The sequence below is a fragment of the Acanthochromis polyacanthus genome, chromosome 11, assembly GCF_021347895.1.
Source record: "Acanthochromis polyacanthus isolate Apoly-LR-REF ecotype Palm Island chromosome 11, KAUST_Apoly_ChrSc, whole genome shotgun sequence".
Lineage (NCBI taxonomy): Eukaryota > Metazoa > Chordata > Actinopteri > Pomacentridae > Acanthochromis > Acanthochromis polyacanthus.
In genome coordinates, this window is record NC_067123.1 from 40592113 (window position 1) to 40642587 (window position 50475).

At 40.3% G+C, this 50475-nt stretch overlaps 2 protein-coding genes and 1 long non-coding RNA gene across 3 annotated transcripts; 1 reads left to right on the plus strand and 2 right to left on the minus strand.

The window, feature by feature from the left end:
• Positions 1-7943: 7943 nt before the first annotated feature.
• LOC110950968 (serine/threonine-protein kinase SBK2-like) lies at positions 7944-17812 on the minus strand. The gene is made up of 5 exons (XM_022193850.2): positions 17648-17812; positions 11467-11611; positions 11181-11383; positions 10915-11076; positions 7944-10405 (listed from the first exon to the last, which is right to left on the minus strand). The coding sequence occupies exons 1-5, from the start codon at positions 17651-17653 to the stop codon at positions 9770-9772; spliced, it is 1152 nt and encodes a 383-aa protein (XP_022049542.2). The 5' UTR covers positions 17654-17812; the 3' UTR covers positions 7944-9769.
• Positions 17813-20013: 2201 nt separating this feature from the next.
• il11b (interleukin 11b) lies at positions 20014-29712 on the minus strand. The gene is made up of 5 exons (XM_051955593.1): positions 29676-29712; positions 23994-24160; positions 23361-23456; positions 23089-23256; positions 20014-21842 (listed from the first exon to the last, which is right to left on the minus strand). Exons 1-5 carry the CDS (start codon positions 29710-29712, stop codon positions 21672-21674), a joined length of 639 nt encoding a protein of 212 aa, XP_051811553.1. The 3' UTR covers positions 20014-21671.
• A 1010-nt stretch (positions 29713-30722) lies between these two features.
• Positions 30723-31753, plus strand: LOC110950970 (uncharacterized). The gene is made up of 3 exons (XR_002595685.2): positions 30723-31020; positions 31124-31200; positions 31512-31753. It is a non-coding gene; the product is annotated as an uncharacterized LOC110950970 (long non-coding RNA).
• Positions 31754-50475: the final 18722 nt, after the last annotated feature.

Consider the following 50475-nt stretch of genomic DNA (forward strand, 5'->3'; position numbering starts at 1 on the left):
TAGTTTTAGGAAACAGTTCTGAACCCGACCCGTCAGCAGTAAGCTGTGAGAACATGAAGGCTGAATAAATAAAACAGGGCAGGAGCTGTTTGATGACAGTAGATGAGCCTCCAACACCACAACAGACACAGTGATCCATCATCTGAAGGTCGACAGAATACCAGCGTGACAGAACAGGGTCAGTAGAAACAGCTGATTAAACGCCTTCAATCACCAGAGGGACACAAAGCTGACACATTATTTTTCTTTCACTATTACCAATATCTGGAAAATATTTTTTTTCTGATTTAAATACATTAAGGAAAGAATGTCACGACTGGAATATGCTGCTTCTGCCACCACGACTCGACCCCAGGAAAGTGAAAGAAAACGTACAGAAGCATGGAAAGTGGACTGATAACTCTCTACACTGTATTTTAGCTGCTCTGACATGAATAAAGGGTTAAATACGTCCTCCACCACGGTCCATTTCAGGAGTCAGACTCTATCAGAAGCTAACTGGGGAAGAAAGACAGACGGTCATAGAAATATTACATCAGGTTGTGAGCTCGGTGACCGGCAGCTTTTAGCTCTGCTGACAGACAGAAAGAGAGAGCCACAGACAGCTGGTTCTCTATAAACTTCATCTGGAACTCCATTTATCTTCCTCTGATTGTGTCATCGCCTCTGAGGACACTTTAGCCTTTTGATATCTGTCTAAACCGAAGATAAAACACCACTGAGCATGTTTGGTCACAGGTCTGCAGGGTTAAAACCTGTATGAGAAGATCTGATGGTTAAATGAGAACATGAACGTGTGGTGAGTGGCAGCACCAGTTAGAATTCAGCAAACATCTTAGTGAGAATACTGAGTGTTCAGGACAGTTTGTAGAATCCTGAAAATTTCAAAAAGCAAACTGAGGTTTAACCCTCGACACCATTTATCAGAGCCAGAAACTGTAAAAACAGAAAGAACAAGACAATCTCTCACAGAGCAGATTTTACTCCTCCAAGGCTGCTCAGTTGTTGTGAAATTTCCAACGGATGTGTTCTGCATGTGTACGTTATGTACGGATACCGGATCACGTGACCTAAATATGGAGCAGGAACTGATGGACTCTGAAACCCCCCCCCCCACACACACACACACACACACAGTTTAATCAGTTGTTCCTTGGGTCATTTCTGATGGATAAGTCCTGATAAGTCCTCAGAGGTGGATTTGTAGTAGGATCACAATCAGCTGATGTAGTGTTCACTGGTTGTCATGGTTACAGTGACGCCGTGCTGCTATCTGGCAATGATACAGAAACCTTTAACCAATCTGTGCACAAATTTGTGCAGAACGTACTCAAAAAAAATCTTCTTTTCCTGTTCACGTTCTGTCCAAAATATTAAAATTCAATATTTTTCTGACTTTATAGTTTGATTTAAGGCATCATAACTGTGCATGGAGGACATTTTTGAGTTCCCATGATCTTTCCATAGAGGTACTTTATGTTGTAATGAAAAATGAGCCTACAGTGACAAATAATGCAGGTTTGTGTGATTTAAATGTGACGGGAACACCATGTCCACGTGTGTGAGGATGTCTAATCTCTCTGTAATCCACACTGAGCAGCACATCTCTCCAGAACACCTTCATCCATGTGTCATTTTGACAGACTGCTTTCGAGCCGAGCATAGATTACACAGAAATCGGGGGCTTTTAATAAACTCGATCCCGCTGCGTGCTCACAGGAGTATTAGTTTCATTTTCCAGAGAACTTCCTCATCTATCACCATCAGCATGGAGGGGAATCAAATTTAAAGATCCAGTCTGTAACCCAGATACAGACCGTAGAATAGTCCCAACAGCTGGAGATTTTGGCATTTTGTTTTTAATATCTGAAGCTTTTTAAACACAAATAGAAACTTTGGATCCTCAAACACTGATGTTAAGTTTCACTGCAGTCCTTTAACTTTCGTCAACTTCATGCCATTTTGGTGCATCGTCTGGAATCTGAGCCTCAGATGAAAGAAAACTGATCTGCTAATGATGCTAAAGGGAATCACAGAAGTCATTCTGATGAATATCTGTGCCAAATAACTACAGCTATTCCAGTTCCACACCACCAGCACGCCTTTAAATTAACCTGATTCATGTATTTAACACAAAAATCACACAAACTTATCATCTCTGCAACGACCGCTGCAGAATAAAGGCTTGTGTTGTTTCCTCATAGAGTCAGTCCGTCTGTCCAGAGCGTCTGGTACCGGTCGGACAGACAGACTGAGGTCACTGAAGGTAAACTGAGCCTCGCATCGCCTTCATCAGCACTTCGTAAAATAAATAGACAAGTAAATTTTAACTTGGCTGAGAGCTGTGATGAGAAGAATTCGTGGTCGGTGCCCAGAGACGAGTCTGAAAACGACGTGTACCCGTTACAGGAGATCAGTTCTCCTCCTTCACATCCAAATGTGGCACCAGGGTTTGGAAACATGCAGCTCTGGAGCTCCAACTGAACTAAAATCACCTGCAGAACTGCAGAAAATTTAAGGCCAGTTGGTGCCAACCGTGCACAAAACCGTTTTAGCTTTATAGCTTGGCGCTTTTGCACATCTATTTTGATGTCTGTGTTTTGTCATGAACCGGTCTGTAACTCAGTGCGTTGTCTAGTTCAGGTCCCTTAGTGTTGTTTGTCAGTGACTCAGTGTTGTTTTGTTGCCTTATTCGAGGACAGGTTTCTCTTGAGAATGAGACCTTGTGTCTCAATGAGATTATTTGCATAAATAAAGGTTAAATAAAGAGAAGAAGAATCTATAAGGGTACACTTTGTGTAGGTCTCACCATCAACTCAAGTACACAAATGTTTGACCAGACTGAAAGTCCTGTATCTCTATGGAAACAACCACAGCTAGAGGGTGTCTTCTGTGCACCGACAGATATAAAAACCCTAAATCATAATCCAAGAGTTCTGATCCAACCTCTAGGATCAGCTGGATGTAAAGATCACCAGGTGTTACTGGTTCAGGTGAAGGAATTTATTGCTCAGTAGAACATTTAACATAAAAGTGGTCAAACAAAGAAAACAAGGCTGGTGGGTGTTTCTAGATAAAGGAACAAAACAAAAGCAAATGAAGGTTAACAGAGTTCACAAACTAAACACAAACAGAACAACTAAACTCCCGAAACAAAACCAGAACCCAGCAGCAACACCCACCGCAAGGAACAAGAACTCACACAAACAGAACTAACTGGACTAAACTGAACACACACATTTAACACACAGAGACTCAATCTACAAATAGTTTCCCATGAAGTTAGCAAACTGCTAACAGGAGCTACAGTCTCCACTATGACTGGAGGCTCCTCATTGATCTATCAGCCAATACAACCCGGTCTCACGGGGATTCGTGAAACTGTCACGTAAGTTTTAGTTTCGGTTTCAGAAGCTCTAGATGTCTGTAATCACCCCCCAGTGGATACAGAACTGAGGGACCAGACCAGACCAGAATCACACAGAGGCAACCAAACCAAACCAGACTGAGAGTTCTGGTTGTAGATATAATCATGTGTGGTGATTGCTGGGGTCTTCTGGGAGGAGGCGTTGTGGTGGTGGACCAATCTGAGGTGTGGAGGAGCAGGTCTGGAGCTCCAAGATCATCACTCCTCATGAGGACCAGGTGGGATCTGCAGCTCAGTCTGCATCCAGCTGGAATCAATCACAGTTCAAAACACTCGGCCATCAGCTGCCGAAACACAAAGAAAAAGTTACATTTCTTTGATTATTTATTTTACAAAACATATAATGAATCTCGAATCTAGATAGATAGACAGATAGACAGATAGACAGACAGACAGATAGACAGATAGATAGATAGATAGATAGACAGACAGACAGACAGACAGACAGACAGACAGACAGACAGACAGATATATAGATATATAGATATATAGATAGATAGATAGATAGATAGATATCCAAACAACAGAAAGGTTCTACCATTTTATTGTTCTATAAAATAATATGATCCATTTATAATATCAGACACATATCAGACACAGCCACAGTTGCTGTTAGGAAGTCCTGGGATGCTAACAGCGCTTAACTTTAATGCAACATATCAGGTGAAATGTCAGGAGAGGATGGGGATAGCTCTCAGGTCGGCAGCCAGCGTCTCCTCGGTGATTAAACTGTCTCCCTTAACAAGCTCGCTAATTCATGACTTCTGGCTCAGGATGGTTTATTAAATAACCTGGAGGTGTTTCTGCTCACAGTCTCCGTTTAACCATGCGTCTTTATCAAGTCCAGAAGTAGTCGTTCATTCAGCGCAGAAGCTGGTGAACTCTAGGACGCTGGATGTTGGGATGATTTAGGTGCTCAAAGGTCAGAGGTTAGAGTCACTGATGATCATGTTTTAGTCTGAAGTTTAACATGAACCGACACCTTAACGGGACGACTTCAGAGTTCAGGGGCTCATGTTGGTTATTATGCTAATTCTTTTAGTTTTGCTTAACAATGTCAGCCCTCCAGAAACCGAAGAAACGAGCCTTATTTTTGGCTTGATCGGCTCAACTGATGTGGAGAAGGTTTCACAAGCAAACGCTGATCTGAACTGAAGATATGATAGTGGCTAAGAATGGATTTACAGGGTATCATCTGGTGAAAGGTGATCTGTGTCGGTGTGGAGGCCTCAGAAACAGATCAGGTAAACAAGGCCCGTCTATCTTACCTAACACCACGTTTAACTGCTGTGTTTCAGGCCTCGGCTCCTTTTCATTACCGCCATAAATTACAGTCAAAATAAACTGTGAAACAGCGGTATTTTTTTCAGCTTTGAATAACTCTGTAGAAACCCAACGTCAGCACAGGTCTCTGTTCACGAACTCATGAAACTCAATACAGTACATTGTCGTGGGGTTTAATGTACATATTTAAGCAGCTGGGTATTTTTTAAATTAATTTGTTGTAATCTACTGTCTAAAGATTGTCTGGACTAAACACAGATGCTTAGTTAGCTGTTATATTTATCATTTTACCCAAACAAATCATGATAGTCAGTGGTTTTTGTAGAATGCTGTTCGCAATATCAACTGAAAAGTATTTTTTTAAAAAACAGAATTAATTTTTGATCCCTGAACTACTCATCTGGGAAGTCTACTTCCTTCAGAAAGTTGAGATATTTCTTCAGCATGTCTTCAGTCTATATGGCTCGTATCAGAAAAAATCTTGGGAAAATGAACCATTTACACGAATCAGGTTTTGTTAAAGACAAAAAATTCTGTCCCGAACAGTTCAACCATGAAGTCACATGACTTTTTGGTTGAACTGCAGGCTGTGTTTATCCAGAGCAGATAGGAGACACGTATGGACACAAATCAAAAAATGTAAATGGTAACATGTCTACTGGATGTAGAGTCACCAGTATGGTTCTTTGTGGTTGTTTTGTGTCTCTGTTTGTGGTCGTTTTGTGTCTCTTTGTGGTCGTTTGTGTCTTTTTGAGGTTGTTTTGTGTCTCTCTGTGGTTGTTTTGTGTCTCTCTGTGGTTGTTTTGTGTCTCTATGTGGTTGTTTTGTGTCTTTTTGTGGTCGTTTTCTGTCTCTTTGTGATTGTTTTGTGTCTTTGTGGTTGTTTTGTGTCTTTTTGTGGTCGTTTTGTGTCTTTTTGTGGTTGTTGTGTGTGTCTTTGTGGTCGTTTTGTGTCTCTTTGTGGTTGTTTGTGTCTTTTTGAGGTTGTTTTGTGTCTCTCTGTGGTTGTTTTGTGTCTCTTTGAGGTTGTTTTGTGCCAATCAGTTTTCAGTTTTTAATGTCTTTTTTAGGATTTCTTTAGTATTTTGGATGTGACTGGACTAAAAGAAACTGCACTTGATGACCTAAGAGTGATTGTTAATGCAATATTTCACAAATGCATGGGGTGTCCCAAAAGTTTTTTACACCTCTGTTGTGTTGTAAATGTTGATTCAGGGTGTTTTGTAACATAAATAATCAAAGAAATTCAACCTTAGTTTTTCCTTTTTGTTCTGATTTATGTCAGTATAACTGTGTCGTGCTGCACAGAAGACACTCCGGATGTTTTAATGCTGTTATTCTGTATTTGGTTCGTAGTGTAAAGGTGATCTGAGTTGGTAGTTTGTACGTCCGTAGATTGGCTGTTATCCTGCAGCAGGTTTTTTTGTTTTTGTTTTCACCTCTGCTTGTTATTTACGACTCCTGCAGTTTTATTAGCCGGGCAGCGTTTCAACATTCTGCTCTCCCCCTGACCTCACCCTCCTCTCACCCTCAATGCTGCTGACTTTCCCTTTTCGACACAAGGATCAAATATTTTCTGGCAAACAAATCATACAGTAGCCAACCCTGTCACCTTCTCAGCCGAGAGCAGAAGTCTGAGTGTGAATAAACAGACCTGGGAAAATAAAGAATGTGATTTGAAAGCAGCTGCTATGAAACGTTTACATCCGCCTGTAAAGACCGTGTTTATCATGACAGTGTTGAGTTTCCAGTGACTCCTACATGTCATAATTATCTCAGATGGAATGGTTGGAACTCTTGGATCTTTGTCAGAATCCAGTTTGAAACCAGTTTTAGAAACAGTCCAAAACTATAAAACTAGTCAAAAAAAAAGAGTAAAAAACAGTATAAAATCAGGAACAAAACCAAACTTCAAATAGTCCTAAAAAAATCCAAGACCCGCCCAAGACCATCTGAAACCCAGTCCTGATCCAGGACCAGATCCAGAAAAAAATAAATCCTAAACCAACTTTAAATCACATCCAAAACCAGAAGAACTAATACCAGCTGCGTTAGCTAACTGAAACCACAGTCTGATCGTAATGCTAATTAGCTTAGCCGTTCACTTAGCTAATGAAGGAAAGCATGAGTAACAGAACTTCGCGTAGAAGTTATCTGTGGCTTACTCAGCGGTCTCGTGGCATGTCCTTTCACAGACTATCTCACTGACAATCTACAATACAGAAACATGCAGACAAACTCAGCAATATAGGCACAAAACTCTGCCATTAGCGCTCGCCGTCTGAACACGTGCGTGGTCCCCTCACTGCCTGTACGTCACTTCCCCATTCACAGTTCAAAGGTCACAGGTCAAAGAACAAACAGGATCACAACTAAATATTTTAAACATAAAACATTCACAATCAAACATTTTAACCATGAACTTAACAATGTCTGTAGGAGAGGATCCCTATTCATCTGATAGGGCGGGGCCTTTCCTACAGTGTCAGTCACAATGAAATGTATGGATTTTATCAACTGTTTACTAAACTATTTATTGTTGACTATTTAATATTTATTTATTCAAATGTACTTATCCCCAATTTTATTAAACCTTATTCCAACACTACTACACCATAAAGTCTGAATTTTTTAGCCTGGCTACACGTGCTTGGAGCTGCTCTGAGCTTCCTGTAAATGCAGTTCTAACCTCTGACCAGCAAAAATCAATTCTTTCACAGAGCAGTGTTTATCAGTCGGTGTCGGTTATCGATCCATGTTTGGAGTCGGTGTGTTTCCTCCTCTGCAGGACAAATTCAGCAGCTTACAATCGCAGGAGAAAATGTGTCCGGTGTGACTTGGCTGGACTCGGAGGGTCAGAAGCTGAGACACGGTGCTGAAAGGTTGTAGTGTCAAATTTACAACCACGAGTCTATTTCTAAAAAAAACCCGGGAAGCTCTGCAGACGGTCCTTGTTGTATGTTAGTGTGATCTATTTGCTCTGGACTATGATCTTATGAGGAGATTACAGAGATAAGATCATGCCAGGGCATCAAGCTGCACGATGTTGGATAAAACTATGTGAAATGATCGATCGTACAGCTCTATTATACACAAAAAGAAGCATTTACCTTTGTACACTTGTGTTATTAACTCTTCTACAAGTACTGCAGTATCACCACTGTGTGTCTTCATCACAATAATCACAATGTAATACATCAGATTTAACAGATTTAATGGCAAATAAGAAACATTTAATTATACAAAAATAAGAGAAAATACAGCTTTATATCTATGTGCAAAATGTTAAAGCTAACAGCTCAGTGCTAATATGATAAAATACAAAAAAAGGAGTAAAAGTTGCATGCTTGGGGCTACTTTTACATTGCTGATAAAGTTTTATTTTAGAAAAGCTTTTTATTCTTTAAATCCAAGTAAAAAAAAACGTTGTGGTTACGTCTAAACTGGACCTCTGACATGTTTATTGCCTAACTCTACTCTGGTCTATAAACAGTTCACAGCCTACTATGACGTCCTTACACTCTGAAAGCCTAAATATAGCAGCGATGTGCTAAAGTCTGTATCTTTTTCAAGGACATGATAGCGTTACAGCACTACTAAACACACATAATCCACAGAAGAGCAGCTGTTGTTACACCACTTTCATGTCTTTCTCAGTCTGATATTTACACGTAGCGCTGTAGTAAATGCTTTCAATTATCTACAGCAGTCCAAGCAGCTGTCGGCCTCCCACAGGTCAACAGTTTGCCAAACACTAGATTTCCCATAAAACGTGCTGTTTTCATTTAACAAGGGGGCTTTTTCCAAAGTCGCTTCCCTAATGTTTGAAGAGGTTAAACGTGGGAGGTGATTTTTTCCTTTTATTTTATACTCCATCCACCATTTCCCATCACTGTTTATTTCACCAACAAAACCTGATGGTTCACTGAGGAGCAGAAGGAACTCAATGCAGCAGAAGTAACCTTTCATTACTGAGGCTCTAATCTTTAGTCCTTCAATAGTTTGTAAGTCCGGTATTGTTTTTGATGACAGACTGAATCTTGTTGTGTGGTTTCAGCAGTGTGCTCTGGGTGGTTATCATGCTGGAATATTCCTCTTCTGAAGGTTTCTGCAGATTAGGAGTCGTCACATAAGCCAGGATTTTTGTACGGGGGTCCTCGACTTTAGGAACTCTGGTGAAAATCTAAACAAAGCCGTTCCATGCAACACGAAATCCATCAGTTCTTCATAAAGTCATGAATACCAATTACTTTCATGCATGTATGAATCATTTTACTTGAAGATAACAGAATATTGTAACGGACGGATATTGTTTTTGATGTTGAGGTTTCAATTTATTGTTCAGTTCCAGATTTACTTAATGTCAGTGAACGCGCCATGTTTAGTTAGCTCACCTCTATTTTGTGTCTCGCTTATGTCGTTTTGTGTCTCGTTTCTGATGTTTTTTGGTTCATTTTTATCATTTTGTCTCGTTTTGTTTCTTGTTTTTGTCGTTTTGCTTCTTGTTTTTGTTGTTCTGTGCATCATGTTGGATGATGAGCAGTTCATGTTAAAGCAGAGAGCATTGTGGGAGTTCAGCAGTAACGGACACCACGACAAAGACTAATGAGGAGGTTCATGACTGAAATGTTCCACCTTTGAATTGTAGCAGCTTCAGAAAAAAACAGTCCAGTTGGTTTCTCCTGAGTCCAAGGTGGAGAACAACCGGATAACGGAAACAAAGCCGTCTGCTAGCGCCGTGTGACGACGTATTCATCCGCTCCATTCATCAACTAGTTCCACACAACCAGTTCTGACATAATGATGAAACGTTGTAGGTCGATGATGTCATAAACCGAATACCTCCTGTATACTCTTTGTAAAATGTTTGTTTTTACTGTTCATTATAGGAAATGCTTTGCTGCTTACCTTACATATATATAAAATGCAGTTATTGGGAGATGAAACAGTTTAGAACTTCTGTTGAACACTGAGTATGGCTGCTGTGACGGTCACAAAGTTCACCAGTAGTCAACAGACCATCTCTGTTAGTTCATCATTCTAGTAAACAGTCTTTGCTCATCGCTCCCCTCTCCCCTCCATCTCTTTCATGTTTCTGATTGCACTTTTCCCTCTACTCTTCTTCCTTTCCTCTTCCAGCCTCACCCTCTCCTTCTCCATCATCCATTCTCCTCCGAGGAAACTCAACGCATCGTCCGGTCGTCCACGAAGCCTCGGCTTCGGGTCGAGGAGCGACTGGAAGAAGGAGTGGGCCAGTGGGGTAAAACAAGCAAACTGGGGTGCAATGGGAAGATGGTCCTTCTTTCCCAGTCCTTCTTCATCTAAATCTGTGGCCTCCTGCATGTTCTCTGACTGTGGTTCCGTCCAAACATCCAGTTCATCATCGGGGCTTTTAACTCTGTCAAACCATTCTTGATATTTCAGGTATGAGCAGCAGTCGCTGGAGGTTTCAGCCCAGGGGTGGCTGCCGGTCAGCATCGCGTACGTCAGGATTCCCAGCGCCCAGCTGTCGGTGCTGGGCTCCACCGACACCCACACTCTGGTCTTCTTCCTCTCTTCAGCCCCCTTAAAGCCATCCTTCCCGTCATTCGTGCTGTTCCAGCTGTCCTCATTTCCTCGAGCGATCTCAGCCTCTGGGGTGCAGTAAGGAGAGCTGTACCAGACCTCCGGGACCCTGGTTCCTCTGGCCTTCACCTGGGGGAGATATTTGTTCATTTACCTCCTTCACAGACCGGAATAGCTGACAATCACGTAAAAGAATGTGCAGAAACTCATTTCAAATGTTTACTGTCATTGCTGTGTTTCCAAGCCTACAGCACTGCCAGCATATGGGACATACTTGAAGCTGTGTAAAGTGATTTGGGGAAGATTTCTTCCACATTTCAGCATAAAAACATCACAGAGACACAGTTTGCTGCTCAAATCACTGACCCTTTTTGGGTCACTTCATCCTACAGCTTCACATTAATTACAAACTGATATGTTCAGTAAAATCTAACTTTGTTGAAATGAAAACAGAGTTGGTTCCAGATCAAAATAATGACACTCACCAATAGTTAATCTAATGTGGGTTTTGATAAAACTTTAACAGGAAATCGAGTTCGGTTTATTGCTTCATGTTGTTTGCAGAAGTTTTTCCTTTGAGTTTATTGAATACCTGCAGCAATTTGCCAGTTCAGTGTCATTTGCGTCTGAATACTGACCATGCCGAAGTCTCCCAGTTTGACCCATCGGCAGGCAGAGTCGCACAGGAAGACGTTTTCTGGTTTGAGGTCTCTGTGGACAAAACCAAGGGAGTGCAGGTGGGACAGAGCTCCACACAGCTGGGACACCACCCGCTGACAGCAGTCCTCCTCCATCCCCACCTGGAGGACAATGGGGACAATTCTTAGTCTGATGAGGATGAGTTCTTTACACTTCATAATCTACTGAATACAGCATGTGGAGCACTATTGGAGAGACTCTGTACCTCAGGTATGATGACATCGTAGAGATCTCCAAAGAGGCTGGCCTGCTGAGCGAAGACGTAGTGTGAAGGTGTGGAGTAGGCGATTCCCAGAGCTCTGGTCAGGGATGGATGGGTGCAGAACGACAACGAGAGGTTATATTCCCTCAGGAAGGAGAAGAGAGATGTGGACTCACGAGGGAAGAACTTCAGAGCCATGGGAGTGCCTGGATTAGCCAGAAGGAATCATGTTTTTATGTAGTTCTGGTGTTTTTGAGGCAGTAATGAACATGCTAGTTTCCTTCCTCACCTCTCTTCCTGTGTACAGCCAGCATGACCTTCCCATACGAGCCTTCACCCAGCAGCTTCAGGACCTTGAAGTGCTCCGATGTGTCCATTGGTGTCAGAGACTGAGCCGTCAGGTGGCACATCTCATCCAGGAGCTTTGTGGCTGCCTGGACACAGAAACAGGAAGTACATGACTGGTAAATATGAAACCTGGTGGCTGGTCCATAAAGCCTGCTAGGAAAAGTGGGAAACCTGACTTGAGCGAACCAAACAAATCAGGTGGAACTAAAATGGTTCTCTAAAGTTAAGGTCAAGTTTAATCAGACTAGCTTGATCCAGGTTCAAGAAGTCAAGATTACATCATCAGGTTTGGTGGTTAGCACTGTCACCTCACAGCTAGAAGATCCCCGGTTCGGGTCCCGGCCTTCCTGGGATCTTCCTGCATGGAGTCGCCATGTTCTCCTGTACATGTGTGGGTTTCTCCAGGTTCTCCAGCTTCCTCCCACAGTCCAAAGATAGACTTCCACCCCCCGCGACCCAATGAGGATTGAGGGGTGTATAGATGATGGATGGAAATGGTCCGAGCAGCACGGAAACTGTCTTATAGTGGTTATTTAACATGGGGTTAAATGGTTCCATCGGTTTGAGCATGGTGTCTTTCTGGTCACCTGATGGCCAGAAAATCGTCTGTTTAACTGCATTTCTGTATCATAGCTGGTTTTTGATTAATAAACTGCATGTCAAGATCCAAATCCAACTTTTTATTATGTAAAAACCCTTGATTTCCTCTTCTTGATGAAAATGTAGCATTGTTGTAAAACTCAGAGTGTTAGCTGGGCTCTAGAAAAACTTTACACAGGAGGGATAGTTGTGACGTGGTGTTATAAACCCAAAGTCTACAACGATATTTAGCGAAAAACAACTCCTGACTGATCACGAGTTCGAGTCTTCCACCTCCACAGCTGTTATTGTCTGACTGGTGCTAATGCTATTAAGTCAAAACACTTGAGAATTTGTTTTTTGTGTTTTCTCTGGTTCTACCTTCCTCTCATTTGATAGTCATTTCCTGCTCCAGCCACTACTGAACCTTTTTTTGGTCGATTATGAAACAAAACACGTGTGAAGATAACGCTGCATCTGGAAGTCTGCGTAGGTTCTCACTCATCCAGGTCATCGTCATCCAAAGTTGTTTAAATCAATCCACTGGACTTTAAGAAAGTCCAGTGGATTGATTTAAACAACTTTGGGTGCATCTGGAAACCACTTATAGTAAGTAAGGCGCTTCAGATCTCATGCTAAGGTTTTTCATACAGACCTGCACTTCCAGGGAAAAGTAATGCCACTATTTAAAGCTTTCAGCAGGTAGGAGGGTTCATGGTCATTCTCCTTCTTTCAGCGTTTTGGCTTCACTAAGGTTTCACTGAGTTTAATGTTGGTTCTCGGTTGTGGTCTTTGTGGCTTTCCGTTTGTTTGTTTTATTACTACAGATGTATTCACTCAGCGTTAGCAGGAAAACTGCTTCCTTTGAAACTCGTATTAGTGATGTTTAGTTCCACTGAAGTGACTCAGGAAGACCCAATGACTGAAAGCGAAGCTACTGGTGCTATAATGAGTTCTCCCTGGAAATACATGACAAAGACTTCACATGAGAAATGTCTAATAACTGGTGACTGACACTCACTGACTTACTGTACCTAGAACTGGTCAGTTAAGAAAGAAACTGCATTAGTTTGGTTGGAAGTATTTGTCAATGAAAGCTTGGTGTTCTGGTCCGAATAGATTCTTTTCATTCCTGATATTTTGTGAATAACCATCTTTATAAGAACATTTAACCAGAATTGTCTTTTCTAACAACTAAATTTGAAGTGCTTTTTTTACTACTGTCCTGGTTCTAATAGGGATTTTGGAGTATCTTTGTTCTGTAGTGGTTTTAGATCTAGTATATATTTTAGCACTTCATCTCTAATTATCTAACTTGAAAGTAGCTCAAACTAACAGTAATAAGTCTGATTTATTTGGTAAACCTCTTGGAACCCAAATAACCCAGTAAATAAGTCTGATGAAGTGAATTAAACCTGGTTTGTTTGGTAAAGTGTCTTTATGAAATCAGCCTCTAGATAAGGTAATGATCCTGAACGCAGTGATCTGTAATCAGGCTCCTCATGTTCCACCAAACCAGAACACGATGGAAGGACTTAACCCGGGACACCGATACTGTTTTCATTGATTAGAGAGTCTCTTTTCCTTTTACTGGAATGAAACCCGACCGTTAGGGTGATGATGGTCGTCATGGTGACGCTGGCAGCGCTGATCCACGGGTATAAACATGTCTGTTAATAGACTCACACTGATCTTTGTCTGGTCTGGTGGAACGTTGATGTTTCCACCACAGCTGGCCTCCCTGGGCTCTGCTGGGGTTTGGTGTCGGTCCGGACACGGTACAGCTCATTACAGCTCATTAGTGGAGCTCCAGAGCTGTGAACGAACCTCACACACACTCCATGAATCACCCCGACACACACACACTCCATGAATCACCCCGACACACACAAAGAGCAGCACTCACTGGGGTCTGCAGACTGGAGCATCAGTTAGGTTTCCCTTCATCTCACGCTTCTGTAGCTTCCTAAAGGGATTCCAGGAATTAATTAGAAAGTAGATTTAACTTATTATTGAATTTGTACGCTTGAATGCCCAGTAGTTAATTGGAACGGATTGATTACAAGAGAACCGACTGGTAATCTGTCAGTTTTATTTGGAAATAGAACTGAATTATGTCTTTATAATTATGACTTTATTGTGCACACAGCCTTTGCAAAAGTTAAAAATGATTAAGATTACTGGATTGGTTTCATAATAACCATAAAAACGACCTATTCCTGCAGCAGTGTGTCGTGTTCTAGCGTCCAGTCTGAGCATTAAACCTCCTCCACTTGGTCTGAGAACATTTTTAGAGTGAGATCTCTGAGAGGAAACTCTACTCGAACCCTGTCAGCATCACTGTCCCATAAAAACAAGCTATTCACATGCCTGGACTGCCAAAAATACTTCAAAATAAAATACCTCATACAAATAATACCTTTTATAGACTTTTTTGCTCTTAAATGTTCAAAGAAGAGGATTTACATGTGTAAAAACAAAGTTATCTACAATTAATAACAAATTACCAATATTTAAAGATATTATAGTGATGAACACGTTTTTTCAATGTTCTTATGTGGTTATACAAGATATCTCATTTAACAAACAAACCTATGTTCTTCTGGTTCTGAACAGTGACGTTCTGCTGCCCCTCGGAGTCTAAAAAGCCCAGTTTTGGTCCATTCAGAAGTTAAAATCTGTAAAATTAGATTTTTTCTGTTAACTGTCAGTGATTGTAATTTTAGAAATATGCGCAAGTTATGTACAGTATTAAACTTGATTATCACATTTCGTATTAAAAAAGAAATATTTGTAATATCCTGAATTTGCCAAAAATGTGTTAGGGCTTGGGGAGTGGTTGAACCCAAAAGGCAGACACACGGGAGGCAACCGATGTTCAAAACAAGAAGTTTATTAAACGAACTCAGACTCGGGGTGAGGACACAAAAGCAAGCCGGACTCTATTCAAATAACTAATGATTTAACTAAAAACTAAACAGAGTACAAAATCAACTAAGGTGAGAACTGAAATAGGCCACTACAAGGGCAGGAAAATCAGGAACTAAAATAACGGCTTGACTTACTAAGCTCCAAACCTCTATGGTCCAAACAGGGAGGGAGGCAGACAGGTTCTGCAGCTGGTGATCTGGGGGCGGCTTGCAGCGGGGATAAGCGGCTGCAGCGACGGGGAGCCGAGGCGAGGACAGGAGGAAGTTCTGGGGACAGGGCAGGCGGCTGGCGGAACGCAGCGGGGACAGAGCTCCAGAACTCGGCCGGGCCGGACAGAGCAGGCGGGGAAATCCAGGGGCTGGGATAGGCCGGAACAGAGGGGCTTGCTGGAGCAATGACCCAGCGCCAAGTGGTAGAGTGAGCCAGGTTAAATAAGCCGCTGATTGATGATTGAAAGCGGCTGTGCTCCTCGGCAGCTGCGCCCAATCAGCCAGGGCCGACAGCTGGCCAGGAGCGCAGCACAGAGAAGGGAGGGACCAGAACAGAATCAGTCAGTCAGTCCCTCCATTCTCTATACACCGCTTTATCCTCACTAGGGTCATGGGGGGTGCTGGAGTCTATCCCAGCTGACTCGGGAAGCCCAGGTCACCAGTCTGTCGCAGGGCTACATATACAGTCGAACAATCACACTCACATTCACACCTACGGGCAATTTAGAGTCATCAATTAAGCCCAGGCCGGGATTTGAACCGGGGATCTTCTTGCTGCAAGGCAAAACTGCTAACCACTATTCCACTGTGCAACCCCCCATAAAAAATTGTCTTTTAAAAAAAGTTTTTCACAGTTGCAGATCTTTTTTGACATTACACATGGATTTTCACAGTTTATTTTTATAATTTTATTAATATTCTTGTTATTTTCTAAAATATTGGAGGAAAAAATGTAAAATAAGTTTGAAATCTTACGTAAAATGACAGATTTGTTTGACAGCTTCACTCACTTGTCAGACTTTTTTCCATCACTTTGGGTTACTTTTTTGTTATTTATTATGATTAAAATAATAACAATAATACTGATAAATTAAAACACACAGTAGCTATTTGAGTCAGATTGGTGGATTAAGGTGATGAATGTGAACGTACAGGATATTAAATGACGTGTTTGTTCATAGTGAGAGTAAAAACACAGAGGCATGCTGAGTGGAGGATCAGGGGTTAGGAGGGGATTCAGAGAGCAGCATATCTGACGAGCTCAGAGGAGGTTCACTGGTCTCAGCCGGACCAGTAGGCCTGCAGCAGTGGGAATCCTGAACGTAACCCCAGAGCAGACCATAAAATCTGCAGATAAACGTCCTGCTGATGTCCTCTACAGGGAAACGGATCTCTGAGGACCACAAACACCACCGTGATGAATGACAAGATGTTTTGTCTATGCATGCAAGTGTGTGTGTGTGTGTGTGTGTGTGTGTGTGTGTGTGGACATTCCTGTCAGCACTGGAACACATCCAACCCTCCTAAAATGGGTCCAAGCATGACAGCTAGCAGCTAAACGGCGTCTTAAATGTCATCAGGAACACGCGTGTTCTAATCATGTGAAAACATTACATAATGTACGATTTAAAAAAACACATTTTGTGACCCGATTTCAGCAGCTGTTGGTAATATATTGATCATTTAGCACTACTGTGTTCATATATTCCTTTCTAGCTTGTGAATATCTCTATATATTATGTTATATTTACTTTTATTGTTACTATTTTTCCCTGTTCTTTCTAAAGTTTCTTTTTTATGATTATTATTCTCTTTCCTTATTCCTAGAGTGACACCAACAGCTGAAACAAATTCCTTGTATGTTGTTTGGCCAAAAAATCTGATTCTGACAATCGGTGCACGTGCAGTCCTACAGGTAAAATTTGTGCAGAACTAGAGGTAAGAGGTGAAGAGCTTGTAAAACAAATTGACCAGTTCATGTTCAAACGATATTTAAATGATCTATCAGCTACTGCAGAACATAAGTCACTTTGAAGGATTTATTCATTAGATTACCAAACTTACATTTGAAATAAAAGCTGAATATTTGTGGTTTCTAGATAGAAAAATAAAACTTCTCACTTGCAATAAATGAAACTCAAATGACAGCAGAGCAGGGCTGCAGCATGTTTAAATAACCAGAAAACTGTGCAAATAAATTAAACAGCTTCATGTTTTAATGGTTGCATGCAGATGCTGCAAAAGCAAGAAGCTAAAAAATAATTTCCTCAAGATTATTTTGAGGAAAAAGTCTGTATTTGCTTCTAAAATGTGTTGCATGTCTGCTGGATGATGCAATAAGAGCAAAGCTTCAAAGCACATTTGACTAGTTATCAATGAATTCACAAAACATTCGTTCACCTAACTTATGGTTTCGCTCAAAGCATTTAGAATCAGTTTTATGACATCTATGTCTCACACTTCTCCTTCTGAACACTTTTCTTTGTGGAGGTAAGAAGCTTCTCTGTGCTGAACAGAACCTGTGCATGTAAAATCTGACCATCTGCATCCCTGATTACAAAAAATACTCATTTTGTTTTCCTAAAACAGCTGAAATGAGCCTTTAATCTACTTCTGACTTACAGTCATTCTGCTGCTGTGGTTCGGTTCAGCGCCGTCGATCTTCAGTCTGAAATCTGTCCAACATGAATTTAGGTTCAGCAGGTGCACCTGTCAGCAGGTCCTCTGGAGTCTTCCTTCACCTACAGATCAGGACGTCTCACTCTGACTCTACAAACTGCTGCTTCGTTGGAGGTTTTCACGTCTGCTGTTACAACTTTTATCCCAAACTGATCCGTCCTCCCCCTGCTCAGGGCGGATCCCCAACACTGGCATGCATGCTGGTGTGTAACAGAGAGTGTGTGTTACCCCACGCCTGCTTTAATCTGGGCTCAAGTTCATTCAGTCGCCTTCGATGGATGTGAGGCAAACACATGCATTTGTTTTTCAGATATTTTCTTTGACCGATCGCTCTTCCAGATGGGATTCTGATTTGGAAGTGGACATAAACTTTAACAAACAGTGAGCACATATCCTCATGTCTGTCTTTATAACCAATCCCAGTGTTTTTGTTGGCTGCGTTACAGCCTGGACAAACACAGCATGATGACTGAAAATTAGTTTGTTGCAACCAATCAGTCCAAAATGTGCACAAAAACAGAAAGCCCAACAGCATGCGGCTGAAGCTCCTGTCAGAGAGCTGCAGTGGAAGTGAGGGAGGTTAAATGGAGCTGAGCCACTCGATCCCAGGTGTAGCTCTTCAGCTGATGACCCTCAGCTCCAGAAAGACAGGAACACCTGTCCAGGTGGAGGGTCATCACAGCTGAAAAACTTTAAAAGACCAGTTCAGTTCATTCTGTGCTATATTCCATTCCCAAGACTGGGACTGAAATGTTAAAGCATCAATATGAGTTCATGAGTGTTGCATTTTAAAGATGATTGCCAAGACGATCATATCTTTATTTTAGATACACTGCCTATCCAAAATAAAGTCCTACACTCTAATATTTCATTGGTGCGCCTTTAGCTTTGAGTACGGCACTCATTCACTGTGTCATTAAGCTTTGTTTCTGTCCAGAGTTGTATTCATTTTCTACCAAGATCTTCTATCGATGATGGGAGAGTCGGACCAAAGTCTTCTCCAGAAAATCCAAAGATCCTCAGTGGTTCTGAGGTCTGGACTCTGTGGAGGTCAATCCATCTCATGCTCCGTGATCCTCTCATTGTCAGTGTGAGCCCATAAATCCTGACATCATCATCCTGGGAAGAAAACCTCCACTGATGGAAAGGCCTGGTTATTCAGTGGACCACAGTCCACACCAACAGCAGCCCAGCAGAGGCCTGCAGTCTGTCTGAGTGTGAGATCATGTGTCTGCGGCCTCATGTCAACACGGTGGCGTTATGCAAGCCGCTCTCTGAGACTTCTGTTCAGCAGAGCAGCAGCGGTCTGTACATTCCCTTTATGTGTCACCCGGCCTTCTGTAGACTCTTTTAACTCCAGCGCTTTACAAGTGTTTGAATCTCAGCGACAGATGTGGGAGTCGTAGTATTACTACGTTTGTCAGAGGCAGAGACACGGTTCCTGTCATCAGTTCAACATCAATGGAAAGTAACCGCAGAGGATAAAAACACCAGAGGGTTGCTTTATGAGTCGCTTCCTAACAGCAGCAGCTGCAGCATCTGGGTCAGTCAATACATTTCTATTAAAAGTTTAAAAAAAAACTGTAGATTTTTATGTTCATTATTATCATGTCTTCACAAATTCCATAATTATTTATGGAAACAATCACATATTAATAAAAAAATGACTGGATATCACTAAAATGTCAACTATGACACAAAAAGTCCCGTAATTCAAGTCCAGAATGACTTGAAAATGATCCATAATTCTGGAAAATTATTCCAGAATGACATGAAATTTGTACTAAATGGCTTGAAAATGATCCCAAAGACAAAAAAAATGATCCAAAATGACAAGAAAAGCTCCAAGCTGACATAAAACTTGTCCAAAATGACTCAAAAAATGTATAAAATGAATCAAAATGCACAAAATGACTTGAAAATGATCCATAATTACAGACAATTAGTCCAGAATGACTTGAAAAACATCCCAAAGACATAGAAACGATCCAAAATGACGAGAAACAGTCCGAGTTGACATAAAACTTGTTGAAATTGACGCAAAATTTGAACTGATTTGAATATGAGTGATTCTCTGAATTTCTCTATGTAGTTTCACTGTAAATAGTTAAATGTTAGATATCATACAGTCAGAGTGGATCTTTTTTTCACATTGAGATGGTATTTGTTTATTTTTGTACTTTAAGAGCAACTTTAACTCATTTTAGTGCAACTTTGTATGTTTGCATGTTCTGTTCCACCACACAGTCACATTTCATTTCATGTAGAATTTTATTAACAACCTCAAACATAAAAAACAAACAAAAAAGTACAAAATGTATAAATAGTACGGTAACAGTCCCTATGGCAATACCTTAATATTATTATTATTATTATTAAATAATACATAACCCATAGAAAACGGTGAGATGCCTGCATCTCAAACTAAACACTGTCAAATACATAACATAAAAAGCTCATAAATAGCATTCTAAATAGAATAAAAAATAAAAAGAACAGTAATAAAAAAATATTAATCGTTCCACAATGTTTTCTGGTCGTTCAGCTCTGAGTAGCTTCAACACGTAACAGGCACTGAGTGTAAACAGTCTGAGAGGTCGGTAACAGTAGAAAAGGCTACATGGAAAACATTTCCCCAAACATATGGAATAAACGTACATTCTGCTTTGTTTTTAGATGTTAGTATGATGACAAAGGAAGCACTGAAGTCTTCTAATACAAGGTTTGGTGAAGAAGTCCAGAGTTAGACGTGTTTTTGGGACCACCAGGAGGCGCATATTTATGATTTCTCCGAGTTCAAACGTCACATTCTGGATGATCCAACTTTTATGGAGAAATCTCGGTCTGCAGCTTCCATCAAGAGAGGAAACAACCACTGGAAGAGCTGCAACTTCTAAACCAGCACGGCCTGGTAGGTCAGGAGGACCTTCAGCATTCATGTTCTGAGCCCTGGTTGATCACTCACTACTTTTACGACCACAGCAGCTCATCGTGTCTCTAGAAATGCCCCAGTTACCAAATCTGACTCCCAGTGATGTCTTCTTCTTCCCTAAAATGATTTACTATTGAATGGTTCCCCCACATGTTTATATAATTGGACTTTAAAGGAGATTTTCAGATGTTGCAGGAGCACTGGGAGCAGATTCTCACCACACAAAGAAACTACTCTACATGTAAATTTAAATCAAGTGTGGTTTCCGTTTCTTTTAAAGTCGCTGTCTTACAACTTTTTGATCAAGCCCTGTAATGCATCAAGAACTCTGAATCTCCTGGACCTTCATCTTATTTGTTTTCTGCTGAACTTTTGTATTTCAGATCAGTCATCGCTACATGATTGCAGCTATGCTAGCAGCTATGCTAGCAGCTTTGAGAGGCTGTATTTACTGCATCTACAGCAATGTTTTGAGCCATTGTCAGCTTGCTAACATGCCAATGCCATAAAGGCTTCATCTTTACCAAGCTAGATTAGCATATTAGCATGCTAACACTGACTGATTCAAACACAAAACCGTAGTCACCACTGAATGCTTGTTCTGCAGGTATTTGGTGATGACCCCAGGGGTGGCACTGATGAAATCTGATGATGGTTCTGGATGGAACATCAGAGGATCTTTGGGGTTATTACAGTTCATTCTGAGGAGAATTTCTTCAATATGTTTCATGGGAATCCACCAGAAGTTGTTGAGATATTTCACTCAGGACCATAAAGGTAACGGTGCTACAGAGGAACCAGGTCTTGTTCCAGTTCATCACTGAGATGTTTCACAAAAAGAGAAAAGATTGAGACGTACAGGCGGCGCCACAAGGACAAATCAAGGGTCATCAGAGTCATTAAAAAGCATCTCGTGGACATCATGGACGTCTGCATTGAGCTTCATGGAGAATCCTCCTTCACCAGCAGCATGGCCTGTTAAAAACATCAGAAGTGGTTCGGTAGGAAGACATCAGGAGCTGCTGGAGGTTCTTCTTAATGTTTGGGGCAGTGGGAGAGTCTCTGGAGATGTCGTAAAACTCTCTTTGACCAGCTACAGAAGGCTTCCAGCCGCCCTGAGAGCTCCACGGAGAACTTCAGAGCATCAAAGGCCGTGGAGACATCAGGGAGGGATGGAGGCGTCGACTGAGGAACGTCTGCACTGATCTGAAGACAGAAAACCAACAGGATTAACTGACAGGAAGCTGCTTCATTATTCAGAACCTGAAACAGCAGAGTTTAAAAACCTCACGTGTCTCTCTGTAAAGACCAGTCTGCTCTTATGGTCCACTTTAATGGGAAATTCACAACCGAAAAAGAAGTTTTATTACTTTGAATGTGCTGTGTATTAATTACACTTTTAGGAAAGCAATAAAAACTGGCCGTTGATTCTCTGTAATTTATAGAGAAACTGGAGGACTAAATCTATCTTTTATTATTTTAGTTTTACTTCATGCTTTATTCAGTTACGTTATGTTTTACTGTTTATCTTAATTGTTCATGAAAGTTTTTTGTTTGTTACTTTCAATGAAGGATCCTGATGTGTACAAAAACTGAAAAATGATCTGTGATTTTAATGATGTTTTGATGAAGATGCATTAATATAATTCATTTATATTTATGATTATAAATAATACATTTGTATATTTATATTTAAAAAGATATTTAATATATTAAATATTTATTTTTACATGTACTTAAACAAATATTTATGTTTTTTTATGTCAAAAATGATCACTTTATGTTCATTAAGTGACACATTTTCTGGTTATTTTACATTAAGCATGCAAATTCTAAGTATATTTTGTTATTTTATTGATATTTTGATGATGATGCATTAATATAACTCATGTTGCATTTATGGTTTTAAATAATAAATTTATTTATATAAATAAACATATATATATTTAATAAATATTTAATTCATTAAATATTTATTTATTCAAACAAATATTTTATTTATTTGTATAAATAAATAATTAAATTTATATATATTTATGTGGTTTTATGTCAAAAAATGACCATTTTCTGTAAAAATGATCACTTTGTGTTCATTCAGTGACACATTTTGGTATTTTACATTAAATGTGTCAATTTCGAGTATATTTTTGTGACTTTATTGATATTTTAATGGATTTTAAAAATACTAAAAAATAAAGTTTTTCCCTTCTGTAACTAACATAACTGTGAAGTTAATATAAAGGCGTCAAAATAAAATGAATGAAACATATTTTTCTGCTGATCCATGTAGGTTTTCTAACTATTTCTTTTTATTAAATTGTGATTGTTTTCCTTTCCTTTCACTTTATTTTTTTAAAGGTCTCTTTCGGTTTTCAGATTTCTCTTCCAGTCTGATTTCTGTGAATGAATGCATGTGAACAAACGAAGCCCGCTGGTTTTCTGGTTTCCTCACCTGATGCAGAGATGCGTTGATGAGGTTGGATATCTGCTGGAGGTGGATGCTGCTGCTCTCAGCAGCCTGAACCGGCAAACTCACGTTTTCTTTTGCGGTTTTCAGCCAGTCGACGTGCAGCTTGAAGGACTGAGAGTAAGAATAGAGCTGGGAGAGCGACTCGTTGACCTGCAGGGACGATAAACACACCGATTTAAACACCGATGAAGCCTTTAGATGTGATTAACATGTCTATCAGAGCTGACGTCTCATCTCCTTGATCCTCTGCTTACCTTTAATGAGCTGAAATAAGCAGCAGTGTATTGGATGTGAGGAAGACTGTGGAGTCTGTGTTCTACTGCTGCAAAGTTCAGCAGCTCCTCTGTAGTCTGTTGGAAATATGGAGAGAAGGAAAGGTTAAAACACACCAATATTTAAATATAATGCCGTAAATAAAAGTAGAAACCAGATAAGAGGCATCTTAAAATAATAATTTACACGAATAAACTGGTTTTGCAGTGAAAATCCATCTCATAATTTGTTCATATTCAGTTTCTCTGAACCATGCACACAATAAATGATGAAATATTCATAGAAAAGTAATCTGTACATGTTACATAAAAATCATCAAAATCATTGCAGATCCTACTGAAGATGGCTTTTCTGTGCAACAAACCGTTTGCCTGATGGTGGTAGAATACCAAAAAATGTAAATAAATGTATTTTAGCTCATTTTGGAGTGTGCAGGAGTCTGTCTGAAACATTCCTCCCTCTTCTATGTTTCATGAAATAGATGTGCAAAATGGTGCTTTTCTCACTCTGATATGACATTTTAATCATTTTCATGCTGAACTGATGCAGCACAGCAATGATAATAACAAAAAATGAACTTATAATTGTGTAAACAGCATGAAGTGAGTCCTTACTAAGTCATGCAGCTGTTTGGAAGAGTTCATCAGTCTGTCCACCTGAGGGATCATTGATCCAAACATGCCACAGAGGGGGGAAATGTGGGCGGGACGGCCTGACGAATGGACGAGCAGCTCAGCCAATAGCAGCAGGTGGAGCAGAAAAGAGGCGGAGTCGTTAATCACTGCAGAGACAAGAAACAGATGCAAAAAAAAATGAGCTCAAAGTGGTGATTTTTCCCCTTATGTGCTTCTGTTCTACATTTCTTCAGAAGCTGTGATAAATTTTTACCACAGACATTCATCAGAATGAAATCTGTCACATTAAAGAAGCTCTAAATTGTTCATTTCAAAGAAAATTACTCAGAGTTTACAGCTGACAGGTGGCTGCTAGAAACTAACAAACTCACATTTCCTCCCCTGTCTTTGACCCAGCCGGTGAGTGTGAATCAGAAAGAAAACCGCAGAGCTGCACGGAAACTCGTTTATATTTCCAACCTCAAATCTAAACCACACGACCCGAGGATTAATCCTCAGGAGGCCTCTTTCAATCTGTGTTTGTCACGGCACAACGAAACACTTTATCTGACAGAAGTGGTTTAATTGTACGTGGCAGCATCAACACAACGCTGAAGCAACCATTTGGTCCAAAGCTCGCTCCGTAGAACACATTCCCAGCATCCTTCACTTCATTCTGACTTCAGACACATTTCCATCCTGAGATCCAAACAGAAACAATCCCTCATAAAGTCAGATCAGAGCAGAGCTTCATATCGGATGAAGGTTTAAACAAAAACAGGTCAGAGGTGTTGAGAGTGGGTGTCAGAGGAGGAAACAGACTCATTTCTGCACAACGACAGCTTCTATTTCTGAGAAACAAACCCCAAGGTTAGCAGGTCAGCTCACACATCACACAGTATATTCCATCATTAATATTCATGTGGCCATGGCTGCAAACAGACGGGTTATTTCAAGTTATTTCAGGTTATTTCAGGTAAAAATGCAACTCCAAAGTGCCATAACAGCAAACTTCTAAAAACGATGACAACAAATCTGACTGAGGAGAATTGATGACAGTATTTAATGGTAATTCTGCCTTGTAGTTTATTTTTTATAGCATTTTAACAAGTAAACTGCAAAGAGCTGAGGATGCAGTGATATTCATAAAAAGACAAAAAACTACAGTCAAAGTTATTTGGATGACAAAAAAGGCAAATTATTATTGAGACTAAGTTTTTTCATCAACTTTGACCCATAAAAATGTTCAATTAACCCCTAAAATAAAATATAATTTGACTAATCTGCCTGAAATGTTTGTTTGTTTGTCAGATTGACTTTTATTGCAACAATTTTTAGAGTCACCTCTATGAATCCAACAAACAAAACGGCAGAATAAGTGTGTCTGAATGTATGAATTAAGCTGTGCATCCTTAATCTGAACTCTTAAAACCTCCATTATCGTTAAGTTGCGTTATTGGCGCCACTTGGAGGCCGTAGAAGAGACTGTGGAGACAACACGCATGTATATAGGACTGGATGGTTTCCAACTTTATGGGACTTGGACACATTTCAGATGTGAAGAAAATCTCCTGGCAGTGAGAAAAAGATCTGCCTTTTAAATAGTGTGTGCAGCCACTGAACAAAAACACGTCTAAGGATGTGGAATACGTCCAATCACCATGAACTAAACAGGGAGCGTTAAATAAGGACCAGTTTACTTTTCTAGCTCTTTCACAGTCGGTGTGGTCTCAGTTCTTAGACTGCTATCTACTAATTGGTTCACATAGACTCTGTGGTCATGATGTCACATGGGCCCTTGCAAAAACCACAAATCTACCTCTAATAGAATATGTTCTAAATGTATTCAGCATCACTCCTTTGTTCTGTTTTTGCTCTATTTTTGGTCTCCACCAGCTCTTCATTGAAACATGAAGCTCTTTAGCTCCTCCATGCTAACCAGCTAGCTGCTACTTTCAGCTGTCTGCCCCCTGGTACTGAGCTGGAGTGAGTTTAATGGAACATTTTCACTAAAAAACAAAAAACAGCTGAGAAATGCAGCTGGAATGAAGTGAACGAAGCAGAAGTTATAAGACCAAAACAATAAGAGGATAACATGAAGGAGGGAGTTCACAGCTGACTCTCTGTGGGTTTGTCATGATGATAAGTCATCAGAAAGTTTTAGAAATGCAGCAGCAAAGCATGTCAGTGGTTTCTCTAATGTTTTGTTTTCAGTCAGATGAATAAATGTGTTTGAATTCCTCCTCAGGATCCTCAGTCTGTTTGTCTTTAATTCCCTCCAATCCTCTGAACGTTGTTTTGTCTCGGCCTCCTAATCGCCCTCCATCTCTGATGATCTCTGCTCAGGAAACACTTTAATCAAGATTAGTTCATGTCTGTAAATCTGTCCGCTGCTTTATGCAACTTCAGAAACCCCGTATCCGTGGCAACAAAGCAGCGAGCTGTCCGTTGGTGAGGTCATGGAGGAGGAATGAGAGGTATGCTGTGGGTTTTTCTGCTCCGCTTGGAAAAGGGAAGGGGAGCAGGTCTGAGTCAGATTAATCTCCTGGTGGTGACTTCACCGGCAGACGCCTCCGACTGCAACATTTAGAGAAACATTCACTTTGTCCAAGTGTCCGAGCTCTTTAGACGCTCCCAGTGGGATTCTTTAAAGGTCGCAGGTCGACAAAAGCGGTTAAAAAAAACAAAACCTTGTTAGCCATATATTTAATCGGGTTAAGCAGGTGACCCATGTACAGGGGCTGGTCTCTGACGCAGCGGCCCGGGTTCGATTCCTGCCCGCGGCCCTTTGCTGCATGTCTTCCTCCTACTCTTCTCCCCATTTCCTGTCACTCTTCACTGCGACTATCACAATAAAAAGGCAAAAAATATATATAATTTTTTTTAAAAAAAGGCTCCAGCACCCCCCACGACCCTAGTGAGGATAAAGCAGTGTATAGAGCATGGATGGATGGATGGAGGTCACAGACCACACAGGTCACAAACACTCAAAACGAACAGCTTCTTCACTAAGCCCAGCCTGTCTGTAGCACTCATTCATAGTGTCTACAGACCAAAGTGTCTGCAGTACCCACCAGCCCAACCACACGTACCTACAGACACACAAAGAGGCACCAGGGTGGACTAGTCACAAATACCAGCCGTGCCGACTAATAACTTGGTGGCAGCTTGCAGGTGTGCTGCTGCTGCATCTGGTTGGATAGTGGTGGAGGAGAGCTGGCGGGCGGCCCAATCAGGACAGTCGGGAGGCGGGGAGAACAGGACTGCAGTGCAGGTCGTCATCTCCAGAGTTATCAGGTGAAATGGATAGCAGCTGGGGTGTTGGAGAGACTCACAGAACAGCCACAGCTGAACCCACACAAAGGCCTCCAAAGACACCACCTCAGAAACCAGACGGCACCAGTACTGGTGGCCGTAACACCAACATACTGTACTACATGCTTTACGACGCATCATACTGCAGCGTTTTTTACGACTTATCAAACTGCTGTATATTTTTTACTACATGCTATCATGGGACTTTAGTTTGACCTCTTTAAGGACGTGTCCCCTCTGGTTTATCTGGATCGTACCACATCAGGCCCTCACAGTGCTGCGATTACCAGCAGTTTTACTCAACAACACAGAACATGTATTCTAGTGGAAACCCTCGACTCACTGCACCCAACAAATAACTGGTTCAACAGACGTACTGAGCCTTAAGGCCACCTTCTACCACCCAGATCTCCTGCACTGCACAGCTTTGTGAAACGTCCCAAACAAAAGAATAAAAATCTGCTAATTGGCCAACACAGAACTGACTGTCTGAGATCTATCTTAAAATAGAGTCGGACAGCTTCGTACTTTCCCTCGTTATCGTTTGAATTCGTTCAGCCGAGTTACAGAGGGAGGAAAGTGTCAACATGTGGCCACGAACGGGTCCAAGCAAAACATCCAGAACCTCAGAGCCACATTGATTCATGAGAAAAAGAAGAAAACGTGGAGGAGGAGGAAAGACAGTGGAGTAGATTTCAGAAAAAAAAAACAAACAGCTGCTCTGGGAAAGTCCGGCTGTAGTAATGCTGCTGAGTTTACTTGAAGAGGAAAAGTTCCAGCTGCTCACTGTGTTTAAACGCTCTTTTCTCTCCACCGGCCACCCAGAGATCACAAACTGTTTACAGCTGCAGTAAACATGAAATACGTTAGAGCAGGAGAAGGCTTCTGCTCATCCTGGTGTGTTTCTGTCGTGGTGCTGCCGACTTAAACAGGCCTATATCACTATTATTATTATTATTATTATTATTTACATTAGTATTGTGCAGCATGCTGTACTCTGACATTTTTAACAACATGATGCCTTTTATGACACACACGTTTCCGCTCGTATTACACCATGTTTCTGTACAACAAGCTACACTATGATGTCATTCTTAACACCATGCTACACATAGCACCAAATAGCATTATTTGATGTGACTTTGTGCATCACACTCCTGCAGACATGTCCTGCTGCCGTTGATAAAATCAGAGTTTTTAAGTGGCCTTTAGTGTGCAATCCTTCCCAAATTGTTAGATTTAACATCAGAAATGTGCAAGCAGGACATTATTATGGTATACTCTGAACTACTCACAGCTCCTCCCAGTAATGAGATAACAGTTTGAGCTCCAGCGGTTTGATGGAATGTCGACTGGTTTGGTTTGGCAGAGGTTCGCTCACCACATGGGACTTATGGAAGAAATATTCTGTCTTCACTCATAAAACTAATCAGGACTAAAAACATCCCCAAAACAAATCACAACCTGCTGAATCACCTCATAAACACCCAGCAGGAGTCGATGGTGCTAATTACTATCCAGCTGACTCATTTCTAAATGAATGTCTACAGATTTGACTAAATTATGTAACGGTTTACGTTCACCTGAGTGTGTTTTTCAGGCTCATAGTAAGGAGGCGACACCTGAGACTTTAAAGCTTCATTCATTCCGTCCCAGGAGACGGATCTCTAACCAGACTTTGTGTTGAACAACCCAGAAACTCTGTAAAACTTCCAATAAATCTCTCCATTGTGTCTCCGACTTCTCGTCCAGAGAAGTTTTCTGGGTTTATGTCTTTCCTGGTACCTGACACTAGGACTTCCTAGTGTCCTCAGAGGGTTTTCCCCTCTTCAGTTCCTCCTCACGGCTCCGTCTTTTATTACTACACCTAAGATGCTGCAGAAACAATTCCCTGATTGAGAGTGAAATTGATGTGTGAGTCAGAGGCTGAAGACTGAAGTGTCTAGACGAGTCGACAGCGTTTCCGGAGCAGACAGTTGTGGTGAGTTTAGGTGGAATGTTTCACTGATTTCAACCTGATAACATCAAATAACTGAAGTTACAACAACTAAACCTTGTCTGAATCCAAGGAAGGTTTAAACCTCCAACCCACAAACAGATGTTCTCTATTCTCTGTTCAGGCTTCCAGATGTTGAACAAATGAGGTTACTTGTTATCAGCTGTTGCATCATTGGTTTGAACTCATGCAATAAGAGGCTTCGTGCTGAAATCGTTTCCACTCAGCCAAAGACACCGAATCTGGAAAATTACCGAAGAAAACATCAGCAGAAAAGCTGTTCTGTCAAAGTGAAAAACATCCAGCGGCGTCCAGTCATCATCTGGCAGAGCAAACAGCTGTGACAGCGCTACGGCTCTGATGTGTTTTACTCGTGTCGTCAGCACACGCCAACACGGGGTCGCACATAATCACACGCTTCCTCCGTTTCCGTTCCACTTCATGCCTCCCTTCTGCTGAGTCAGACAAACAAACAGAGGAGGTTCCTGTTTGCTCCGAGACACAGAGAAGCTCTCAGTCCACCTCAACAGGTGCTCTGTTCAGCCAGAAGGAAGGAACCTCAGGATCAAAGAACCACGCACAACTTTATGTGTTTTCATGTGTCTGGCTTATGTAACTTTTTTACAGTGTCAAAAAAAATGTAAAAAGAGAAAATAAAACGATAATATTTGAGCAGCTGGGGCACCAAAAATACTGAAAAATACTAAAAAATAACCGTCTAATAAAAATACTGTAATATTCTGTAATTTAAATCTGTTTTCTCATCTTCATTTGACTTTAAAACCATGTTTACCTCCACATATATGGACATTAAACTAAATTAAATTGTCCATTAAAATGTTAATAATAAATATAACAAAAATAATTTGTAGGATTTTTCATGCCATAAAATTTAAAATTTCTTTCTTTAAAAAACTCTGTTTGTTTCACAGCTACTGTTTTCGAATATTGATTGATTGATTGATTTTTTTGCACCATATATGTAAATTTCTGTGTTTTTGTAACTTTATAGATTTTTTCTGTATTAAAAATGCATGAAAAATTCAGTTAAATTTCAGATTTTTTAAAGAGTGTGTCAGTACAAGTTTCTATGACATTTTATGGATTTATGTAACTTTTCCTGGTTTTTACACTTTTAAAAAACAGAAAATGTTCAGCTTTTTTTATACTGTTGGTTCACTGTTAATTAATAGACAGGTCCACCTGTAAAAAGTAGAAAATATATATCTTTTTTTGTTTGTTTGTTTACTGTGGACACGAACAGATTTTTTTTCCTGTAATGAGCTGCTTTACTTTCTCTGTTATTTTAAGTATTTATTTTTTAGAGTGCACCTTCCTGTGATCACATTTTCTCACCTTTTACATTCATTTTATTCTGAAACCTCCTACAGATTTCTGGACTGATCCATCCTGTTAAACCATCCATGTCTCTGCAGCAGCATCACGTGTCTCCTCGTCCTGTTTCCTGATATTTCATCAAGCTCTCTGCAGACGGACTGACATCATCCAGGAAGCCGCCGTATCAGCTCCATTCCCAGGAATTAACCCTTGATCTGCCTCTGTTTGCACCCAGCTGGTGTTTTTGTCAGAGGAAGTGGACTCTAGACACCCTGAAGCCGTCGTTACTCTGAGATCAGGACACGCCCATGAAGATGTCTGCTGGGAAAGTTGTTCAAACAGGAACTCTAACGGGTTAAAGCTTCACAGCAGCAGCGTGTGAGTAAGGACGAGCTGTTTGGAGTTCAAAGTTGTGGAGATTAAAGGTTTACTACGCGGTGAACTTGCTCTTAATCTGCTGGTTTCCTTTTATTTCCAGCAGCAGCGCCTCACTGGGCCGGATGGACGATGTGACATAAATGCTGAGTCGCTGTGTCCTCATAGATGTGAGCTCATACAGTGAGTGTGCAGATTACTTTACTGTAAGTGATGTGCGATGACGACATCACCGTCTGCTTCACCTCCAGCAGACAAACACGTTCTCTGTTACTCCGTGTTGCTCATCACATGTTTTTAACGATCAGTTAATAATCAGCAGCTTGTTCAGGCTCAGATTCAGCCCAATAACAGCCGATAAAATGAGCTCCAAGAGCAACGAAACGCACAGCTCCAGCTGTTTTTATGTCATTTCGCTGATGAATCTTTCCTCCTTCTTCACCACAAACACTTCCAGCTTCACTTTCACTCATTAAACCGTCTGTTTTCTACAGGTGGAACAAAGAAGTCTGAGGTTCAGTCTGACACGTCTGTCTGTCCGCCGACTACAACCAAGAATCTGTGACTGTATGACCTCCAGATGACACCATGACTAACACCAAGAGAACAAAATCATGTCTGGTCTGACACTTGTTTTGAAAAATGCTGCAAAGAACCCACAGTAGTTTATGTCAATCAGGTTAATGAGGAAGTTAAATGGACTTCAGTCGTTTAATAAACAGCTGCTACAACTGAATATTAAGGAAAGTCAACTTCGAGTTTCTTTTTTTCCAGCGTGACATTAGATTCAGGTATTACTGATCATTTTCACACTTGAACTGAAGCTACAACAGTGGTTTGAAGGAGCAAAGTGTCATTTTAGAGCTGAATCCACAAATGTAAGATGCCGTCATCAAAACAAAACGTTCTCAACTTAAATACACTTTTAACAATGTGCAAATACAAAATATTCAAGTTAGGATGCTTTAACGACAGTCCAAAACAACTTTAACTACAGTCTGAAACTGCTTAAACACAGTTTTAACCGAGTGCAAATACAAAATATTCAAATTAGGATGCTTTAACTACACTCCAAAACAACTTTGATACACTGTTTCCACTGTAAAATGATCAAATATTTCACTTTAACTACAGTCTGATGCTACAAAACACACCTAGGTTTTCATTTTTCATGTAACTAAACACATTTACTCACTAATTAGAGTATTTCCACTTCTTTCTCCCTTAAACTCCTCCTCTACTACAGATGTCATCACTAATTGGTGATTAAACTTGGAGTGTTTCTCAGCTTTTGTTTTGAGCCCCTCTGGCTGGAAACCCCCGCATTAAACGGTACATAAAACAGTTTGAATCGGCTCCAGCGTGACTCAGGATCATGCATCAGCGTTAGCGACCGATCAGTCACAGAAAGGATCCATTTATACCGATCAATAACTCCTAACAGTCTGAGTGAGTCCTGCTGAAAACACTCCAGAAGTTTCTCGTTTCACACGCTTGTTCTGGAGCTTTTATCTGAGAATCTAAACACTGCTGAGGGGGAAATCCCTCACACACACACACACACACACACACACACACACACACACACACACACACACACACACACACACACACACACACACACACACACACACACGAGCAGCCAATCACAGTTCAAACTTAAACCAAGCAGCAGCTTATTTGTAGAAGTCAAATTAAACAAATGAAATCCTGAAAACACAGCTGATGATGTTTGAGTTTCATTCATTCATTCATTCATTCATTCATTCACTCCCTCTCAGGCTGAAGCACATGCTCTAACCTTCCTCCTCCTCCTCCTCCTCTCACACCTTCCTCTGTCAGTAGAAGTAAATGAACAAACTTACATTTCATCTTTGTGCTGCTGCTCCGTAGTAAACAAACCTCCTGTGAGCTCCGCTGTGTGTGTGTGTGTGTGCTGCCGCTGTGTGTGATTGTGTTTGTGTGGACAAAATGTAAAAGTTCCCTTTTATAGCAAAGTGTATGACACATCACCTGAGTCATCAGCCATCGTCGCCGTGGAGCATCGACGCCCACGCCGGCCTCTCCCCCCTCCACTCTCTCTCCCCCATCAGCTCCACTTTCTCTGTTGGAGGTGAAATATAAAGAAGCACAACAGGCAGAAAACACCAAATTGAGCAATTCTTCTTTTATTTTTTTCTTCTTCCTCCTCCCTCCCTCCCACCCTGGTGCCATCACTGCTCTTTCTTCTTTTGTTCAAGTGAATTTAGCTGAGAAACTTCCTAAAATAAACAGAAAGAGGAGGGAAATGTCAGTTTTTTCTCTTTATATGTCTACAAATCTTCTTTTTAAAGTTCTGCAAAAACAGAGACTGGCAGGAGGAAAATAAAAAAGGTGAAAATTCCTCTCACTTTGATGTTATCACGTTCTTCTTTTGTTTTCAAGTGAAATCATTTGAGAAACTTCCTAAAATCAAGAGAAAAACAAGGAAAATGTTAGTTTCTCCTTTATATATTTTTTGCAAATCTTCTTTTTAAAACTCATGTTTCTTCTGCTAAAACAGGGACGGGCAGTAAACGATTAAAAATGTGAGAATTCCTCTCATTTTTATGTTATGACGTCACTTTCTTCTTTTGTTTTCAGGTGAAATTAATTGAAAAACTCCTGCTGTTTACACACTAAACTGAAAGAATATGGAGGAAAATAATAAATCATTTATATAGCTTTTAAATTCTTGTTTTAATTACTCATTTTAACTGAGAAACTTCCTCCGCCTGCCGTTCACACACTAAACCACGAGAAAGAAGGGGAAAATATAAATTTTTCCTCTATATGTCTTTGAAAATCTTCTTTTTAAAGTCGTGTTTCTTTTGCTAAAACAGAGCCTGGTCGTAAAAAATCAAAAATGGGAAAATTCTTCTCATTTCACGTTCTACTTTTGATTCATGACGTTTACTGAAACTTTCTGCTGTTCACACACTAAGGGTGCTTTCACACCTGTTAGTCCGTTAGAGTGGTTCGTTTGGACCCAAAAGTTGTTACAATGTTGCTCATTTCAACTGGTTCGGTTCGCATTCACACCAGTGTTTTCGCAGTTGAACCAACTACGATGAATGTTATATCTCCCCCCAGTCATTTGGCGGCGCTGTTCACAAAAATAATGACGTAGGTGAACGCTGATTGGCGCAGCATGTGAAGAGGGAAAAATCCCGGAAGAAAACAACAGGCTGTGTTTATTCCATGGATCGAGGTTTATTCGTAAACAATGAACTATGCTCTCCTGTTCCTTCTTGTTGCCATATATTCGTATCATTGCTTTATGCAGCAAGCACAAATACTGCTGTTGTTCCAGCGTGAAGCTCGCATTCGGTACGAGAACATTACACAGTCGTTTTTGGCTACGGAAGCTCCCGTAGACCAAAAAGTCTGCTGCACCATCAAGCCGGTCCAAATGGAGACAGGTTTGTGTTCTCAGCAGGAGCGAACCAAACTGGAGTTCACATAGAACCGAGACCACGGTCCGGTTCTTTAGTCCGCACCAAAAACATCTGGTCTGCTTTCACACCAGCCCAAACGAACCGTACTTGCTGGTGTTGTGGACTCCAGTCCGCTTTAAGCGGACCAAAAGGCGTAGGTGTGAAAGCACCCTAAACTAAGAGAAAGAAGATGAAAATGTTAGTTTCTCTTTTATATATCTTTAAAAATCTTCTTTTTAAAGTTACGTTTCTTTTGCCTAAACAAATAAAACAAACAGAAACTGACACAAGGAATGAAAAATGTGAAAACTGACTTGCCGTTCTACTTTTGTTTTAATAGATTCTTTACACTTTTTTTTATGCAGCTTCTGCTAAAACATAAAATAATAAAGTTATAAACATTCTAATTATTAATAACAAATGCCAGATTTTAACCCAATAATCCTGATTTATGGAACAGAAACTAAAACTCAAAGAGAAAATCTCACTTCTGTTTCCTCTGACGTGTTTGTTTTGGTGAGATTTCTAGAATGTGGAATCACCGTGGTTTTTCTCCACTTTTATAACTTCCTGAGTGGATAATATCATCAAACTGAGAAGGAGACGAGGAACAGTGCACGGACTCCATCGTCTGTCTGTGGAAGATGAGCTTACAGACTTTGTTTCTTGTGATGCGTCTTTGTCACTTCCTCATCTTTGCAGCACGATGACGACAAAACTTCTGTTTTTGTTTGGTCAAAGGTCGACTGAAGCAGCTGTAATAAATATTATTGTTAAAAACACGAATGAGTAGGAGTTTGTTGTGATGAACCGATGCAGAATGGTCGTCTTGATCTACAGCTTTATGATACGTTTCAGCACCTTGTTTACCACCTGGTTTTGCTTTTAGGCCACTTTAGCTTCTCACATCACTCCTCTTAGCCAAAAAAGTTATAAAATCTGACATTAAGTGGCGCATAAAGGCAGGTAAAGACGAGCTGGTGGAGCTAGCAGAGAGATTATAGGTGGTTGAGACCAAAAACGGAGCTAAAACAGAGTGAATCCTGGCTCCAAACGAAAGTTTGTGCAGTTTTCAACACATTAACTCAATAAATTTGTCAGTGTTGGGTTCAGAATTCATTTTTTCTGCCAAAATATGATAAACATGAGACATAATATGACAAAAACAAGACAGGAAATGACAAAAAAATGAGACAAACAATACAAAACAAAACAAAAAGAGACCAAAACTTATGAAGCGACAAAAACGAGACAAAAAATGACAAAAGCGAGAAACAAAATGACAAAAAGTAGACAAAAGACACAAATGATACGCAAAACTATAAATAAAACACAATACTAAACGACAAAAATGCGACAAAAAACACAAGCAAGACAAAAAGTAAACACAAACTCACAAAAATGAGAAACAAACAACAAACAAATTCAGACAAAAGAACAACAAAAACAGACAAAATATCACAAAAATGAGACACAAAACGACAAAAGAACAATGAACAGTCTACTATTTTACTTTCTGATCCAAACAACTTGTCATGGTCTAGAAATGATTTTAAATTTATAGTTTTACTAATTTACAATCTGCAGTTAATGTCTTCTCTGGAATTTTTACACTTTGAGGGCCGGATTGGACCCTCTGGAGGACCACTTTTGGACCACGGGCCTCATGTTGGACCCTCTGGAGGACCACTTTTGGACCACGGGCCTCATGTTGGACCCTCTGGAGGACCACTTTTGGACCACGGGCCTCATGTTGGACCCTCTGGAGGACCACTTTTGGACCACGGGCCTCATGTTGGACCCTCTGGAGGACCACTTTTGGTCCACGGGCCTCATGTTGGACCCTCTGGAGGACCACTTTTGGACCACGGGCCTCATGTTGGACACCCCAAACAAATACAGAAAGTTTTATTCGTTTCATGCCAAATTAATCTGAAATATTTTTGCTTTCATCCCCAGTTAATCGTTTTAAAGAGTCCGATGAGCAGACTTAAGCTGCAGTTGAGAGTTGAATCGACTCGTTAACCCTGGTGTCGTCCCGACGGTCAAACTGACCCGTTTTAGTTTGAAAATGTGGGGAAAAAATATATTTTCACAGTGAAACTTCTGATGTCCACATTTTCAACATTTTGGGGACATTTTTAAACATTTTTTCATGGAAAAAAAATGTTAAAAATGTTTCTTCAGAAGAAAAAAAAATCAATCGATTGATTTTTTTCTGAATGCTCTTAAAGAAAATATTAGAAGTTTTACTGCTATATATGAAATCACTTTGGATATTTTTAGGATTTTTTTTCTGGAACATTTGTAATCATTTTTGCAAATATTTTTTTAAAATTATTTTTTAACATTTTATTTCTTGCCAAATTCATTTTTTTAAATGAAACTTTTAAGGGAAATTTTTAAGGAATTTTTGGAATTTTCTTCCTGAAGATTTTGCAATAATTCTTTTCTAAATTTGTGGAATTTTTCTGCTGAGTTTTTGGAATTTTTCCGGACAAGGGAATAATATTTTTGGTGCCTGTAAATAAGGACAACAGGAGGGTTAATATCGGTTTAATATTTATGCTTTAACTGCATTTTTTACTAAAAAAAACTCATATTAAATGTTAAATCCACTAAATGTTGTGCTGATAATGGAAAAATGTTGAAATATTTATGAACATTTTCAGATTTTTAAAGATTAAAACTTTTTTTAACAGTAAACTTTGGAATAAAGCACATTTTTAACTCTAAAATGAACTACATCGTTACATTTCTTTACCGGCAGTGTTCTGGTGACCACAGCTGCTGGAATTTTATCGTAATCTCTGTGCCGTCACAGTTCCTGAATGTTTCTCAACCTCTGGGCATCAAATCAACTCATTCTGAAATGATCTGAGCTTTTCTGCAAACTTTCTTCCACCACCATCAACACTTTCCGTCTCAGACGTCTCCTACGTTTGATCTGAGGAATTCAGATCTGGAGTCTTATTTTCTTAATATTTCAGACATTATTGGAGTCGTTTTGTTCCTGATTCTCCTAAAGTTTGCATATCGAAATCCTGTGTACACTGGAAAAATAAAATAATAAACAAATGCAAAAGTTTTTAACTGTAGTAGTTTAAATATTTTTGTCCCTGTTTTGTTACATTACTGATGAAAAATTTCTAAAATAACAACAAACAGCAGGTTTATTTATTTATTTGCCATTTCTTTAAAGTCTCAAAGTCTTTTCTTTTACAGTGGATGTATAAAGACATGAGAAGTTAATAATACTTTAGTTAAAATAAAGATGTTTATGTGTGTATTTGACACAGATAAGTCTCCATTTTGTACAGAACATATTTTTTAACATCACAGCAAACTAAAATTTATCATCATTTTACTAACATTTTTAAATTTTATTTTCTAGAGAGAAGTGTTAAATTCAAGTTTATTACTGTAAATATATTTCTAAAATTAGATTAAAAATATTTTCCATCTGGAAAAATATATTGATTCTGTATTTTTTCCACACATAATAATGAAACATTTTTTCCTAAACATTAAAAATCCCCTCAAAATACATAAAATCTCATATGAAATTAAGACAATATTTTATTTGGGACTTATTTAGGGATTTGTTTTGTATTATTTTGTCATAAATTTTGTCTTTACTGGTTATTTATCACGTATTTAACTCTCCGTTCTGCAAGAAAAAATTTTTTAAAACCTTTTTTTTTGTATTATTTGTTCATAATTTATTGTCTTAAATGATTATTTTACCATATTTAACTCTCTTTTTTTGCAATTACTTTCTTAAAACCTTTTTTCTTTTTTGTATTATTTTGTCATGAATTTTGTTAAAAATGTTTTTTCCCTATATTTGACTCTCTTTTTTGCAATAACATTACTTTTTTCAAACTTTTTTTTAACTGGAAATGATTAATCCAAATGGAAATTCCAGAATAAGAGCGGGTTAATCTTGGGTTCAATCAGTCATGACCGACTTGACTCAGGCTCAGTCATCCTGAACCAAAGAGTCAGCTGAATAAAAGGTAAACTGTCAGTAATTGCAGCTTTATTAGCTCATTTAATTCATTAAACAGGAGTCAGAACTGCACCGTCAGTGTGGATGAAACCTGCACAGTTTCCAAGAAGCTGCTGAGTTTCCTGCTTCTTGGGAAATGTATTTTTTAGGTTAAATCTCCACCCAACAGGACGGCGGCTAACGGACCACCTCCCCTAAACCCCGTCCATGTCAGAGGAGGAGGATCACAGATGGTGTTTTTCTTCTAACGTGAAGTGCTGACAGTGAAAGTGGAAACTCGGGGAAGCACGTCATGACGGTTCATCACAGATAACGCCATATGGGGCAACGAGAGGCTGGTTTTCACATTCAGCCCCACTTGTTTCATCATTTCCCCAACCACCCACGTTCCGGATATTTCTTGCCCCTCCCTCTCTGCCTGACCTCTGCTGAATGGAGGAATGAGAGGAATGCAGCAGTGAATGGGACCGAGTGGGGGAGGCGTTCACTGGCTGACGGCTTCTTTTCTGCTCCTTTGGTTCATTGACTCTAAAATAAAAACACCAACGAGGCTTTAAAAACCTGCCGAGGGTGTGTTGTTACATTTATTACTGGAAACAACGGAGCGTGTTCAGACTGAGAAATAAAAAAAGATCAAACATGACGTGATGCAAGCCAGCACCTGCACTAAAACACTCAGCAAACACATGAAAGACTGAGTTTGGAGTTCAGCCCATGGAGCTGGGATCAAACAGGATGCTTTCCTACCCACCACTTTAACCCTCTCAACTCCAAGCAGTTCCTTTGCATCCGTCACATCTTTACTCACTGCGGGTTCATTTTTCACCTCTGCTGAAACAAAAAACACGACTGGAAGCAGAGAGAGCTCAGACACATCTTCAGAGCAGGATATAAAAGTTACAACGCCGTAAATCATAAATAAGTAGACTTTTTCTGTGACTTTAGTCTTGGAAATTGAAAACATCTGGAGTCAAATGTACAACATTTTTCTCAAGTGGCCACACGTGTTAATAATACTGAAGACATACAATAAAAACTATTTATCCCTCCTGGAAATGTTCTCTTTTTATTGCTTCTTAACACTGAATTACAGTCAAAGAATTTACAAAAAAAAGTCTTTAATGTCAAAGTGAAAGCAGATTTCTACAAAGTAATGCCAACTATTTAAAAATGTAAACTATGTGACTGTGAGGATTCATCTGACTCAAAGTGACTCGTTTAACTGAACACAGGTGCAGCCAGTTGGTTTCAGAAGTCCCATATTAGTGTAAAGATGATCTGAGGTCAGTGAATGTGTCTCAGGTGGTTGTAGAATAAACACACCTGTACCTCATCGATGAATCAGGAGCAAAGAGAGAGCCAATCCTGAAAAAACTCATTCACTTTCAACTGGAGTTCAGCAGAAGACATGTGGAGACTCTGAAGTCAACTGGAAGAAGGTTCTTTGGTTTGATGAGGCAAAAATTGGGCTTTTTGGCCGTCAGACTAAATAGTGGACGCCAAACACTGCACGCCGCTGTAAAGCACGGTGGTGGAAGCATCATGAGGAGAAGATGCTTCTGAGTTGCAGCTACAGCCGCTTTCTCCCTCACCATCCTCCAGTCATCTGAGTCCCTCCACTGCCAGACTGTTTCAGAGCTTTTCTACCAGCACCGACTCACCTCCACTCTACTGGGTTTGTCAGGTTTCCATCAGGACGTAGTTCCTGGTACCAGCTACTGTTTTAGTTCCTACTGGGCCGGGTTCCCAGTGAGCTGATTGGAGACGATAATGTGACGTCTACACTAGGGCTGGACCCGAATATCCCGAGTATCCAAATATTCGTTCGCTATGGCGGTATCTGGATATTAATTTTGGTTTCCGAATATTCGGCCCGTCCCCCCGTCCCCCCCGGTCGGACGTTACCGGACGGAACGAATATTCGGTGTTACTGTCTTCCCTCCGCCTTTGGCCCACGTCGGCTCATCCCGTCATGTGATCACATAAACATATTAACACATGTCTATGTGATCACCCCCTCCTCCCCCCAGACGAAAAAACGAATATTCGGAGCTCGTCTCTTCCCTTCGCCTTCGGCCCACTTCGGCTCATCCCGCCGTCATCTCAGCTCATACGTTCGTGTTTCTTACCACCACCTGAATGGCCGGGTTGCTGCAGACTCTGACGTCACGCTTCACTTTGTTGCATAAACACAAGACAAGATGCTGAAGACGAAGGCAGTGTGCAACATTTGCGTCCGGGAGACCAGACGAAAGGATCCAAATATTCAGGCCCTGTGTAACTTTAGTCACCTCCGATAGTAGTTCATTGTTTAAATTGTGGTTCTGTATTATGCCATAGCTTGTGGTATAAATCAAAGCCTTTTATTTTACACATCTGTGTCGTTTCTTATTCCCCGTGCCTGAACCTTACCAGAGAACCGTAACAGACACGGTTGATCCATACGGGCTCAGAGCTACATCTACTAAATACTGACCAAAAGCAGTTTTATATTTTAATTTATTACACATTACTTTGCAGAATCTGCTTAAACTTTAACATGAAAGAGACTATTTTTGCAAATTCTTGTCAAAAACGCCACATTTTATTGACAATGAATTAAAGTTGGAACGCGACCAAAAAAGAGGAGAGTGAATATTATGACGTAAATGCTACAGATATGATATTTCTGATATTTTTAATGTCTTAGCCGGCTCATCTTCTATCTGCTCTGTGGAAACAAAGCCTGCAGTTCAACCAAAAAGTCGTCAAGAAGCACGGAGTCTTTGTGTTTTTTACAGCATGTGGTTGATTCAGTTGTTTGATGTTTGTCCTAATCTGAAATGAGATGATGAGAATAAATCATTTTGATCAAACACGGATTTTATTCTGACGATGAGTTAGCTAATGGACCATTGCATTGTTCAAATTCCAGCAAGTCTTTCCGTTTCCTCAGAGGATAGTGTAATTTTGGTAATTTTAGATAAAAAGCCTTTGGGGTTTGGATGGATAAACTATCATGAGGCTGGAATTCAGCGTAGCAGCCAGATATCCCTTTAGACACCAACTGAAGCGTGACATCAAAGCCCAGATAGAAATATCCAGCGTGTCGGTGCTTCCTGTGGAATTTTCTGGAGATGTGGAGTTCTGTCTGGGACCCCAACATGCCACTGATCTCACTGCAGGGTCTGATCCAAGGCTTTATATCATCACATGTGGATACTTCATGTTTTCCATAAGTATGTTATGTTTTCATCCTTCTGGGTCTGTTTCAGAGCCCAAAAATGTACAAATCCGGCTTGTATGTCAGCTATTTTCCCTCTCACTGAAAGATTTTTATGGTCTTAGACACTCGTGTGGTTATGGAAGTCCAAAATAGCCCAAAGGTGAAGCTGCGTCTGATGGGTCCCAATGGGTCAAATGTATTAGCAGAGAGCTATCTTTAGACGCAGGAGCAGAACGAATTCATGCAGATGTTGTGAACCCTGAAGACACTGGAGTTTTCAATTACAGCTGAAGCTCTTAGAAATCTGGCTCATGTTTGAACTCTTTTCCTGTTGTTCATTAGGTTTTATGGTCTTGGACACACAGCCAGTAATGGAGGCCAGTTTTAGCAGGAAAACTTCCACTCCAGATGCCAGGAGCAGCATGTCCCCGTGATGGCTGTTCATCTAAATCACATCAGGGGGTTTAATCACACTTCAGATTCAAATGCTGCCCTGGAAAAAGACAAATCTTCTCTTAGAATACAGAAAACGTAAAACAAACTAAACAGAGGGCTCTTACTGCGAGCTTAAAGAGGTCAGTTGTGCTTTTCTGCATAGCTGAAGATAATCTGTTTTTCTCTGAATGCTTTCTTAATCATTCTGTATTTAACCTGAGTTGCACTTTTCATTTAGGTCAGGAGCACTTCAGTGAATCAGTGCATCCTGTTAGCATCACAACGGTTCATCCGAGCAGATTTCTGCTGACGGCTGAACACGACTCCGACAGCCGCTGAAGAGTTTAAAAAGTTCCACCAGTCATTATTCAGACCGTACAGTCACCAAAACGGTGTCACGGCTCGGATCAAAGCATGGTTTCAGCTTCTAATGAGGCCAAAGTGACATCACTGCTCTGTTTGTCACGCCGATTCCTCTGAAGCTGTTTGACGGGAAGCCGGTGGGAAATGAAAGTGGCTGCTGTTACATCAGTCCAAGTTTCTGATCTTCAGAGCTTCAATGCTGCATCTATTGATTTAACAGAACTGACAGGTGAAGGTAACGACGCTAATTATCTGCTTTCAGTGTCACCTGTCAGTGAAGGGAAACATCGGGCAGCAGGTGAACAGTCGGTTCTAGGAGTTGATGTAAACAGCTTTAAAATGAGCAAAGTAAGGATCTGAGAGACTTTAACACACGAGAGAACAAGAAGTGTTGCACCTGGAAAAGACAGATTTAGATAAACCTTGTAAGCTGCAAACATTATTTTGAGTTGGATGGACATAATAATGTTGGTAATTGCATCAAATTAATTACTGTGAATGCTGATGCTCAGCATTCACAGTATTGTTATTCTGTGTATTTATTATTATCTACCTACCTGCAGCATTCACAGTGCATTTTCTTCAGGAAATGCAATCTAGTTATTATTATTATTAGCAAAACTTTGGCACACTACTCCTCCTTCAAATTTCGTCCGATTGTCACCGTTCCACTTTTAAAATGTTCAGCTCATTTAGGAGATGTGGGCTGTTATTCAGATTTTGTCTAACCTTTATCGTTTTTGAAATATTCAACATTGAAATATTCATTTTTCCCATAGACAATGAATGGGGGAACAGCACTTTGAGAAAAGTTACGCCCCTGTGGCAGATAGTGGTCGATCTCACAACCGCCGCAGCGAAGACAAGAGCTCAACCTGTTGAACTATAGGTGGTACATGCTGGCAAGTACATGCTTCTCAGCCCGACGTCACGTTCTGGCGCCTGCAGCATTCACAGTACATTTTCTTCAGGAAATGCAAATTTTTCTAGTATACATCTGTCATTTACCTCATTAACCACATCTACACTGGATTTATCATTCATTTAATGCTGTCTTTACTGAAAAAAAGATTTTCTTTAAAAAATACGGGCATTACTAAGTGACTCCAAACTTTTGAATGGTAGTGTATCTAAAATACAGTAAAATATAAGAAAAATATAAGAAAATACAGTAAAACAGTAAAACTACAGTAAAAATATGGCAAAATATAGAAAGAAAATACAGTAATAAATATGGTACAAAATACAAGACAAATATAATTATAATACAGTAAAATATAGTTAAAAATACAGTAAAAATGTAGTAAAAAATACTGGCTTATTATACTGTACATAGAATAGAGTACTACAAAAATAAACAAACACCATCTCAATGTGACAAAAAGATCCACTCTGATTATATAACATCTACAAACCTTTAACTATTTACAGTGAAACAACACAGAGAAGTTCAGAGAATCACTCGTATTAAAATCAGTTCAATAGTTGACATTTTTTATTTTGATCTGTGTTTAAACAGTTTTACACATTCAGCTTTAAATTAACATGTCCATCTCTTTGTGACAGAACAAACCTACGTTAAAGTTTAAGCTGTTCTTCCATTGGGTGTGACGGCTGCTTACTGAACACAATCTGTCAGTTTTCTGTCACTCCTGATCAAATGCATTCTTCAGCTGCCTCTTGAACTTCTACTACTTAACATATCTGAACCGCTGCCAGCCAATCAGAGCACTCCCTCCTACAAGGTGCCAGATTTTTGAAATTCCTCTCTTTTCTGCAGGTTTGTGTGGACTAGAACATGTTCTAACGTGTTCCAGCATGTCTGAACATGAACCTTCTGCTTCTGGTGGCTCTCTGGCTTTTCTCATCAAACCCATCAGGAGTGCAGGATCACAACATTCAGTCACTGAGATAGATGGACGCCACTGATTTTATTCAGGTTTTCAGATTCAGTAGTTTGTGGTCAGAGGAGGCTGCAGGTCCTCAGATCGATCCGGTCAGTTTGTTTTTCAGCTCCATCTGCTGACGGAGTAAATAAAAGCGATCCTGTTGATGATGACGCCGATGAGATGGAGACGGAATGTATTCAGTCCCTGCAGGAATTCATGATGTTTCGATTGCAACAATTAACGCAAATTCAGCCAATGTCCAGCTCAAACATAACACACGTACGTCACTGAATCCACTTCCTGTTTGTGGTCTGAAGATGCAGACATGTCCCATTCTGATGTCTCTCATTTACCAACAAAAATTACTGCTGAAGACGTGAAAAACAATTCCCTGATGTTCTTCACCAAAGCAGAGCTAAACTGTTTTACACCCGTGGAATATTGTGGTGGAAAACAAACGAAAACCATCGACTGACAAACACTTTTCTACCTCCAAACAATCAGGAGAACGTCTGAAAGGAGCGGAAACAGACCAGACAGATCACTGTGATGGAAGCTGTTGATCCAGATCTGTTGGAGCTCTGAGAGAATGAAGGGAAGTTAGATTCATTAAAGGACGTGACGAGCCGTGAGCGTGTGAACATGTGTGTGAATACCAGGATGTGGAATTAACTTTTTAAGCCACTGACAGATATGCCCAAATATGATTCCTTCAACAGTAAATGATCATTTAGTGCCTTAAATCTACCAACCACTTCATGTTGAACCAGCATCTTTCTGCTGCTGGTTTCCCACTGTGGTGTTCCAGTTTGTAGAAATGGATTGGAGTGTTAAAGGATTAATTTAGGAAGAAATGTTGTCTATTAAAAAATGTGTTCTAAAAGCTGAAACAAGTTGAACTTTTAGCAACTGTCGCTGTCTCCTGCAATTTCATCGCCATAAATACGCTGAAAACATCGCAACTTACATCAGAATTTTTGGAAAAGCTGCTGCAAATCAGGCGTGAACTAACCGTGACGTCACCCGTTGGTTTCAACGCCGAGAAAATGAAGCCCGGATTTTGCTACTTCCTGGTCGCCGTTTTGGATTTTTTTGGAGCCAGTGACGTAAAAAGCGTCATCAAACAGGCTGGACCGGAGAACAACTAGGGGCAGGATTGGCTGAGGACTCTCTTATCCCGCCCACATTTTACCGCAGAGGCTTCTGTTGCTGTCCATCAAGTATAGCCACGCCCCCTGGCTCCGCCAACTTTAATGATTTATTTAAAATTCAGTATTGATTTATTTTTAGATCGGCCACCTGATCTCTCATTTTGACCATGAAAACTAACGAGAAAAAATCCTGAGCTGTAGAACATCAGTCTATCAAATTTTATTTTCTCCAAAAATGAATTGGGGTCTATGGAGCAAAAGTTTTTGGAGCCAACCCTAGCGGACGGCGTGATATTGCAAGTTTTTGACACTTCCGGGTTGACTTCAATTCTGGAGCCAGATGCTACGTCCACTATATATACAGTCTATGCTGCAAATTCATACATTTTAGGGGGAAATGATCTGGAAAAAAGCCATGAAATCCTGGAGGGACTGAGATAAATACGAGTGTTTAGCTGATTTTAGTCTGGCGTCTTCCTATTCATTATCCATGAATCCACTTTTTCTGTCTACTTTCCAGTAATTATTAACTAATTTATGACTTTCTCTACTTCTGCGTGATTTTTAATCATGAATTCTTCTTTTTTTTAGCTCACCCACACTGCTCAACCTGTTAATTGTGAAAATTGATATTTTACATCCACAGTCTCATTTATCTAAGAGTACATCTGAGAGGAGATACAACACTCATTTGGATTTCAAGGACAAGGGCAGCGTCAGTCTGTGTTTCCTTTACTGTCAACAAATCACATGGACAGAACAAAACCTTAAAACAATGGTGCAGTTTGTTTTTGACTAATTTAAAGAGTTCTGACATGCTAATTGATGCTTTAGCACGATGCCATTTCTGTGCTGGTTAGCGAAGAGTCCGAGGCCAGGTCCACACGTAGCCGAGTGTTTTAAAACCGCATATCTGCCCCCCTCTGTTTAGGAAGAAATCTGCGGCCACACGTCCCCGTTTTCTATAAAAATCTCCATCCACATGTAACCAAATAAATGTAAATGCATATGAAGCTTATCCAATCAGAATAAGCTTCCGTCTCGTGTCGTCTCTTCCGCAATAAACAAAGTATGGCGCCAGGCTCGTTCGTGTGGACCGACAAGGAGTCTGAATTGCTATTAAACCTAGTTTTGGAGTATAAAGTCAATAAAGCACAAGAAAGTATTGGCTGGGAATCTTGCCAGAGAAAGAATGCGGACTATTGTTGACTCCAGTCCAGTTTTGAGCTCCGATTGTCATCAAAGGTCACATGGCTGACGTCAGAGCAGCTTTGTTTCAGGCAGTGACGTCTGCGGTCCTAAAACTCTGAATATTTGTGTCCACACGTAAACGCATACCCGGGTTTTCCCCAAATCTCCACTTTGGCCGGAGTTTTCCAAACCTCCGTTTTTAAAATCAAGCTGTGTTTACGTGTGGATGACAGGCCGAATCGTAGAAAAATGTGTGCTTTTTGTGATTTATCTGGTCAGAACCTTTTTAAAGCTTTTGTGTCAGAGTATAAATTGGCTTTTAATATAAAATAATAATGAGGCTCCAGTGGTGAGACAGAAACAGAATGATTTCATCATATATCTGTGAAATTCAGTGCTCAAACAAATACTTTTAATGAATCATTTCCATCATCACAGACAAAACTTCAGTTTGTTGAATGAAGGAAAGAAATAGAGCAGAAAATAAGCATCGTGCAGCACCATGCTTCAGTCACAGCCTCCAACTCTTTAACCCTACGGTTTCTTATCATGTTTCCTGCGACTGATCCATTCTTTGGAAATTCTTATTTCTGAGGAAGGCGGTTTATCTCACATATTGTGAACAGTACACAAGCAGTATATCTATGTTCTCCTTAAACATGTTATCATATATTTTAAAAAAAACTCTAAAAGCTGCAGGAGAGAGATTCACCCCTAATGGGAACACTTCTTCAGGCATTAGTCATCCAGACCGGAGGAGGAAAGACCAGACTGTGACTTGTCGAGGATGTCAGAACTTCTTATCATTTTTCATGTCGTCTCGAGTCAAGCCGTCTGTCAATTTCTGTAAAGTGAAAAAAACCTTCAGCTGCTGGGGAAAGACTTTGAAGTAAACCAAATGGAGAAGGACCGTTCTCCAGAAGTACCTGCAGAGGACGGAGATGTGCGCAGACATAAAACCTGATGCATGAGAAGCATAAGTTAGGCACAAAAAATGGAGATGAACAGAACAGGAACAAAAAGGTGTAAAAAAAACACAAATCACACAAACTAAACTCTGTATTTTAGTGAGTCAGGATGCAGAGAAGCATCACTGCACTGAAAACAGAATTAAACATGACAGAAGAACAGACAATGGGCTCTAGAGGGTCAGTAAATTTAAAAAATATTCTCCGGATTGTCACTATTTTATTGTTTTTCCTGTAACTGTGGAATGAAAGAAATCTTTCATCTTTAATGTAGTCTTCAGAATGAGTTTCCTTTGCCTCAGCTTGTCTTGAGGTTTACTAAATTCCATAGAATCTCTTTTATTTGCAGGAAATATGAACAATTGTGCAAATTTCCTGTCTGCAATACATCATCAGTGTGTTGCAATCTGGTGGCTTCTGCAGATTTGAGTAAGAACGAGTGCTCCTTTGGTGGATTTCTTTTTCTCTGTTTTCAGAAAACTTGTAGAAAATATTTTTTTCTTTTTTGGAATTGTTTGCATTTTTAAGGTGGTCTCATTGATCTATTCCTCTTTGCATGCGGCCTTTTGTTCATTTGAAATCTTGTCTGTAATAAAAGTTCTTTTCCTTGTTCATCTGTCTGGTCTGTGGTCAGATGTTCTCCTGACATGTTTGCTGGTAGAAAAGTGTTTGTCAGTCGATGGTTTTCGTTTGTTTTCCACCACAATATTCCACGGGTGTAAAACAGTTTAGCTCTGCTTTGGTGAAGAACATCAGGGAATTGTTTTTCACCCCTTCGGCAGTAATTTTTGTTGGTAAATGAGAGACATTAGAATGGGACATGTCTGCATCTTCAGACCAGAAACAGGAAGTGGATTCAGTGACGTACGTGCGTTATGTTTGCTATGATTGGAGGAACTCACGGAAGGTGGGACAAAACTCTGAAAAAGTTGCAGTCTTCTTCTTTTCCTTTCGGCTTTTCCCTTCAGGGGTCGCCACAGTGAATCAATTGCCTCCATCTAACCCTGTCTGCTGCATCCTCTTCTCTCACACCAACTACCTTCATGTCCTCTTTAACCACATCCATAAACCTCCTCTTTGGTCTTCCTCTAGGCCTCCTGCCTGGCAGTGGGAAACTCAGCATCCTTCTACCAATATATTCACTCTCTCTCCTCTGGACATGTCTGAACCATCTCAGTCTGGCCTCTCTGACTTTATCTCCAAAGCCTCTAACATGTGCTGTCCCTCTGATGTCCTCATTCCTGATCCTATCCATCCTGGTCACTCCCAAAGAGAACCTCAGCATCTTCAGTTCTGCTACCTCCAGCTCTGCCTCCTGTCTTTTCCTCAGGGACACTGTCTCCAGACCAAACAACATGGCTGAAAAAGTTGCAGTGATTGGACAGAATTTAAAGGTGGCACAGAATTGGTTGAATTTGCGTTAATTGTTGAGATCAACATGGCATATTCCTGGAGGGACTGATTTTAATTCACATTGTAGCTTTATGTGACTATATCCCACCACCTTTTAACCTTTTACTCACTTAAGTTTAGGACTTCACTTCTACTCTGCTTCGTCACTTTGTCGAGTAGTTGAGGCCAAACTGTTGAGGAACCTGGTAGGCTGGCAGACTTGTTTCACAGTCCTTCTCCATTAATATGAAACTGAAAGTAAAAACCTATTTCCCCATAGCTACGTAAACAACGGTTCATGTTCTATCAGGCCAGCCTCACCTCTGTCTGGAAGCAGCAAAATCCCAGCTACTCATGGAGCTCAATTCACACCTTCATCCCTTCAGTTCTAGCATCAGACAGAATGGGGACCTTCTCTAGAACCTGGATGCAAACAACATCAGCACAAACCACAAACTCACTGGCATTTATAAATGTCTCCGTATGAGCTAAGCATTCAGTGGTTTACCAGAATGATAAATAATAAAAGAAACATTCATAAAGACAGAAAAAACTTCCACTTGCTTTGGCTCAGGGTGTACCCCTCCACAAAACTATGTAGGAAACAAAGGAACAAAAAAAAGGGAAGTTTGAACAAAAGAACGAAGAATTAAATCGTATTTGACCTGTAACTTCATAACGGACGGCTGAAACTAACTAATCACTGTGTGTTTGCTTTAATATGATGGATGTGAACAGAATATCAACCCAAACAGGCCTGGGGTAGCAGATACGTTACACTAGCATGGGCAAATTAAAGCAAATCCCACATAAATAAACAGTATTGAGCAATGTGTAAAATAAGAGGGACATGTGGTGAGAAGAGTTGGGGGTTCTCCTACTTAGTATTTGCTTTCCTCACCTGATTACACTTCATCTTTTAGCTTTAATTGCCTTCTAGTACACAAGGTTTGGTTCAGACTCCACCGCAGATGTTTTCATGGAGCCCAGATCAAACATTTATTTTGAGATGAGAAAACACATGGAGATTGTCGGCTGTCAGCACCTTTATAGTTCATCATTTAACGAGTTGTAATAAAAGTTATTGTTGCAAGACTTTGGGGAGCTTTGATTCGTACGCGTTTTGTCCACCCACTGTGTTCAGGACGGGAGGCCATCGAACTCTGCCAGCAAACACTACAACTCCACGTTAATGATCTGAAGACGTCAGAAAACACTCCAGCTCGAACTGAAATTAAAGCTATCGTCTGTAAAACGTCACAGCCCTACTGTATGTGTTCATCTGTGTCCGATGTGAGGGGTAATGTGATTTATCTAAGTAGTAAACTGGGCTTTTTTCTGGTCCAAAATGGCATCACATTGTCCGCATTCAAAGTCGGTTACGATCCATTTGGATG

Coding starts and splice junctions, on each gene's coding strand:
- LOC110950968 (XM_022193850.2), bottom strand. Junction 11,384..11,466: donor GGCTGTACACAGGAAGAGAG/GTGAGGAAGGAA, acceptor TGGCTAATCCAG/GCACTCCCATGGCTCTGAAG. Junction 10,406..10,914: donor AACTGGGAGACTTCGGCATG/GTCAGTATTCAG, acceptor TATCTCCCCCAG/GTGAAGGCCAGAGGAACCAG.
- il11b (XM_051955593.1), bottom strand. CDS start 29,712: ATGTGCGACCCCGTGTTGGCGTGTGCTGACGACACGA. Junction 23,457..23,993: donor CCAAACAGCTGCATGACTTA/GTAAGGACTCAC, acceptor TATTTCCAACAG/ACTACAGAGGAGCTGCTGAA. Junction 23,257..23,360: donor CTTATTTCAGCTCATTAAAG/GTAAGCAGAGGA, acceptor TCGTCCCTGCAG/GTCAACGAGTCGCTCTCCCA.